At 46.0% G+C, this 72,089-nt stretch overlaps 1 protein-coding gene across 1 annotated transcript; it reads right to left on the bottom strand.

The window, feature by feature from the left end:
• Positions 1-25,612: 25,612 nt before the first annotated feature.
• LOC120930675 (olfactory receptor 1020-like) lies at positions 25,613-42,397 on the bottom strand. Its single transcript, XM_040341853.1, has 6 exons — positions 42,372-42,397; positions 42,228-42,282; positions 36,447-37,376; positions 35,451-35,493; positions 27,701-27,763; positions 25,613-26,178 (listed from the first exon to the last, which is right to left on the bottom strand). Exons 1-6 carry the CDS (start codon positions 42,395-42,397, stop codon positions 25,613-25,615), a joined length of 1,683 nt encoding a protein of 560 aa, XP_040197787.1.
• Positions 42,398-72,089: the final 29,692 nt, after the last annotated feature.

The following is a 72,089-nucleotide window of genomic DNA, read 5'->3' as shown; positions in this document are numbered from 1 at the left end:
GACACTGATGCCATCCTGGAAATAGTCAGAATCCTGCAGGATGACCTCACCAGCAAGACACATCGTGCACATGCAGTGCAGCCACTGATCAAGGTCCTGGCAACACTCCATTTCCTGGCCACTGGATCTTTTCAAAGAACAAGTGGAAATTTGGCTGGAATGTCACAATCCACCATGAGCAGATGTGTGCACCAGGTTGTCCCCGCAATCCTCAGACGCATGGCCCACCACATCTTCAGACCCACCCAGGAGGTCCAGCGGGTGAAGGCAAGGGCAGATTTCTACAAAATTACCAGATTCCCACGCACCATCAGGGCCATTGATTGCACACATGTGGCACTACAGCCCCCCCGTGACGCAGAGCACATGTACCGCAATAGGAAGCATTGGCATTCAATCAATGTACAGGTGATAGCCGATGCCCAATACCTCATATGGCACGTCCGTGCCAAACACCCAGGATCCAGCCATGACAGCTTTATATACCGTCAATGCAGCATCCCAACAGAATTCGAACAGAACGTGTATGGGGACCAGGGCCGGTACAAGGGGTTGGCAGAATGGGCAGGTGCCCTGGGCGTTACTATTTACTGGAGGAAGGGGGGCACATGTGAAGTGCTAGCTGTGTGCTTAAAAACTGTCTGCACACACCAGCCGCTAATACCTACACCTGCAATGATGTGCAGAGTGCGCTCCTGCACCCGGCAGAAACCTAGAACAGACCAGCGCTTCACTTATTGATTCCCCTGTCAGTGGAGAAACCCCCCCCCCTTGCAGGCAATTGGTATTCCCTACCCAGCATCACACACTGAGAGGCTGGCCGGAGGCGGGGTGGGAACAGTGCGAGGAGGGGTGGCGGACAGCACCCAGGTGACACCATAAAGAAAGCTGGCAGTTGTAGTGGGTGCTGTCAAGCCCCCCTCCCTCCTCCCTCATCATTGAAGCTGTGATAGCGGCAGTGTGAGCGGGGGAGAGGCGAGCTACAGGATCTCAGAATGTTTCGCCCCCCCCCCTTTCTCCTGTCAGCAGTGCGGGAGGAGAGACAGCGGCTCTCTCATTACTTTCACCGCATTGTTAATCTTCTGGAACTACATGTCCCATGATGCTCCAGACTAGTGGAGCATCATGGGACATGTATTTCCAGAAGATCAACAACACGGGGGAGTCAATAAGTGAAGCGCAGTGAAAGTAATGAGAGAGCCGCTGTCTCTCCTCCCGCACTGCTGACAGGAGAAATGGGGGGGGGGGAACATTCTGAGATCCTGTAGCTCGCCTCTCCCACGCTCACACTGCCGCTATCACAGCTTCAATGATGAGGGAGGGGGGCTTGACAGCACCCACTACAACTGCCAGCTTTCTTTATGGTGTCACCTGGGTGCTGTCCGCCACCCCTCCTTGCACTGTTCCCATCCCGCCTCCCGCCAGCCTTTCAGGAAAGAGACTACAGCTCCCAGCATGCACTCTGCTGGGGGAAAAAAAGAGAGAGAAAGAGATCCCATAACCCAGAAACAAGCCGGGGGAATGAATGATATACTTAACTGCTCCAAAAGACAGAAACAGAAAGAGAGGAGTGTACCGGGGAAGCCAAAGAGGAAGCCATGCTGCTGCTGCTAACCAGAACCACCAGAGAGAGCCACGCTGCTAACCAGCACCACCAGAGAGAGCCACGCTGCTAACCAGCACCACCAGAGAGAGCCACGCTGCTAACCAGCACCACCAGAGAGAGCCACGCTGCTAACCAGCACCACCAGAGAGAGCCACGCTGCTAACCAGGACCACCAGAGAGAGCCACGCTGCTAACCAGCACCACCAGAGAGAGCCACGCTGCTAATCAGCACCACCAGAGAGAGCCACGCTGCTAACCAGAACCACCAGAGAGCCACGCTGCTAACCAGAACCACCAGAGAGAGCCACGCTGCTAACCAGCACCACCAGAGAGAGCCACGCTGCTAACCAGAACCACCAGAGAGAGCCACGCTGCTAACCAGCACCACCAGAGAGAGCCACACTGCTAACCAGCACCACCAGAGAGAGCCACGCTGCTAAACAGCACCACCAGAGAGAGCCACGCTGCTAACCAGAACCACCAGAGAGCCACGCTGCTAACCAGCACCACCAAAGAGAGCCACGCTGCTAACCAGCACCACCAGAGAGAGCCACACTGCTAACCAGCACAACCAGAGAGAGCCACGCTGCTAACCAGCACCACCAGAGAGAGCCACGCTGCTAAACAGCACCACCAGAGAGAGCCACGCTGCTAACCAGCACCACCAGAGAGAGCCACGCTGCTAACCAGAACCACCAGAGAGAGCCACGCTGCTAACCAGCACCACCAGAGAGAGCCACGCTGCTAAACAGCACCACCAGAGAGAGCCACGCTGCTAACCAGCACCACCAGAGAGAGCCACGCTGCTAACCAGCACCACCAGAGAGAGCCACGCTGAGCCACTACCAGGGTACATACATGCTACACTACTGCTGAAGTTTCGCTGGGTCTGGTAAGAGGGCCTGCAGGCAATTATCCTTTACTGGTATGAATAAAAGGTGATGAGCGCAAACTGAAAATCTAACAGTGAATAACAAGACAGTCCATAGGGACTGATAACAATCTATTTATAAACCAAATCAATGGGCTGTGTATTAAAGTGAAAAAACACCCAAAATAAAAAACTAAATTCAATAATAAAGTCCAAAATATAAGTGAATGAAAGGTCTATGTCAATGATGGACAAGTCTTCTGTCCTTGGATCATCAATGTGAAAAAACTGGATACACTTCGCTAAGCCTGGGCTCACAGAGCGCTTACCTCCAGTCACTGGGTAATGTGCATCAACGAAATCCTCCAAGGCCTGGGGTAGGATACAAACAGTGGGTAACTCGTATTCCACAGAGTCTTCCAAGTGGTGAGGTGGAATTCAGGAACGTTCTCTGTGTCTACTGCCAGTCCAGGTCCAGGTAAAAGCGAAGTCAACTCAGCAGGATAGCCACACCATATATCAGGAGCAAATATGGAAATAAAAAGCTCTCATAGTGAAGTATGTAAGCACTTGTAGGTTTAATAAAGGTAAAAATGTGCTTACATCAAGAAAAACAGGTAAAAAACGCCAAACAGCAGTACTTCCGGTGGACGGTCAGGGTATCGCGTCACTTCCGGTCACGTCTAACCTTACGCGTTCATCACGTCACGTGACTTCATCAGAGGTTTTTACCTGTTTTTCTTGATGTAAGCACATTTTTACCTTTATTAAACCTACAAGTGCTTACATACTTCACTATGAGAGCTTTTTATTTCCATCAAACGCTCTGTGAGCCCAGGCTTAGCGAAGTGTATCCAGTTTTTTCACATTGATGATCCAAGGACAGAAGACTTGTCCATCATTGACATAGCACTTTCATTCACTTATATTTTGGACTTTATTATTGAATTTAGTTTTTTATTTTGGGTGTTTTTTCACTTTAATACACAGCCCATTGATTTGGTTTATAAATAGATTGTTATCAGTCCCTATGGACTGTCTTGTTATTCACTGTTAGATTTTCAGTTTGCGCTCATCACCTTTTATTCATACCTTTATTTGTTGTTAGCACATTTTAGATTTGAGCAGCATTTTGTTTATATATGTTCACTGGTTACACATTAATTTTCACGGTTGGCCAGCGCTTTAGTTCACCTACTTTTCAATTATCCTTTACTGATCCTAGGGACTGAGCCATTAGGAACTGCCTAAGCGGCTATCCTCTAGACCTAATACAGCCTCTGCAGGCTAGAGGATAGCAGGTTAAGCAATTGTTGACTGCCACAATGAGCTCCAATGCTGTGCTGCTGGCCCGAAAATATTGTGTGTGTGTGTGGGGGGGCGGGGGGCGGGGGGCACAGTTTGCCATGTTCGCCCTGGGCACCAAATTACCTTGTCCCGGCACTGATGGGGACAGCTGGCTGGTTGGTGAGTGACATGGGTGTCAGGTATGACTGTCCCCCCCATGATGCAGACATCACGAGGGGCACATGCATGACTAACATCCTCCTGTCATTTCCCTTCCAGGTGACTCTGCATATGCACTGGGACCCCATCTCATGACTCCATTCCGGAACCCCCAAACCCCAGGAGAGAGAAGATACAATGAAGCACATGCACGTACCCGTGGAGTGGTGGAGCGCACATTTGGCCTCCTGAAGTCCCGTTTCCGATGCCTGGATAAGTCTGGGGGTACCCTGTTGTATTCCCCAAACTTTGTGTGCCAGATCATCGGTGCATGTTGCATTCTGCACAACTTCGCCATGAGAAGGGGCCTGCAGATTGACCTACGTCATGACCTGACCCCCGAACCAGACAATCCCCCCATAACTGAGGGTACCCCGTCTGCTGAGGGAAGAGCCGTCAGGAGATGCCTCGTGGTAGGCTTATTTTCACGTTAAACACACACATTAAACATGGCACAATGAGAATGCATGCATGCACACCACTGTGGTCCCTAGCACACCCCCCCCACCCACAACCCCATTAAATTGGATTAGACCGAAGTACAGCACACGGTACTAGGGAGCAGCAACGCCACGTCAAGACTACAATTATGTTGCTGTATATTATTTTCCCCAAAAAAAATAAAACTCATATCGAGTATAATAATATAAAACCAAAAACTCATATCGAGTATAATAATATAAAAAACAACAACTCATATCGAGTATAATAAAAAATAAAAAATACTCATATATCGAGTCTAAAAAGAAAATAATATTACAGGCACTCATCTGGCCTGACGTGGACTACGCCTAGTGCCAAGGCTCCTGACCCTCCGTTGCCTGGGGGCAGCCGCGGGTGGGGGGGGGTGGGTCATTGGGAGGAGGAACATCCCCCGGTCTCTCCCTGGCTGCCTGGATTCCCTCCAAAGCCACGGCTATGCGTGTGAGGACCGCATTTGTCTGAGTCCCCACCGACTCAATGGCTGCTGTATTGGCCTGTATGGCCACTGCCAGGCTCCTCACCTCTGCCACAAGGCCTGTATTTGTGGCCTCCAGCTCACTCACACAGGTCACTAGTGCAGTGCTGTTGACACTGACCTCCTGCACACTTTCTGTCATGGCGGCAGTGTAAGCAGCCTGGGTCTGCTGCATGGAGGCCAGGCTGGCTGCCACCCGGTGCATATCAGACGCCACAGAACCAACATGGTGGGTCTGCCCGGCCTGGTCCCTTGACAAAGTGGCTTCTAGGGTCTCTGGATCACCCCTCGTCTTCCTAGAAGCCTTCCTGGGGGCAGGTGTGGCTTGGGGCCTACTATATGGGGATGCCCTTGAGGGTACTTCCCTTATGGAGGAGGAGGAGGGGCTTCCCAAAATGGTGGAGGCCCTTGGGGGGCTTTCCAAATTTAAGGAGGGCCTTGGGGGACTTCCCAAATTTGAGGAGGGCCTTGGGGAACTTCCCAAATTTGAGGAGGGCCTTGGGGGGCTTCCCCTGAAGTTGGAGGCCCTTGGGGGGCTATCCCCTATGGAGGTGGTGGTATGGGAGGGTCCTGCGATGGTGGTCTTGTCCCCCAGGTAAATGCCATCCTCCAGGTCCCCATGCTCCTCCTCTACTTCCTCTAAAGGAGAGGTATGGACACTGGCATCAAGGGATGGGGTTGGTTGCGCAGCAGCCGATGACGGCCCAGCTCCATCCTGCACATCTGTGGATGACACAAAACATTCACATGTTGGTGGACCCACACACTTGTCACATATTCCCTCCCCCCCACACATGCTACACACCAGATAAAAGATAAAACACACTCACCTGTCCTCAAGGGCTGATCAACAGACTCAAATCCCTCCAGGCCCTCCACCTGCTCCCTCTCCAAGCACCTGGCTATGACCTGCTCATCAGGTGTCAGGGTGATGTTCAGGGCTGGCTCACCTCCGGTGCCCCTTCTGTGCCTGTTCATCTTTGCCACCTTCTCCTTCACGAGACCCTGCAGGTCGTTTATTTTCTTTGCTATCTTCTCTGGGGTCCGTTCTGCATGGCCAAGGGCACTGACCTCCGCTGCAATCTGTGCCAAGATCGCCTCCTTCCGGACCTTGCTGGTCGTGCCACTCTCCGAGCCGTGGAGGTACTTGTTGTACCTTGCCATGGCATCAATTATGATCGCCCTTTCCTCTCTAGAAAAGTTTTATAGCCTCCTTTCCTTAGGCACTGCTGCTTTAGACATATTTCAAAAAATACAGGACAAAAGTAGCCACACCAAACCAACCAAACCTGCTGGTCTACTTTTGCGCTTGACGGGCGCATTTCTGGGAGTATTTATACCCTGGGGCGTAAACGGTGGGCCGGGTTATCTCGGGGATTACGATAGGCGTAGTTGCGCGCATGCGCATTGGGACGCGGGACATGCTATCAGGTGACGGCGCATGCGCCGCTCGTTCGGACCTTAATTTGCATGGGGTCACGCTTCATTTAAATGGATCACACCCACCTCCTTCCCACTTTGAATTACGTCGGCTTACGCCGTCTAATTTAAGTTACGATGGCGTATCGCAGCGCGCATTTGCTTGCTGAATAGGCTGCTTGCCTCTCTAAGTTTCGACGACGTAGTGTAAATGCGATGCGCTACGCCCGCCGTCATAACTCTGAGTGCGGCCCGTCGCAATTCGGCGCCTGATTCATAGAATCAGATACGCCTCACAGTTGCCTAGATACGAGCGGCGTAAGTCTCCTACGCCGTCGTATCTTAGGGTGCATATTTCCGCTGGTCGCTAGGTGGCGCTTCCGTATTTTTTCGCGTTGAATATGCTAATTAGCTAGATACGCCGATTCACGAACGTACGTGCGCCCGGCGTATCAAGATACATCGTTTACGTAAGACATACGCCGGCGTAAAGTTACCCCTCATAAAGCAGGGGTAAGTCATGTTAGGTATGGACGTCGGAAACGTACGAACAGCGTCGTATTTTACGTCGTTTGCGTAAGTCGTCCGTGAATGGGGCTGGACGTAAGTTCCGTTCACGTTGACTAGGCATTGAGCGGGCGTAATTTAATTTGAAAATTTGACGAGATACTCAGCATGCGCGCACATGCGCCGTTCGAAAAAAGCGTCATTTACATGGGGTCATGATTTACATAAAACTCCTCATTTGATTTAGACGCGCTTACGCCGGCACATTTACGCTACGCCGACGTAACTTTGGACGCAAGTGCTTTGTGAATACAGTACTTGCCTCTCTAAGTTGCGGCGGCGTAGCGTAACTACGATACGCTACGCCTGCTTACATTTACGCCGCCCTACGAGAATCTGGGCCATAATTTTTTATTTTTAGCTATAATAAATATCCATTTTTTTATTTTTTTTTAAACAAATTTTTTCCTCAGTTTAGGCCAATACATATTCTTCTACATATTTTTGGTAAAAAAAATCGCAATAAGCGTATATTGATTGGTTTGCGTAAAAGTTATAGGGCCGGATCAGATACATCGGCGCATATTTCTGCCGACGTAACACAGAGAGGCAAGCAGAGTACAAAGCACTTGCTCCCAACGTTGCGCCAGCGTAACGTAAATTATTTGGCGTAAGCCGGCCTAATTCAAAGTAGGTGGAAGTGGGCGTGATCTATTTAAATGAACCGTGACCCCATGCAAATGATGGGCCGAGCCAACGGGACGCTGGACGCTTCCCAATGCGAATGCTCAGAATCACGTCGGAACAAACGCCAAAGATACGTTGAATCACTGCCTACGACGTGAACGTAACCTACGCCCATACCTTAACATGACTTACACCTGCTTTATAAGGCTTAACTTTACGCCGGACGTACGACTTACGTAAACCGCGTATATTAATGAGCCGGGCGCATGTACGTTCGTGAATCGCCGTATCTCACTCATTTACATATTCTGAGTGAGTGAGTAACTTGTATAGCGCAGCAAATGCGAACTTAATCGCCTCAAGGCGCTTGGCATCCAGAGTTGTACAGGTCTTTCAGAAGAGGTGGGTCTTTAGCTTTTTCCTAAATGCCCGATGGTTTTCTTCCAAGCGGATGGTCGAGGGTAGTGCATTCCAGAGCCGTGGTCCTTGGACCGAAAATCTTCGTTCTCCTTTCGATTTGTAGCGGGATTTAGGAATTTGGAGAAGGTTTTGGTTGGTTGATGCGCTTGGTGACGTACGGTTTTATTTTCTCGCTTAAGTATTGAGGAGCTTTTCCCTGTGTACATTTGTGGGTGAGGCAGAGCGTCTTGAATGTCACCCTGTCTTGTACGGACAGCCAGTGGAGGGACCTCAAGACTGGGGAGACTGATTCCCACGGCTTTTTACCTGTTACCAGTCTGGTGTCATGATCGCTACTGTGCCAAACAGACAGCGAGGCGTGGAATTGAAGCCCAGTTGGCTCTGGGTGGAATTGAACCCAGGGCCTCTCCGTTGCTGGTACAGGTCTTTTCCTCTGAGCCACTGCTCAGTGATATTCTGCTTGCTGTCCGTCGGAGCCTGGTTCTGAACTCGTGCTACTTTGGACCAATCAGTGGCCTGAGCGGCCTATTTAAGCCAGCCCCTTCCTCCTTGCAAATTGCTGGTTCGTTGTCAGCTTTACCCTGTGAGAGAACCTTGGAAACCTGTATACCCAGACCTGCTTGACCCGGATTGGACCTTGACGATTCTCTGCCATCTCCTACACTTGACCCCTGCCTGCTTATCGGATTTGCTGTTGTCTCCTGCCCCTTGACCTTGGCTTGCTCTCACGGACTTCCTCTGATCTCTCCAACTCCTGACCCACGGCCTGTGACCCGGATTTGCCTTGTTTCCTGTTGGTCCCTTCTGGACTTACCTGCCTGTTCCTGCCTGATCAACGACTGTCTCCAGTCCTCTGCACCTGCCCTGCTTTCGTCAGCTGCACCAGGTCTGCCTACCAGTTCCCGGCACAGGTGCCTGCTTGTGCCGTCCCTCCTCTGTTCTAACTCCAGGGAGTGGTCTGCACAGGGTCGCAAAGGTGAGCCGCCCTCAGCATCTCGGCCTCGGTGAGTACTTACCTTAATGGTCCTGACATCTGGCTGCCGTGTTCTGGACGACTTGTAGACGTGCCATCTGGTATTTTGGTAGTCCTAAGTAGAGGGAGTTTGCATAGTCGAGTCGTGAGTTGATGATTGTTCCAACCACGACTGCTGTGTCCTCTTTCGGGATAAAGGGGATGAGTCTACGTAGCATGCGGAGCAGATGATGAGAACTGCTGACGACTGATCCTATTTGTGCATCCATCGTCATGTCTGAGTCGAAGATGACTCCGAGACTTTTGATTTTTTTGCTTGGTGCGATGGTTTGTCCGAGGATGGTGGGTGGTGTCCATGTGGTCCTAGAAAAGGATTTCTTATTTGCGTGAAGGATGAGTAGTTCTGTTTTGGATCCGTTAAGTTTGAGGGAGCTTTCGGTCATCCAATTGTCGATCAGTGTGAGGCACTTTCCAAGTTCATGAAATTGGTCTTTTTTGTTGGTGATTCGAAGGTAAAGCTGCGTGTCGTCCGCATAGGAGTGGTAGCGCAGGTCCTGTTTGCTGATGATTTTGAGGAGCGAGCGGATGTAGATGTTGAAGAGTACGGGTGAAAGGGGTGATCCTTGCGGGACTCCGCATGTAATGGTCCGTGTTTCGGATGTAAAACCTCCAAGTTTCACGGTCTGAGTGCGATTTCCTAAGAAAGATGCGAACCACGGTAGGGCTGCGTCAGAGACTCCTGCTACTTCTTTGAGTCGCGTGAGCAATATGTTGTGATCTACTGTGTCGAAGGCTGCACTGAGGTCCAGCAGCACTAGGAGACAGGATTCTCCGTCATCTGCTGCTTCAAGGGCGTCATCTTATATCTTGAGAAGGGCCGTTTCTGTGCCGTGGCCTGGGCGAAAACCTGATTGTAGAGGATCTAGGAGTTTGTGGTCGTCCAGGTGGGGCTGGAGCTGTTGCACTACTGCTTTCTCCATGATCTTGGAGATCGTGTTCAGGCTTGTTACCGGTCTGCGCTGGTTAGGGTCTTTCGTGTCGAGGTTGGGCTTCTTTAAGAGGGGTTTTATTATGCCTTGTTTGAGGTTGTTCGGAACCATCCCTTCCCTGAATGATTGGTTTATGATGTGCGTTATTCTAATCGTAAATCAATGGGAGCGCCCCTTGCGGCCAGCGTAAATATGCGCCCACGATACGACGGCGTAGGAAACTTACGTCGGTCGGATGAAGCCTATTTACAGGCGGATCTTGTTTTCAAAGTCAGGCATAGATACGAAGGCGCACATTGACACTTACGCGGCGTATCTCGAGATAAGCCAGCGTAAGTGCTACGTGAATCCGGGCAAAATAGGGGATAGATTGATTGCATTTTTATTATTATTTTTTTTACTAGCAATGGCAGCGATCAGCGATTTTTATCGTGACTGCGATATTACGGCGGACACATCGGACACTTTTGACACATTTTTGGGACCATTCACATTTATACAGCGATCCCTGCTATCCCAGGCGGTCTCCCACCCAGGCACTAGCCAGGCCCGACTCTGGGTAGCTACCAGTGTTGTTCATCTTCCTTTAAAAAAGTAACTAGTTACAATTACAAGTTACTTGCCCGAAAAAGTAATTGAGTTAGTGACTCAGGGCCAAATCCTCAAAATCGTAGCCTCACTTACTTTTTCCCATTTAAGTTACACTGGCGGGAAATTTCTACCTAAGTGCCCGATCCACAAAGCACTTACCTAGAAATTTCATGCAGTGTAACCTAAATTCTCCCGGCGCAAGGCGGTCCTGTTATCCAGGGGGCGATGACAATTTAAATGAGGCGCGCTCCCGCGCCGGCCGTACTGCGCATGCTCGTGACGTCATTTTCCCGACATGCATCGCGCGAAATTACGTTACGCCGGGCTTTGTGGATTGCGACGGGACAATAAAGTTGCGACGGGTTAAAAAAAAGATACGGCGAAAAAAAAAAAATCTAATTTAAAAAAAAATTGCGGCGATCGAAAAAAAGGTCTGTTTTTACAAGGTGTAAACAGTTTACACCTTGTAAAAGCAGCCCTAATTTTACGCATGCAAACGTAAACTTACGGAGAAAAAACAAAGCTGAAAAGCTTTGTGGATCTCCGTAAGTCCTCATTTGCATACGCGAAGCGGCATTTCAACGCGAAATGCCCCCAGCGGCGGATGCGGTACTGCATCCTAAGATCCGACAGTGTAAGTCTCTTACAGATGTCGGATCTTCTGCCTATCTTTGGAAAACTGCTTCTGAGGATCAGTTCCAAAGATAGGCACAGGGATACGCAGGCGGAACAGCAGATCCGCCTGCGTATTCCTTTTGAGGATTTGGCCCTCAGTTACTTTATTAGCAAAGTAAATAGTTACTCGGAAAAGTAACTGAGATTTTTTTTTTTATATTCTACAATGCAATTATGTTCTATAACATCTTTAGTATCAAAGATGTTTATATTAACTGATTGAAGAATAAAAACACTGGCCCGGATTCAAAGAGAATTGCGCATTTTTTGCGGAGGCGCAGGGCAACGATTTTGCCCTGCGCCCCCGCAAATTTGCTCCGCTGCCCTCGATTCACGGAGCAGTAGCTCCGTAAATTGCAAGGGCGCACCGGCAAAATTGACCGGCGCTAGAGCACGCAATTTAAATGATCCCGTAGGGGGCGGGAATCATTTAAATTAGGCGCGGTCCCGCGTCGAGCGTAGAGCGCATGCTCCGTCGGGAAACTTTCCCGACGTGCATTGCGGCAAATGACGTCGCAAGGACGTCATTTGCTTCAAAGTGAACGTGAATGGCGTCCAGCGCCATTCACGAATCACTTACGCAAACGACGTAGATTTTAAATATCGCGACGCGGGAACGACGGGTATCCTTTAGCATTGGCTGCCCCTACTATTAGAAGGGGCAGCCTTACGCTAAACACGCCGTACGGAAACGACGTAACTTGCGTACGCAGGGCTCGCGCAACATTGTGAATCGGTGTTAGTATGCAATTTGCATACTAGCCACTGAGCACAATGGGAGCGCCCCCTAGCGATCATCGCAAGAATGCAGCCTAAAATATGCGTGGCATAAGAGCCTTATGCCACGCAGATTTTAGGCTGCAGTCGGCGTTACGATGTTCCTGAATCAGGAGCACTCGTAACGCCGGGGCAAGTAAGCAATTGCGCTGTGTAACCTATGGTTACACAGGCGCAATTGCTTACTGAATCTGGGCCACTATATACAGTATTTTAGAACATTTCGTACTGTGTACAATTATTAATATCATCATCACACTCCAGTGCCCAGCAATACTGTATAATATAGATTCAGTGTGCAGTGTGAGTGACACTGCTGCAGTGCACACTGAATCTATATTGTACAGTATTGCTGCCTGGGCAGGTGGAGTGTGATGATGATATTAATAATTGTACACAGTATTGCATTTGCTGGGCCTGCCATATACTGTACTGTACTATACTGTATAACTGCACTACAAAATTCCTTTACAAATAATGCATATTTTAAAATGTTATTAGTAATAACATTTTAAAATATGCATTATTTGTAAAGGAATTAGGAATGTGAATCTAGCCCATAGTGTGTATGTACATTATGTAGGTGTATGCACACATGCCTTTGAAGGAAACTGGAGTACCCGGAGGAAACCCACGCAGACACAGGGAGCAACAATGCAAGCTCCAGACAGATTGGCGTCAGTGTCCGGATTCGAACCAATGACTCTCTTGCTGCCAAGTAATGGAGTTAACCACTACACCACCGTGTGCATAAAACCATTCTGAAACAGAAGCCCTGGATAACAAGGGTGCAGCATTCAATGAAGCATCACAGACCTATATGAGACCCTGGACCAGCTGGTCCGCTAGCCTAATAATTTCGGGAGAGAGTCGGTGCTTCTCCACTGTCTGGTGCAAAATGCTCACTCCGTGAGTTGTATACAGCACTAGGGGTCAGGACTACTCCAAGATGGCCGCCGAGCATTCAGAGCGCAGACACAGGAAAATGGCCAACCGCAATGTAAGCTGCAACATAGCGCCGCTACGACAAAATGGCCACCAATGGGAGTTTTCAATGTCAATGCCACAATAGGCCGCAAGTCAGACCCCAGCATGGTAAACATGAAACGGGTCAGTACTTTGGATCTTCTATCAGTCAGATCCATACAAGCGGAGGTACCTGGTCCATGGCTACATAACAGAGCTTTTCCCAGGGGATAACGGGGGAAGGGGGCACTCTTTTACCGCCCGTCCACAGTCCACCCCCACCCTGACACAAACGGGTCGAGGACTAACAATAAAACCTCTGTGGGAATCCCAGGTGCTAACACCTGCTGCCAACACCAGCATGTGGGGAAGGACCCAGATACTGACTCCAAATATTAATAATATTTACATAGTGTGTATGTATAATATGCACACCTGTTCTTACAAATAAACAAAAGCTCCTAGAGCCCTATTCTGGGCCTCTCACCCACTTGCTGCGCTGACCAGGGGTACCCAGGGAACTCACCTCAGGAGGAGACTGCCCGCTCTCAGCACACAGCGTGTGAGAGGAAAAGAACTGTGAGGTAACTGTGCGGCATCTGCAGGGACCTGTGTGCCAAATGGCTGCAAAATGCCACGTTTAAACAGGAAAAGCCTCCTAGGGCTTTTTAACAGTGAAAAACCCCTCACAGGCCCCATACAAAAAAGAAAAGAAAAAACACAGGCCAGATAACACAGTGCCCTCAGGAAGGCCCCCTCCCCCCTGACAGTGGCAATGTTAGCAATGCAGCAAGGGAAAAGGAGCACGGAAGGGAGGATAGGAGGACCCCCGAACCCCAAGAATGACCAGCCGTACCAACCAACCGAAGCAGGAGGTACTGTACTTACCCGTCCGAGCGAGGACTCGCTGACGCATTCCTGACAGAACTACAACCGCAATGGTGGTAGCTGTCGGCCCGGTCCACTGTGAGTGAGACAACACCAAAAAAAATGGCCCTTTAATAAAAAATAAAATAAAAATATATTTAAAAAAATATATATTTTTAAAAAAAATAAATAAAAAAAAGGGGGGTTTCCATCTGGGGCCCTGGGGACCTCTGGGCCCCTTACAGGTGTACTGCCTGTACCCCCTGATGGCGGCCCTGCATGTCTTTACAGAATGGAGAAACATGAACACAGCAACAAGCAGCATCCAAGTACGGTAGATAGAGAGACATCTTGTTATATCATAGATAACATAACGATAAACTATAATACTACAGCACCACCTGCTGCTTAGACAGGCATAATGCATATGCAGTATATATGTCAGTTTATAAGAAACTTTGCTGTGTACTTTTTTTGTAGCTGGCTAGCTAAGACCTGTCCTAGGTTGCTAATGTGACTTACATGCATATACAGCTAGACCTGCTTATAACCTTAAAGCGGAGTTCCGGCCACAATTTTAAATATAAAAACTTTTTAAATATAAATACCCCTGTAATACACAAGCTTAATGTATTCTACTACAGTTAGTCTGTAAATTAAGGTCCATTTTGTTAGGTTGTTACAGCATTTAGACACTTTATAAAACAGAAATTGACTGGGGCCATCTTAAGTGTGGGCATCATGAAGCCAGACTGTATGACTTCCTGGATTTCAGCCTCGCACATGCTCAGTGCTGTACAAGCAATGTAATGGTTTCAGATCAGGTTTCAATAGCAACGGGAGTGTCAGAGGAAGTGACAGGGGTGGGTGACGGGGAGGATGGAGATGACAGGGGTGGGTGACGGGGAGGATAGAGATGACAGGGGTGGGTGACGGGGAGGATGGAGATGACAGGGGTGGGTGACGGGGAGGATGGAGATGACAGGGGTGGGTGACGGGGAGGATGGAGATGACAGGGGTGGGTGACGGGGAGGATGGAGATGACAGGGGTGGGTGACGGGGAGGATGGAGATGACAGGGGTGGGTGACGGGGAGGATGGAGATGACAGGGGTGGGTGACGGGGAGGATGGAGATGACAGGGGTGGGTGACTGGGAGGATGGAGATGACAGGGGTGGGTGACGGGGAGGATGGAGATGACAGGGGTGGGTGACGGGGAGGATGGAGATGACAGGGGTGGGTGACGGGGAGGATGGAGATGACAGGGGTGGGTGACGGGGAGGATGGAGATGACAGATGGAGATGACAGGGGTGGGTGACGGGGAGGATGGAGATGACAGGGGTGGGTGACGGGGAGGATGGAGATGACAGGGGTGGGTGACGGGGAGGATGGAGATGACAGATGGAGATGACAGGGGTGGGTGACGGGGAGGATGGAGATGACAGATGGAGATGACAGGGGTGGGTGACGGGGAGGATGGAGATGACAGGGGTGGGTGACGGGGAGGATGGAGATGACAGATGGAGATGACAGGGGTGGGTGACGGGGAGGATGGAGATGACAGGGGTGGGTGACGGGGAGGATGGAGATGACAGGGTGGGTGACGGGGAGGATGGAGATGACAGGGGTGGGTGACGGGGAGGATGGAGATGACAGATGGAGATGACAGGGGTGGGTGACAGGGAGGATGGAGATGACAGGGGTGGGTGACAGGGAGGATGGAGATGACAGGGGTGGGTGACGGGGAGGATGGAGATGACAGGGGTGGGTGACGGGGAGGATGGAGATGACAGATGGAGATGACAGGGGTGGGTGACAGGGAGGATGGAGATGACAGGGGTGGGGCTGTATATTGGCGTAGCTCTAGCAGGCAGCACACACATGGTTTGATCTCTGCTAACACTGATGACAGGCTGGACACACACCCCCGGCTGCTGTCATCTTCATCCCAGCCAGCCGGCATTGAGGAGCCCACACTGCCGCACGGTCCCCCCCCCCTCCTGATACCCCGCCCACATTCGTCCAGCGGCCAGATTATTGCTGGGATCCTGAGAGTGACAGGGGGTGGGACCGCATGTTTCAAAGACAACCGCAATGCTTCCCTTGGTGGTGGGCGGGGCTGTTAAACATCTCTCCGCCTCCGCCCGCCCTCCAGCCCGCCCCCTCCAGCCCGCTCGCTCGAGCTGAAACAGCGGCGATCCTTCAGCCCTGGGATTGATCACAAACATGTCCCAGGAGGTATAGCAGCGCTGCGCCGCGGCGGGTCAAAGAAACTCACGGCGATAACAAAGTGAGTTTTTAAAATAAAAATAAAACACATGCCAAATATGTTTAAGGGGGCAGTATGCTATACAAAGCTTTAAAGTTAAAAAAGAGGGTGGAACTCCGCTTTAATACAGTTCATATGCTCATATGTGAGAGATAAAAGCAGAGCTATTTACTGTGATTTCATGTTTTGAATGTCATGTAACAGTTGTATATTGTGTCCTAGGTGAGCCTCATGCCTTGGGGAGGATTTCCCCATGATGATGGGGACAAGGGCCTCATCCCCACAACCCTTGCCCGGTGGTTGTGGGGGTCTGCGGGCGGGGGGCTTATCAGAATCTGGAAGACCCCTTTAACAAAGGGGACTCCTAGATCCTGCCCCCCCCCCCCTATGTGAATTGGTAATGGGGCACATTGTACCCCTATGATTTCACGAAGGAAGTGTAAATAGTTGTAAAAAAACACACACACACCGTGGAAAAAAGTCCTTATACTCACCTTTCTGTAATTTTCCTTTTCTGACACATCTTCTTGGCAGCACACAAATTCCCACCCCGTTATAGGTGATATATACAGAGAATGCAGCGGGGTGTCTCCCCTTCAAATTTATAGTTAACCAATCCTGTCAGGTTGTGGGGGTGGTGTCACAACCCAGTGTATGCTGCCATGAAGATGCGTCAGGAAAGGAAAATTACGGAAAGGTGAGTATACAATTTTCCGTTTCATGGCAGCACACACTGGGAAATAACTCGACAGTCGGGTGGGTGCAAGAAAATAATATTTATTCCTTTTAATGCTGAAGAATTGTCTCTAAAAATGGATCTACCGAAGTCAGCCGTAGCTAAGTGAGCAGAGTCTACTCTGTAGTGAGAAATGAAGGTATGTCTGGAAGACCAGGTTGCTCCTCTGCAAATCGTGGTCAAGTGAGCCTTGATGCCCTCAGGAATTGTCAGTTAGTGAGTGGAATGCTTTTTGATGGGTTTGACTAACCAGGAGGCGATGGTACGGAAAGTAGCTGCTTGACGTCTGCTCCCGTGAGGGATAACCATGAGGGAATCCGTCTTCCTAAAGGGAGTTGTAGCCGTAAGGTAACTGGTGATAGTTGTTTTGACATCCAAGGCATAAGGCTCACCTTGCTCATTAGTGAAGGATGGAAGGATGATGTCTTGGTTATAATGAAAGGAGGTGGCTACCTTCGGTATGAATTGGTCTGAAGGCCTCAGTACCACTCTGCAGGGCCATCTTAAGAGCATCATGGGCCCCTGGGCAAAGTAATGCTATGGGGCCCCTACAAGCCTGCCCCAATTTACGCACCTACTCTCAAGAATGAAAGTACAATGGGCCTGATCCACAAAAGGGATACGCCGGCGTATCTACTGATACGCCGTCGTATCCCTGTTTCTATCTATGCGACTGATCCACAGAATCAGTTTCGCATAGATAGGCAGAAGATCCAACATGTGTAATGGACTTACACTGTCGGATCTTAGGATGCAGTACCGCGGCCGCCGCTGGGGGCATTTCTCGTCGAAATCCAGCGTCGGGTATGCAAATTTCAAGATCCACAAAGCTTTTTCCCTTCGTTTTTTTTCCGTAAGTGTTAGTTTGCCGTCGCAAAATTAGGGCTGCTTTTACAAAGTGTAAACTTAGTACACCTTGTAAAAGTATACCCCTCTATCCTGCGTCGCTGTAAAAAAAAAAATTTCCCGCCGCAACAATTTTTGTTTTTTTTACGCCCGTCGCGATTCTCAAAACCCGGCGCAACGTAAATCCGCGCAAAGCACGTCGGGAAAATAACGTCGGGAGCATGTGCAGTACGTCCGGCGTGGGAGCGCGCCTAATTTAAATGGGACATGCCCCATTAGATTGGGCACCCCTTGCGCCGGACGGATTTAAGTTACACCGCTGAAAATTTCTAGGTAAGTGCTTTGTGGACCGGGCACTTAGGTAGAGATTTTGCGGCGGTGTAACTTAAATGGCAAAAGTTAAGTTACGGCCGGTTTTTGTGGATCTGGCCCAATATTCCTACTTTACAGCGTGTCACTTGCTACTGTCCCCTGCCACCAGATTCAGCGTGTCACTTGCCACCGTCACCTGCCACCAGACTCAGCGTGTCACTTGCCACGGTCACCTGCCTCCAGATTTAGCGTGTCACTTGCCACCAGATTCAGTGTGTCACTTGCCACGTCACCTGCCACCAGATTCAGCGTGTCACTTGCCACCGTCACCTGCCACCAGATTCAGTGTGTCACTTGCCACGTCACCTGCCACCAGATTCAGCGTGTCACTTGCCACCGTCACCTGCCACCAGATTCAGCGTGTCACTTGACACCGTCACCTGCCTCCAGATTTAGCGTGTCACTTGCCACCATCACCTGCCACCAGATTCAGTGTGTCACTTGCCACGTCACCTGCCACCAGATTCAGCTGGTCACTTGCCACCGTCACCAGATTCAGCGTGTCACTTGCCACTGTCGCCTGCCTCCAGCTTTATCGTGTCACTTGCCACCATCACCTGCCACCTGATTCAGTGTGTCACTTGTCACCGTCACCTGCCACCAGATTCAGTGTGTCACTTGCCACCGTCACCTGCCACCAGATTCAGTGTGTCACTTGCCACCGTCACCTGCCACCAGATTCAGCGTGTCACTTGCTACTGTCCCCCGCCACCAGATTAAGCATGTCACTTGCCACCGTCACCTGCCTCCAGATTCAGCGTGTCGCTTGCCACCGTCACCTGTCATCAAATTCAGTGTGTCATTTTCTACTGTCCCCTGCTACCAGATTCAGCGTGTCATTTGCCACCGTCACCTGCCACCAGATTAAGCATGTCTCTTGCCACCGTCACCTGTCATCAAATTCAGCGTGTCACTTGCCACTGGTTCCTTGTCACCAGATTCAGTGTGTCACTTGCCACGTCGCCTGTCACCAGATGCAGATTGTCACTTGCCAAGTCACCTACCACACGTTACGGTTTGTCACTTGACACATGTTGCGGATTGTCACTTACCACGTCACCTGCCACAAGTTGCGGATTGACACTTGCCACGTCACCTGCCACATGTTGCGGATTGTCACTTGCCATATCACCTTCCACATGTTACGGATTGTCACTTGCCACATCACCTGCCACACATTTCGGATTGTCACTTGCCACATGTTGCGGATTGTCACTTACCACGTCACCTGCCACATGTTGCAGATTGTCACTTGTCACATCACCTGCCACGCGTTACGGATTGTCACTTGCCACACGTTACGGAATGTCACTTGCCACATGTTGCCACATGGGGAGCTGACAGTTAAGATGGGGGTCTGACAGAGAGGAGGGAGGTCTGGCAGGGAGGAGAGGGGGTCTGGCAGAGAGGAGAGGGGGGCTGGCAGAGAGGAGAGGGGGTCTGGCAGAGAGGAGAGGAGGTCTGGCAGAGAGGAGGGGGGGGTCTGGCAGAGAGGAGGGGGGGGTCTGGCAGAGAGGAGGGGGTCCTGGCAGAGAGGAGGGGGGTCCTGGCAGAGGGGAGGGGGGTCTGGCAGAGAGGAGGGGGGTCTGGAAGAGAGAAGGAGGGTCTGGCAGAGGAGGGGGGTCTGGCAGAAATGAGGGGGGTCTGGCAGAGAGGAGGGGGGTCTGGCAGAGAGAAGGGATCGTCTGGCAGAGAGGAGGGGGGAAAAGTGATTGTCACCGGCGCAAAAATAAGTTCTAAATAATACTATATTGACCTGCTGCAGTGCTGTATAAACCTTCTATGAGGTTTAGGTGAAAAAATTAAAAAGGTGTTGGTACTGCGCTGGTATAATAATGTGATATCAAAAAAAAAATTATTATTTTTTAGAAAAAATTTTTTTTTTTTTTTTTTTTTTTTTTTTAGTTTACCCCAAAAATGTTTTTTTTTTTTTCTATTTGACCCCTATAGTGATATAGTGCTAGATCCAGTACAGTGATGTACGTGATGGGTCACTATAGAAACAGCTCTTGTGAACATATGTACTAGCGTGATGCTATGTGCATATGCTGTGCCATCAAAAATAAATAAATAAATAAATAAATAAATAAATATGGCTACCCCAAATGATGTGCTTGTGAAACAATATTCCAAAGTGCTATAAGTGAGTCTATAAACTATTATGAATATACATGCACAAGTGTGCGAACATATAAATAATGAATAATATTATTAATATATAAAAATAATAATAAGGTGCGTTGGTGCCAAAAATTCGTTTTTCACAATTCATGTGCATTCATGCTGCAACACGTCCCCAATTATGGGTAAGCGCCAGTTCACAAATTCCAGAGAGGAGAGGAGGGGGGTCTGGCAGAGAGGAGGAGGGTCTGGCAGAGAGGAGGGGGGGGTCTTGCAAAGGAGGGGGGGTCTGGCAGAGAGAAGGGGGGGTCTGGCAGAGGAGGGGGGGTCTGGCAGAGGAGGGGGGGTCTGGCAGAGGAGGGGGGGTCTGGCAGAGAGGAGGGGGGGTCTGGCAGAGGAGGGGGGTCTGGCAGAGAGGAGGGGGGTCTGGCAGAGAGGAGGGGGGTCTGGCAGAGAGAAGGGGGGTCTGGCAGAGAGGAGAGGAGGTCTGGCAGAGAGGATGGGGGGTCTGGCAGAGAGGAGAGGAGGTCTGGCAGAGAGGAGGGGGGTCTGGCAGAGAGGAGGAGGGTCTGACAGAGAGGAGGGGGGGGTCTGGCAGAGGAGGGGGGTCTGGGCAGAGAGGAGGGGGGTCTGCCAGAGAGGAGGGGGGGTCTGGCAGAGGAGGGGGGTCTGACAGAGAGGAGGAGGGTCTGGCAGAGAGGAGGGGGGGGTCTGGCAGAGGAGGGGGGGTCTGCCAGAGAGGAGGAGGGTCTGGCAGAGGAGGGGGGGTCTGGCAGAGAGGAGGAGGGTCTGGCAGAGAGGAGGGGTGGTCTGGCAGAGGAGGGGGGGTTTGGCAGAGAGCAGGAGGGTCTGGCAGAGAGGAGGGGGGTCTGGCCCAGACCCGCTTTACCAATGATTGGGGGGGGGGGGGGCTCAACAGCACCAACTACAGCTTCTTCCGGGTGTCATCTAACACCGTCCCCCCCCCGTGCACCACCCCGCTGCCGCTTGCCACTACTGCATTGATCCATCATCCACCTAGATCGGAGCTGGCCCAGATGGGGCCCCATGAGCACTTGGACCCCCGGGCCGTGCCCAGGGGTGCCCGCTTAATAAGACGGCCCTGCCACTCTATCAGGGATGAAAACTAAGAAGGGTTCAGTAGCCATAAAGTGCTTGTATTTTTGACACTCTCCTTGCTGATGTAATTGGAAAGACAGTTTCAGAGTTAAGTTCCACAGTGAAACTGATTCAAATGGAACAAAAGGAGGATTGGAAAAGGCCTTAAATACTACTGAGAGGTCCCATGCAGGAAAAGTTGTTTTTTTGGGAGGTCTGATCTTCAGGCAAGCTTTCAGGAATTGAATAACCAGGGGGATGTAGTACCCATCTAGTACCCGTCTTGGCAGAAAGGGTGGATACCTGAACCTTTAGGGTACTCGAGCTTAGACCCTTGTCAATGCCTGACTGAAGGAATTCTAGAATTTGAGTTATTTCTGGCAAGACAGGGTTCCATTCCTTCTGTTGTGCCATTGAGAAGAACTTCTCCCAGATCCTTGTGTAGGTGGTATTAGTGTTAATCTTTCTGGCTTGCATTAGGGTTGATATTACTTCTTGAGAGCATCCTTGTTCCCTCAGCCTAACCCTCTCAAGTTCCATGCTGTTAAGTGCAACTTCTCTGGAGCTGGATGGAAGAATTTACCTTGATATAGGAGATCCGCCGTTATCGGGAGAGGAATTGGAGGTTGAATGCTGAGCTGTAACAGGGTCGTGAACCATTGCCTCCTCGGCCAGAATGGAATTACCGCTATCACTGTAGTTGAGGATCTCCGAAGCCTGGACAGGAACCTTGCGATTAGGGGAGTTGGAGGAAAAATGTACCCCAGCTCGAAATTCCACGGGTGGACTAAGCAGTCTGTTTCCTCGGCTGATGGGAAGGACGCTCTTGACAGGAACCTCTGACATTTGGTGTTCGCAGGTGTGGCTGCTAGGTCGATCTCTGGCACTCCCCAAGTCTTCGTAAGAAGGGAAAAGGCATGGTGGTTCAGAGACCATTCGTTGTTCGAGAGAGTCGGCCAACATATTTTGTGCTGCCGGGACATATACTGCCCTCAGATCCGCCAGATGTACTTGGGCCCATTCTAAGATGGGGCGAACTTCTTCCATAGCGTGCAAATCCTGGTACCACCTTGTTTCTGGATATAGGTCACTGCTACTCTGTTGTCCATCCAGATAAGGACACTCTTCCCCTCTAGGAGTGGTGCGAATGCTATGAGAGCCTGAAAGGCTGTTCTGAGCTCTAATATATTTTATACTATGCCCTGAGCTTGGAAGTGCCACTGGCCTTGGGCTGCTTGGTCCAGATAATGTGCTCTCCATCCCCTCTGGCTGGCATCCGATGTTACTACTTCTGGGCTTGGGGGAACTATTGGTGTCATGTACCAGGTGTGACCAGAACTGTGTGGCTAGCAACAGAGGAACACCAAACACATATAAGTGAAAATATAATTTTTTATTTAGGTAAGTGAATAATATAAATACAACCACCTTCAATATGACACAGTGCAACAAACCAACCAACAGACAGAGACCCACAAATAACAACATACAGATATGTACATTAAATGGGAAATGCCAGATTCATAAACAATAGCCAGGCCAGGGTCATACACAGCAGATCGGCAGATGGACAAAGGGATATTCCAGAAGCATAAACGTTAGCCAGGCCAAGGTCATACACAGGGAGATCAGCAGATGGGGTAAGTAACACAGGACAGGGAGAGGATGGATGGTCAGGACAGGGAGACAGGATCAGGAACTCAGGTAGCAGATTTCAGGAACAGGTTCAGATAATCAGGCAGCAGGTACAGATCAGGGCACGAGGACGATACCAGGGCAAGGTATGTTTGCACTTGCCGGGTATTTATAGGAATACCTGTAATTGGCCTCAAGTCACACCTGAGCGCAAAAGGTGCTGTCTGCTCCACACTGCCAGAATCCATCCGCTGGTGGACGCCAGTACTGCGGCCCAAGGATGACAACACCAGCAGGGAGAAGTTCCCCTGACAGTTCAAAACTGCCAGGAGACACCTGCTGGTGGACCTCAGTACTGTATGCCAAATGATAGATATTACCAGCGGATGGAACCTTTCCTGACAATTGGTCTGAATTTCCTGAGGTTGACCGAGTGTGTCCACCACCATATTGTTTGCTTCACCCATTTGGGGATGTGAATGGTCTGGAGTATTGATACTCCATTCCATTGCCTGAGAAAGGAGTTCTGCAGCACTCTCATGTGCCACTGGGACCACTGTACCATGGGTATGGTCGCAGACATAGATTCCAGAACACTGAGGCAGTCTCTGGCCGGTAGACGTCTGGATGACAACAGATTCCGCATCTTCTGGATTAGGGGCCTTACCTTTTCTTGAGGAAGCTGTACCCTGTTCAATTTGGTATCCAATTCTGCTCCCAGGAACATCATGACTTGCGTGGGCTGTAGATTGCTCTTTTTCCAGTTGACTAGCCAGCCAAAGTCTTGAAGAGTCGTGAGTAAGATTTTCTGATGATGGAGCAAGGTCTCCCGATCTTCTGCTAAAAGCAGAATATCGTCCAGGTAATGATGTATTCGCAACCCCTTCTCCCTGAGGAGTGCGATCAGGGGTAGGAGAACTTTGGAAAAACATCCTGGGCGCTGAAGAGATGCCGAATGGGAGGCACCGAAACTGGAAATGATACTGGTTGAGAAGCTGAGAAACTTTTGGAAGGCGGGATGAATCGGGACGTGAAGATAGGCGTCCGATAAATCTACCGATAGCATCCAGTCTCCCACGTTAACTGCCAGCAGTATGGACTGGAGGCTCTCCATCTTGAAGGCCTCTATCTTGACTTTTTGTTGAGCTTCTTTAAATCCAAGACTGGTCGTAGGTCCCCTGTCTTTTTTTCGTAACAAAAATAAAGGGGGATAGAACCCCCTCCCTTTTTGGTGTAATGGGGCCTCCTATGATCGCTCCCTTTTGTTTTAACTCTGTCACGTAACTAGGTGAAGTCTAAAGTGACGAGGTCAGCCTCTCTTGAATCTCCGGCCCTGGTCCCGCTGAGAGTGGAGACAGGAGAAACCAAGGGCCCGGGGAGACACGAGTGCCTGCAGATGAAACTCTGGAAGCCTGCAGCAGATGATGCGAATCTTGAAAGGCAGTAAGTCGCAGCAGGTCTCAGGGATGGAGTCGCAGATACCCGGGAAGCAGAGTAGAGCCAAACAGAAGCGTAGTCACATGGATAGCCGGGTTCAGCAACAGACGGGCAGCAAAGTGCAAAGTCATCAGGCAGAAACAAGGTCAAGTAGGGAGCTGAGATCAGGAACTGATAATCAGAGGTGTAGCGAAATCCAATAGCAGGGTCAGGAAAAGCCGAGGTTTGGTAACAGGAGTCATGCAGGTACACATAGGATACAGAGACCGGAATAGCTAAGATCCGTCAGCACTAGGCTGGGATCAGTGAGCCCCTTAAATAGGCTGTCTGGCACCAAGGGGACGCGCGGGTGCGCTCCCGTGAACGTGTGCGCTCCTCCGTGCATGCAAATTGTTGCATCTGCTGTACATTGAGTTCCGTGTGCGCATATGCGTGCGCGTGTGCGCCCGGAGTGCTCTGACAGTTCTCTTACACTCTGTTACGTATTGTAGTAGTAACTTTCTCTTGTCTGGGGAAGATGGTATCTTGGTTGGCTGAAAGACATTCCCTGGCAATCTGCCTATGAATTTTCATTTGTGGCCGAGTTTGATTATGGATAATGTCCATGGATCCTTTATGTGACTTGACCAAATCTGAGCAAACCTCCTGAGTCTGGCGCCCACCTGAGTTGGGTGGGCGGGCAAACCCTCAAAAGGACTTCTGCTGTTCCCCCACCAGGGTTGTCTTGGACTTCTGCACTCTCAAAAAGGAGGACTTAGTATTTTTCCAGTCCCTCTTGAATTCCCTGCCGGCACAATAGGATCTTGCTTCCCTGTACCTGTCAGGGAGATTGTGTCTGTAAGCGGGGCCTTTCTGGGACTTGGGTCTCCTATCAGAGGGGATTAGCCCCAGCTTCCCTCCCGTAACTTTAGAGATGGCTGAAATCCAACTTAGAGCCAAACAGATTTGACTCATCATATGGAATTTTACACCAATTTGATTTTGATGCAGCATCAGCTATCCAAGGCTTCAGCCATAAGGCCCTTCTTGCCATCACTGAGGATAGCCTTGCTCTTGCTGAGGATCTAATGATGTTGACCGAGGCCCCTGCTATGAAGTCGCCTGCCAATTTAATTTACTGTAAAGAGGAAAAAATTTTTTCCTGGTCAGTTACATCTAGAAGGGATCTCTCAATGTTAGCTGTCCACCCTGAGATGGCTTTAGCCACTGCTGCCGTGGTGATAGCTGGCCTACAAGCGCCTCCTGCCGTGCAGTATGCCTTCTTCAATTCTAGATCGATTTTACGATCAAGTACGTCCCGAAAAGGTAACTGCGTCCTCGAACGGTAGAGTGATGTGTCTGGCCAGGCGCATTAAGGATGAGTCGACGACGGGTGCGTTAATCAGGGCATCGACCTTGGACTCTTTTAAGGGGTACATCTTGGCCAGCTGATTACTAAGACTAGGCCGCTTATCGGACCTTTCCCATTCATCCTTTATGAGATCTTCCAGTTTGTTGATAAAGGGAAAGCATTTGGGTTCCCTCTTTAATTCTGGGAAATATTTCCGAAACTTTTGAGGTTCCTCCTTATCCTCTTCACCGCCAATTGCTTCCTTTACTGATCGAGCAAAAGGCTCAACCAGGCAAAAGTCAAACCCTGTCGACACCTCTTGATCTTCATTCTCAGAGGGGATCTCTGAGACTTGGGCATGATGGTAGGTTGCCGGAGATGTGTTTGGGGTAGGTCTGTCCACTAAAGGGGCAGTTGTCTCCCGCTTCTTGGGTTCGGTCTTTGACGACACTGAGAAGAAGGGGTTTATCTCCAGGGCGTACCTGCAACTATTGGCACCCTTACAAGCACCCGATGTTCTTCCTTGTAGAGGGAAATGAGAGATCGATATAGGACCAATAGATGGGGAGCAATGGGAGCAGATATTGAGTACAGGGCCTTTGGTTTCGGTCTCAGCTGCCCAAAGACTGTCGCATTTGTTTATTCTTCATAGAGTCTATCGAACTCCAGTACAATTGCACCAATGGGGTAGGCGTGATTCATCCATTTGTCCCAAATGTCAGGCACACCCAGGTGACCTCATTCACATGCTGTGGAGGTGCCCCAAACTAGTGAGGTACTGGAATGCTGTGGTCAAAATCATTAACTCTACCTATCAGGTCCAGTTGCCGACAAGCCCACTGGTATGCTTGTTGGGGGGTATTGATGAGGACCTGTACCTGCCTCCTGTGTACACTGCCTTGCTTAGACTACTGTATTTGGCACAAAAGCTTATAGCGAGATATTGGCTGTCTGCCCGGGTTCCGTCGAGCCGACAGTGGATACGGGAGGTCAATAGAATTCTTATTAGAGAAAAGAACACGTACTTGCATAGAAAGGCACCACACAAATTTGATACCATATGGCAGGGGTGGCTGGGTTCCCCGGAAGTGGCCCCCCCACAACTGGTTCTTGACAGATTATTGCTTGGTTGAGGGCCTGGAGGAATGCAAAGGTGGGATGGGATCATCTCCCTAAAACTGTGAGTCGAGGAGCTAATGAGATATATGGGTTAACAGACAAGGTACCTTTGGCGGCAGGCTGGGTTGATTTCCCCCCCCCCCCCCTTTTTTTTTCTTCTTTTTCTTTTTTTTTTTTATCTGTTCCCTAATATTTGATCTTTACTTTCATTGTCGTTTATCTGCCTTATATATTTTTCTCAGGCTTGTTGCGCCTACAGGAGGAATGCCAGGTTTATGGAACTATTGCTTTAGCACCGTCACTGAGAATATGTATCATTCATAGGCTATGGGTTTGACTACTTATGTACTGTGATGGTTCTTATCTCCTTTTGGTAGCCTATTGTGTTGTATATTCCTGGTATTCTGTACTGCTACTGTATTTCTTTTTCATTTTTTTTTTCAAATAAAAACTTTTCTGATTAAAAAAAAAAGGGGCAGTTGTCTCCATTATTAAATCCCGCACTGACTCCCTTATGAGTTCTGTAGCCACCCTTGTGTCCGATTCCTTCTCCTTGGTTGCCTCATTGAAGCACGAGCAGCAGGCTAATTTACCTGGCAAGGCTGGGGCACTGCATACCCAGCAAGCATTTGCTGCGGGGAGGGTATGGTAGCTCCGGTGGCGGTGTGATGAAGGTGACCGTCTGTGGTGAGACCGACTGTGACGGGAGCAGCTGTGACGTGGTCGGCTATGCCTTGATTGGTGGTATCGGGAGGACAATCTTGAACGGCTTCTGCAGGACTTTCTGCTTGAGGCATGGCTTGATCTTCCTCTGTGCTGGGAAGTCGCGTCACTTGACCTGATAGGGCTGCCAGAAACGCAGCGTTAGTGGTCGGGCTCTCTTTTTTTGTCTCTTCAGTACTTACCTAGTTGGACAGTCTCTTACCTAGTCTGCTGATGGTGGTCTGCGAGGGCAGTGGTCTCCATGAATGGTGCAGGAGAAGGCAGTCTGGAGGGGAAATTGAAAGGAAAATAAATGACAGGGCAGACTGGAGTCAGGTGTCAGGTATAGGGGGAAGGAGACTTACCTGAATACTCAGTAATCTTATTTAAAATCACAGCTTCTTCCTCTATGTGCCCCAAGCTGCAGAGCAGCAGCTTGGGGCACATAGAGGAAGAAGCTGTGATTTTAAATCTGGCGCCGCCGTTGCGGTGTAAATTACGCACGCATGCGCAGAAGCGTCCCAGCCATCCCCGCGCCATCTTGGAGAAGGACAGAGAGTACTGCCGACATCATCATCCTGCTGCGCACATGCGTAGAACGGAGGCAGAGACGCAGCGGCTATGGAAACCTGCACAGGTGGCCGTGGGACAGCAAGGCTCAGCAAGCCTACGATAAAAAAGTAAGTTGAAAGGGAAGTGGAGATAAAGGCACAGGACAGAAGTGCGAAAAAAAAGTGGGACCACTGCAAAAAAATGAAGCTTCTTTAAAGCTTACTTATGGCAGTAAAATTCCTCCAGATGCCCCTGAGACCACCAGAATGGGGTTTCCCTCCATAGAAGCTACTTTAGAGACTTACAAGAGGGCCTTCCAAACAGGAGAGGCTTGAACCTGCTGGGGCGAGTGCGGTAAGGGGCCTGCTGATGTCCATCCAATCTGTCAGGTGAGGATAAAAAAAGAGAATGCAGCGTGGTGTCTCCCCTTCAAATTTATAGTTAACCAATCCTGTCAGGTTGTGGGGGCGGAGTCACAACCCAGTGTGTGCTGCAATGAATGCATCAGGAAAATAGGTTTTCTTCCCTCCGGTGGTGGGATTGGTGTAAACAGCAGGACTTGTATGCACCTGCCTCTTCCTGAGCTTCCCTGCAGGACAGCTGCAGTGTATAAAAATAAATACTGCGCAGGTCTAAACAATCATAAATGGTGTGAAACCACTTAGATTGGATCAAAAACAGTGAAAAATAAAAAATGAAAAATTAAATAAAATAAAAAAATATAAAACAAAAAGCTGCTGCAGCTCAAAATGTCAGATAAACATAAATTGCAAATAATAGTGGTAAAAGCTGCGCTGCGATGTGAGAAAATCAATATAACAGTCAAATTATAATGTGTGTGATGCACACAAAACACTAGTGCAATCTGAAAAAACAAGCGAAGGTGCAAAGTCCATATGAATGGATGTATCTCAGGGAAAATCAAGATGACAGAAAGTTCTCCGAGTGTGTGAAAGGTATCCAAATATTATCCAGTGAATCTGTATAGCAGATGAAAGTATCCTCCACCGTTAAATCCTAACTGCTTACCACAATGATAAGTTAATCAAGCATGTAACCGTAATTGCCAGATCCAGGATTCCAGGATATATTTTCACCTTATCTCTGTTTCACATATCAGACTATTCACTCTCCATAGTGTGACCCAAAAGAGAAAAGGCATACACTTTGGCTTAAAGTTGTGTAGTAAACCCCCGAAGGAGCTGCTTTTGTTTGTTCAGTCCTAGCAATGTTAATAATGGAATAACTCCACAGGAACACACAACACAGTTCTTCTTGTAGTTTACTGTAAACAATGACCACATAAGCATCCAGCATGCATGAGTCGAGATCTCCACCATTTGTTGAGCTGCAGTGCAGGTTGTGTGTCAGATCCCAACTCGCTCCTGCTTCCCTCCCCCCTCCCTCCTGCAGTAGCAGATTGGATCCAATCATGGGCAAGTGACACAAAGTTCCCTAAAGGAACGCAGTACAATGCAAGCGAATGGGGACAGATGGGCTCTGAACTACAATACCCAGGTTTTAATGTGATACAAGGAAGAGTAGAACACAGCATTTTTCCAGGCAAAATTACAAAAGACAGGGCAAACCAGTGCAGGGAATGGAACAGTAAAGACCTACGGCTGGGTCCGTGCATTGCAGAGCTGAGAAACTGGGCCTGAGAGAGAGAGCCTGAAAATTGAGCCACAGAAAGATCTCTTGCTGAACTGGGACCAAAGCTAGAGAAACCTGTTGCTATACCAGTGAGAGACTGAGCCTTGTGAGGACCTGTCTACCTGTACCAGCATCTGGCAAGAACTACAAGGCACTCATGTCACTGTGCTGTTGCACCACCTGTTCACTTTACCAGAGGCTCTGAGCTTGAGATGCATGATAGTGTAAGTCCCTTTTCAATTTTTTTTTCCCATCAAAAAAGCTTTTATTGAGCAAAACAGCATTACACATGGTATACAGAAGGCGTAACGTTACAATATGAATCAAATGATCTCAAGCAGGGTGTAAACATGAGCCTATCGACAAAGAATAAAACACATTGAATACAGCAATGCATACATTTAAACATCTAGGAACCGGTTGAGGGTGAGTTTAACCACTTATCCCATATTTTCCCATATTTGGCCGGGCAGCCCCTGTGAGAATAAACCAGTTTTTTGTATGGAAGTACATTGTTGACCTCCGCCAGCCAATGGGAGAACTCAGGGGGGCCCGAGCGCATCCACACTCGCGCTATAACCTTCCGGGCTACAAACAGTGTCTCGTGTAGGAAGACCTTTATGAATTTATTCATTTCTGCATCTGGGAATATACCCAGCAGGCATGGCTTTGGCTGCAGGGTTATGGGGGATCCCATCTTGTCATGGAGGAACCTCACCACCTGTTCCCAGAAAGCCTGGATCTTAACACACTGCCAAATCAGGTGGAAGAAGGTTCCTGCCTCATGGTCACAAGTCCCTTTTCAATTTAAGGGTACTTCTTGTTATATATACCTGTCATTTTTTATGATGGTCAACATCCAAAAGTGTTAACACTATTAACATGGACCATTGATCCCAAAACACCCATACTTCAAAGTGGTAGTCCATTATATATGTTAAGCAGACAGTCCTACCTAAATGTAGCAGGTGCTGGACTACAGAAACATGGAGAATGAGACATTTCCCTCTTTACAATCAGTTTACTTTCATTTTTCTGCCGTTATGCTGAATGTTACACTATCCCCTCCAGTCAGCAGAGCGAGAATTATAGCCAGGAAAGCCTATGGACTTCTATGCAGAACGCTGAGGATCTTGGGAATTGTAATCTGAAGCATCAATCACAGAATGGAACATATGAGGAAAGGGAGTGGTAGAAAAGCTTTTACCAGCCTGTACTGGAAACATTTTCCTCATTGCAGCAGGGGAACAGAGGTGTACACATTGGTTCTGGTATACACAGATCATCCACGGGAAGGGTAAGCAGAGCCAGAGACTGAGATCTGAGGGGGAAGACACCTGGGGCAGCACAGCACAGACCAGGCTTCTGCCTGCCCCTTCTGTTCCTGACCTGCTCATCTGTAAAAAGGGTGGAGGGTTGGGATTTTAAATGAGATGCGTTTTTAGCAGTATGCGATTAAGTAAATATATGGAAAATATTAAAAATGTTTCCATAATGACCAGGCTCAAAAATACCAACCAAAGAAGCACTAAACCAAATTAGTCTGTCTAACTGTATGTAATTAAAACAGAGGTTTAGTTGCAGTTATTTGCAAATACCTGGGAAGCTGCAGGCCAAGCGTCAAGGCACTCTGTGTAACTGCAGTCCTAACTATGATTTATAAAGCCTCCTAAGGAGGAGCACACGTGTGCTAATCAATAGACAGGGGGCAGATGGTAACCTAGACCTGCCCCTATCTATAGCTGGTCTGGCAAATGAGAGCACTGGAAAGACAAAAAACAGGGGTGAAACCAATACATGCCTACCAAACCAAAATACCACCAAACTAGGTGCGGAGTCAGTAACAGAGGACCACATCAAACTGGGTCAGCTAGTCAAAAAATGACAATGCATGAATTAACTATTGGTGGAGGCACTCTGTTTCACTCCTGAAAAACTAATCTCCATCCCTGTATAATGTTAAAAAAGTGGAATGGGGTTGGGACTTTGTGTGAGGCATGTGGTATACACTACCACAGGCCTCCATCCCTGTAAAGGTGTAAAAAGGATGGAGGGTTGGGACTTTAAAATGAGATGCGTTTTTAGCAGTATGCGATTAAGTAGATATATGGAAAATATAAAAAATGTTTCCATAATGACCAGGCTCACAGGAGCACCTGTGATCCTCCTTAGGAGGCTTTATAAATCATAGTTAGGACTGCAGCTACACAGAGTGCCTTGACGCTTGGCCTGCAGCTTCCCAGGTATTTGAAAATAACTGCAACTAAACCTCTGTTTTAATTACATACAGTTAGACAGACTAATTTGGTTTAGTGCTTCTTTGGTTGGTATTTTTGAGCCTGCTCATTATGGAAACATTTTTAATATTTTCCATATATTTACTTAATCGCATACTGCTAAAAACGCATCTCATTTAATGTCCCAACCCTCCATCCTTTTTACACCTTTACAGGGATGGAGACCTGTGGTAGTGTATACCACATGCCTCACACAAAGTCCCAACCCCATTCCACTTTTTTGATCCGCTCATCTGTTACTGACTCCAGTCTGGACCTGACCACACATCTGCTTATGCTATTGTACTTGATTTGATCGCCAGTTGCTGACCCGTCTGATCTGGGACAACTATAGCCAGGAAAGTCTATGGACTTCTATGCAGAACGCTGAGGATCATGGAAATTGTAATCTGAAACATCAATCAAAGAATGGGACATATAGACCTTTACAATACATTTCCCATATGAGGAAGGGGAGTGGTGGAAAATCTTTTACCAGACTGTACTGGAAATCGCTTCCTCATTGCAGCAGGGGAACCAAGATGTGCACATAGGTCCTGGAAACACAGATCATCCATGGGGAGGCTGATCAGAGCCAGAGACTGAGACCTAAGGGCAGGGGCGGACTGACAACTCATGGGGCCCCCGGGCAATAGAAGATTATGGGGCCCCTGGGCTTACAGATGGCCACCACACCAGGAGGCAGTGCAGAGGCAGGGCAGCTAAAATCTCGGGATTTTCACATCAAAAGCATGTCGGTTTTGGACATATCAGGGACAGATGTAAAGAAAACATAGATTTTTACATACTGTTCCTGGTTTTACTGAGCCTGGCAACCCTGATGGGGCCCCCTAGTGGCATTGGGCCCTCGGGCAGTGCCCGAGTGACTCAATGGTCAGTCCGCCCCTGCCTAAGGGTGAAGACACCCGGAGCAGTAGAGCACAGATAGCAACGATCACCCAGATGTAGAATACATGGTGGGTAACACTTTCCACACAGCAAGCAGGCATAAGGTTAGAAGGAGATGTAGATGCTCTTTATATTTCCTGCCATATGTGCCATGTGACTTCATCCAGTCCAAGTATGCCCACAGTTGTGAGATCATCATGTCAGGTGCCGTAAAAAAGTGTGCACATAAGCACCACATATGCCGCCGTCTAGGGTACTTGATGAGAGTTGTAGTAAATGGAATGTCAACACAACAGGTGTCTTTTCTGTGCTTTTTATTACCCAGCTGGGTAAAAATGATTAAACAGTAGAGAGGTGAAGGGATAGCAAATAGGAGACAGTAGATCCAGGTATAACTGAACACGGGAAACAGTCCTGCTCCCAACGACACTTTACTTCGCCACTCCAGCCAGAGTGGGTATAGCGCACCTGGACAGGCCTTTCTTACAAGCCTGGTAGCCAGAATGTCACTCGAACATAGGGTTAAGTCTCTGCCACAGACCCTCCTAGAAGATTGGAGACAATTATGGTCCGGAATCCTTTCCTAGTAGATTCAGCACCCGGATCTCCTTCGGGTAGTTTTGTCAGTCAGTAGCTAACAGGCGATCAACATCCAGCCTGTCAGAACTCAGGTGGTCCCCGATGAATGGACAGGCCCCTCCTGGGACACCAGCCTTGTGCTGGGTATCTCCCGGACGGACTCCACACCGGTCGGCTTCCTCCAATTGGACGGACAGCTCGGGACCCCTTCCAGATTGGGGACCCAGTCGACTACTGGGCCCACACAGTGGATCAATCACTCCGGGCCAACGTGGTCCCGGAACCAGGAACACTGTTACCCACGCACACCCCGTGCAGGAGGGCCATATGCGGGGGTGTTGTGGAATGGCTACCCCAATGGTGGGCGCCACACAAGGAAGAACCTTGTGGTAATGGTGTCTGTCCCCTTTATTCCCCTCCCCAGCATGCACAGCGGAGAGACCAATTCCACAGGCTGCTAAGGAGTAGCACTCAGAGCACTTGACCACACTGCTGCCACCTGCCGTCCGGGGGTGACTGGAGTCCCCGGCCAGAAAGTCAGCCCACAGCACAGCCAAGCTAGAGCAGAGACCCAAATTTAACGATCAGATGAACTCAGAGCTAACTTTTTCTCTGAATCCTTCCCCTAAATTTAACAAAGCACTGGCTCTGAAAATAGCCAGGCGCTACAATTATAAACAGGGCACTGGAGGCATAGCTGCAGGGGGAACCTATGGCCTGAAGCTACCCACACTTCCGAAATGCCAGGAGAAAGGTGGGCACCAGCAAAAATGATGAAAATTCTACAACCAAGAGAAAAGGATGAGAACATCTAAAAGATAAGCATAGTACTCTATGGTCATAGGCTCCCCGTCCTTCCTTCAGTGGTTAAACATATGAAGCAGTCTGCTGGAGGATATCAACCATCATCGAATGGAGGTTATGCGTGTTCTGTTTGTGGCAGATATATACTATTTTTATACACATAATGGCCCAGATTCAGGTAGAATTGCGCAATATTTGCGTGGGCAAAGAGCAAATTTTTTTCTCTGCGCCCACGCAAATATTGCGCTTTGCCCGCGATTCACGGAGCAGTTGCTCCGTAAATTGCACGGGCAATATGCTAAACAGCCGGGCGCAAGGCTGCCTAATGTAAATGATCCCGCCGGGGGCGGGAATCATTTAAATTAGGCGTGCTCCCGCGCCGAGCGAACAGCGCATGCTCCGTCGGGAAACTTTCCCGACGTGCATTGCGGCAAATGACGTCGCAAGGACGTCATTTGCTTCTAAGTGAACGTGAATGGCGTCCAGCGCCATTCACGGTTCACTTACGTAAACGACGTGAAATTTAAATTTCACGGGCGGGAGGCGCAGCTATACTTTAGCATTGGCTGCGCCTGCTATTAGCAGGAGCAGCCTTATGCTAAAGGCGCCGTACGGAAACTCCGTACCTTGCGTACGCAGGGCCCGCGCAACTTTTGTGAATCGGTGGTAGTATGCAATTTGCATACTATACGCCGATCACAAAGGCCGCGCCCCCTAGCGGCCAACGCAAGAATGCAGCCTGGGATGTGAAGGCATAAGGAGGCTTATGTTTGTCACATCCTAGGCTGCAGTCGGTGTAACGAGGTTCCTGAATCAGGAGCACTCGTTACACCGGAGCAAGTAAGCACTTGCGCCGCGCAACTATGGTTGCGCGGGCGCAAGTGCTTCTTGAATCTGGGCCAATAATTACATGTTTGCACATTTTATTTAATTTACCTAGTTAATTGTGGGGTTGATTTACTAAAACGGGAGAGTGCAAAATCTGGTGCAGGTGTGCATGGTAGCCAATCAGCATCTAACTTCAGCTTGGTCAACTAAACTTTGACAAAAAATAAACAGGAAGCTGATTGGTTTCTATGCAAAGCTGCACAAGATTTTGCACTCTCCCGTTTTAATAAATCAACCCCTGTTTGCCTATGTAGGCTTTTCCTCTTCTGATCATGCAAACAGACAGGGACAGCAGTGCACACTGGATATCACCTTGGGCAAGAAGGAAGTCGTAGTCTTCATCATTGGCTTTTCCCTATACAAAAACAAAAAATTGTTATTTGAAAATAAGGCTGCCAGGTTAGACACTCACCTAGTAGAGGTATACCACCTTGACATTAGAGAGAGGAATGAACTCAAGCATAGTTTGTTATAGTAGATGTAAACTTAACCAATACAATCCCATATAAGCTTTAACATGATAATTTTATTTGGAAAGCTTTTTTTATTTTTTTATTGCTAGTTTTTGTGAAAATAACAGTTGGTGATACTGATAAAGAGGTCCTTGTTTGGGCACATTGTGTTATAGGGGGATAACGCTTTGTTCCTGTCTTTAAAGTATTACTAAACCCAGGACACTGTATTCACTATATCTGGTCTCCCACAGTACACAGAATATGGCAATGCAATAATTTTAGTAAATATAAACTGCTAAATACCCTTTTTTTCCCATCAGCAGTTAGAGCAGTCTTGTGACTCCTACCAGTGGCTGGTTAAATCTTGTAGGGGAAGTTTTCATTCTGCTCTGACTGTCCTATAAGTCTGCAGTAACCCTGACCCTCTGTCTGGACCAGTACTAAATTGTCCCTGTGCTGATCACATGCACTCTCCCAAGAAACAAAAAAAAAAACTATAGCATTACACGCCAAACTGAGCATGTGTAGCTTGTCCCCTAGCCTCTGTTCTATCTGGAAATGGTTTGGGGATTGTGGAAGAAGGAGAGGAACAAAGAAAATATCTGTAGTATCAAACCGCCTTTAAACACAAGGCAAAGAATTAACGGCGCTCCGCCAGGGCCGTCACCGACCCCTTAGGTTCCACAGTGAGTATAACAAGCATGCGTCACTGTATATACAGACTGATTTTACTACTGTGGGTTTAGTAGCACTTTAAATCACCTTTCAAGGTTCAATGAAATGGTCCCCTTGCATAGTTTCACATTCTAAACAAACTAATTTATTTGACTGGCATAATAAAACAAAGGTTTACATTTTCTGAATGAAGTAAACCCCAAACTTTTTTTACAGAAGCCTTTATGTCACGATTCCTTAGACTGTATATTAATGGGTTAAGGAAAGGAATAATTACAGTGTAAAACACAGCAATAACTTTGTCTTGCTCTGGACTGTAGTCAGATGAAGGTCTAAGGTACATAAATATGATAGTTCCATAAAATAAAGTTACAACTGTTAGATGAGACGCACAAGTAGAAAAAGCTTTCTTAGGCCCATTGGAAGAACGGATTTTTAAAACAGATCTTATTATGCATAAGTAAGACAACAGGATTACAAACAGAGAAGAAAGCTCAATAAAGCCTACAAAAGAGAAGAGGATTATTTCATTAAGTCTTGTGTCACCACAAGAAGTCTCAATTAGCGCAATTACGTCACAGTAAAAATGTTGAATGTACTGTCGTTGCTCACAAAAATCCAGATGAAGGAATGAGAAGCAAGTCTGGATTAAGCCATTGAGAAAGCCACCCACATAGGAAAGTAGTAGTAGGATCATGAGGATCTGCTTGTTAATGATATATATGTATGTCAATGGGTGGCAAATGGCTACAAATCTGTCATAAGACATGGCAGCCAGAAGAAGGCACTCACTCCCTCCAAATCCAGCATAAGTGACCATCTGAATAGCACATCCAGCTAAAGATATTGACCTTTCATCTGACACAAAATCCATTAGCATCCTTATTGTGACAGATGAAGAGTAGCAGATGTCAATGAACGATAACTGGCGTAAGAAACTATACATAGGAGTATAAAGCTGTTTATCACAACTGATGAGTATTATAAGTGCTGAATTCTGGAACACTGTCATGGTGTAAATGGTAAAGAACAAAACAAACAATGCCAATTTTAATTTGGGGCTTTCTGTTAACCCAGCAAGCAGGAACTCTGTGACAGCAGTTCTGTTCTGTAAACCCATTATTGTTAGGAGAAAGACCAGATTGCATGTATCATTCCTCTCATACGTTATATTATCCAAGTGTTTGCAAACCACAAAGTCCTTGGGTAAATAAATGTTATTAGAAAAAAAAAGTAAAATTCATCTGTTACTATTTAATAAAAATGATGCATTATTTGGAAGAAAAAAATAATGTTCAAGGGTCTCAAGCTTTTGGGAAAAATAAAACATGACTCGGAGACAAATTCTTCTGTTTGTGACGTTTAGACAGCATCCTTTACACAATGCATTTTGTTCCAACATTCAGTTCGCCTTTAGGCAGAAGTTGCTCCCACCTGCTGGAAAACATTTGTAGTTGAATTTAACGTTCTATTACAGCTCATATAAAAAGACAAGTATAATTAAAATAGAATATACTACCTATCAACTAGCTAATTTCACTTCAGAAAATCATTTATGAAGTTAACATTTTTATAATGTTTTCTCTTTTTCACAGCAGGGACACGGATGGCAATACATCGGAATTATATTAGACAGAGGAAAAAGCAGTGGATGAGTTCTGGAATGGCAATTCAAGGGGTAAGGTTTGCATAGACACTGTGACTGTCCTAGGTTGACATTGTTTGATTATGCAATTTCAACATGTGCACTTTCTAGGGAAAGAGTAATATTAAGGTCCCATCATCTGTTGCTGTTTTCTGCAAGTTGGATGTCTGAACAAATGACAGTAATACCTCTGATTTTCCACTGCTACTTTTTTTTAAATGACAGCATAAATGTAAACTATTTATACTTTGGGAATTTATTCATGAGTTTTTCTTATCACAAAAGGAATTTATTTTGAAGGGCAAAGGATTAAAGGGCAGTAAAAAAAAAAAGAACATAAAACATTGATTGATTGAGGTGTTTCTACAAATAACAATACATTGTGAATAAGAGCTGCGTGATTCTGGGAAAAATGAGACTCACGATTTTTTTGCCTAGAATAAAGATCACGATTCTCACGGCGTAACATCATCGTAACATTATACAAAAAATTGGGCTAACTTTACTGTTTTTTTTTATTTTTTAAATTCATTAAATTATATTTTTTTCCCACAAAATTGCATTTGAAAGACCGCTGTGCAAATACAGTGTGGAATAAAATATTGCAATAACCGCCATTTTATTCTCTAGGATCTCTGCTAAAAACATATATAATGTTTGAGGGTTCTAAGTAATTTTCGAGCAAAAAATAATAATTTTAACTTGAAACCAACAAATGTTGGAAAAAGGCTTAGGCCCGGATTCACAGACACTTACGCTGACGTATCTTGAGATACGCAGCGTAAGTGAACAGATGCACCGTCGTATCTATGCGTCTGATTCTTAGTAGAAGATACGCCTGAAATGTGGCTCCATCCGACCAACGTAAGTTTCCTACGCCGTCGTATCTTGGGCGCATATTTACGCTGGCCGCAAGGGGTGCGTCGAATATGCAAATGACCAAGATACGCCGTTTCACGAACGTACTTGCGCCCCTCGCATGAGTATACGCCGTTTACGTAACGCGTACATCCGGCGTAAAGATAAACACCTATAGGGAGGCGCAACCCATGCAAAGGTATGGACGACGGAACAGCCGTTATATTTGACGTCGTTTACGTAAGTTGTACGTGAATGGGGCGTGAAAGATCGCAAGGAAGGAAGAATTGCGATCTCGATTCTTAACCACTTCCCTACCGGGCCTATTCTGGCACTTCTCTCCTTCATGTAAAAATCATATTTTTTTGCTAGAAAATTACTCAGAACCCCCAAACATTATATATATATATATATATATATATATATATATATATATATATATATATATATATATATAAAACGGAAAATGTATTATCAAATACTTACCGTAAGTTAACAGTGTTAAATAAATTTATTTTCTTGCCTCAGCATTTTGCCCGCCTGGGTGTGTTTGGCGAGTTATTTCCCACATGTATGCTGCCATGGAGCATGTCAGGGAAATGGAAAATTTATTATCAAATACTTACCGTAATTTTACTTTTCTGATAGGCTCCATGGCAGCAGGAGTCCCTCCCAATGCTTGCAGTAGGCTAGTTACGAAACACGGCTGAGAGCCCACAGCTGAAATTTATAGGGAGGGGTCCTAATGGGCAGTTATGGAGGCGGGGCCAACCCACATGTATGCTGCCATGGAGCCTATCAGGAAAGGAAAATTACGGTAAGTATTTGATAATAAATTTTCAGTTTTCCTGACATGCTCCATGGCAGCATACGTGTAGGAAATAACTCGCCAAACACACCCGGGCGGGCAAAATGCTGAGGCAAGAAAATACATTCATTTAACACTGTCAACTGACAGCACTTGTAAACCAAAATTCAGGGATGATAAAGCAGCCGGTTCAACACAATAGTGAGAAACAAAAGTATTAATAGACGACCACGAAGCCGCTCTGCATATAACTTCAGGTGCGACATGACGTGAGGCTGCCCAAGAAGTCGAAATGCTTCGGGTTGAGTGGGCAGTCACTGCCTCTGGAGGAGCCAAGCCCTTGCCTTTGTATGCCCTTTGGATGGTCTGAACTATCCAAGCTGCAATGGATCTGATTGAGGCCCATTTTCCTTTGTTCTTTCCGTGAAGAAGAATGAAAAGAAAGTCAGTTTGTCTGAAAGATTCTGTCATTTCCAGGTATTGACTTAATGTGTGACACACAACAAGAGGATGAACATTTTGATCTTCAGATGTCCCAAAAGTGGGCAGTACAATTTCCTGATTTTCATGAAAAATGGATGTAACTTTAGGATTTGAACACGGCATGGGAATTAATACTGCTCTATCTGGAAAGAAGGTCAAGAATGGTTCTTTTGAACCCAGGTTTCTGATATCAGAGACTGTTTTAGCTGAAGTGACCACTACTAGAAAGACGATCTTGAGAGTAAGATCCTTAGCTGATAGAGGTTTATCTGGATCAGTGCTGATTGTGGTAAGATAGTCCAGGACAAGAGGCAGGTCCCATTTGGGGAACCTCGGTTTTCTCTGGGGTCTAAGCCGGATGGCACCCTTGAAGAACTGGCGAACCAAGGAATGATTGGCCCAAGAGATTCCAGTAAATGCAGAGATGGCTGAGATTTGCACTCGGAGGGAACTGATTGCTAAAGGCAAGTCCAAACCTGTTCGTAAAAAACTAAGTATATCTTGGACCTCTGGGGAACTGCAAGGGTTAGCTCTGGAAGACATATGATCTGTAAATTTTGACCAGATACGCTCGTAAACTTTGTTAGCGCTATTTCTTCTAGCGTTAAGAAGAGTTGAAATGTCTTCTTCTGGACATCCTAAGGCATCAAGCCTTCCCCTCTCAAGAACCACACCCTGAGGTGTAGATGAGCTGGACATGGGTGCAACGTTGTGCCTTGAGAGAGGAGATCCGGTCTGAGAGGAAGAGGGATTGAGTCCCGGTAACTGAGAAGCGTTAGAAGAGAAAACCATGGCCTGTTGGGCCAAAATGGAATCACTGCTAGGATTTCTACATCCTCTGATCCGAGTCGGCGAAGAAACTGAAGAAGTACAGGTACTGGTGGAAAGGCATACGCTTTGCTGAATTTCCATCGATCTGTGAGAGCGCCTATCCCATAGGCTTGGGGATCCCGGAACCTTAAATAATACTTGGTCAATTTGTGGTTGCATGGAGACGCAAACAGATCCACTTCTGGAGACACTCCCAGTGTTAGAAGCCAATTGAACACTTATATGTGTAGAGTCCATTCGTTGTTCTTCATTTGGATTCGTGATAGAAAGTCTGCTTGAACATTCTGGACCCCCGGAATGTACATTGCCGAGATGTTGGCTAGGTTCTTCTGGGCCCAATTCATAATTGGCTCCACCTTCCGGAGTAAGGACCAGCTGCGGGTTCCACCCTGCTTCCTTATGTAAGCAACAGTGGTTGTGTTGTCCAGCCTGAGCATCACAGAGGAGTCCATTATTAGATGGCGGAAGGATATGAGCGCCTGAAAGGCAGCTCGCAGCTCCAGTATGTTGGATACAGTTCCTTGAGAAGGTGTGCTCCACTTGCCCTGAGCTATTTCTGACAGGCAATGAGCGCCCCAGCCCTGATTGCTGGCATCCGAGGTTATTGTAACCCAAGTGATAGGACGGATCGAATGCAGAGATTCTGCCCCTGAAGCCACCACAGAAGAGACTCTCATGGGTTGAGTGAGCATGATGCGTTGACTCTTGCTGGGGGAGTCCCATTGCTGGAGAAACCCTTTTTAGAATGGGCGAGTGTGCCACTGAGCCCACTTCACCATAGGAATGGTGGCTGCCATTTTGCCAATTACCTTCAAACATTGAAGAGCAGATAGGTGTGGAGCAGCAAGTGTTGCGCGGATCCTGTCCCGGATTGTTGCAATCTTCTCTTCGAGCAATTAAATGGTGCCTTCTATTGTGTTGAAGAGGGCACCTAGAAACACCAGAGATTGTGTTGGAACAAGATCACTGTCAGAGAGCTAACCTGGTCAGCTGCCGAACGGCACACATGCGCGGTGGAACAGCGCTTCGGCGCATGCCTGTGTGTGAACGGCGCGCGCATGCGCAGTCTGGTGGCATGGCGGACGCACGAGCGCACACACATGCGCGCACACCCGTGAACCAATCAGAGGCCTGACCTGCCTACTTAAGCCAGCCCCAGTCCCATGACGGGTTGCTGGTTTGTTGTCAGCTCCTGCTACTGAACTTCCTGTACCTGTGCCTGAACTTGTTTGACCCGGATTGCCTCGACGACTCTGCTCTCTCTCTTGAACCTGACCCCTGGCTCGCCCCCTTGGATTTGCTGCTGTCTCCAACCCCTGACCTCTGGCTTGTACCTTGGACTTGTGACCTTCTCCAGCCCTTGACCTTCTGCTTGCATCCCGGATCCGCCTACAGTCTTAGCCCTTGAAACCTGCTCTCTCAGTTTGTCTGAACTGTCTCAATACCTGATCCATGGCCTGTCTCCAGTGATCTCTCACCTGCTAAGCTTCCTGACCAGCACCATCTATAAAGCTTCAGATACTTTGCTGGTACCGGTGCCTCTTTGCGCCATCCCCCCTCTGTCTCACCTCCAGGGAGCTGAGTGCGCCAAGTCGCAAAGGTGAGACGCCCTCAGCATCTCAGCCTCGGTGAGTACATATCTGCCAGTACAAACCAGCCAAACCAGCCAGATGTCTGAGGCCAACAAGGCGCGCTCGCCTTTCGAGACCCTCTGCCAGCAGGTCTCCGCACTTACTGAAGCAGTGCAAAAGTTGCAAGAAGGGTACATGCAGATTGATGGCCGCCTTCAGCAATTAGCCAGATCACCTGGACCTTCAGCTCCACCCGTGGTGCCTCCCACTGGAGCTTCGGCCTCTCAGACCCCCGCAAGCCCGGCCGTAGTGGTGACTCACCCCGAACCTAGGGTCCCCACACCTGAGCGACCTCGGTGAGTACATACCTGACAGTACAAACCAGCCAGATGTCTGAGGTCGACAGGGTGCGCTCGCCTTTCAAGACCCTCTGCCAGCAGGTCTCCGCACTTACTGAAGCAGTGCAAAAGTTGCAAGAAGGGTACATGCAGATTGATGGCCGCCTTCAGCAATTAGCCGGATCACCTGGACCTTCAGCTCCACCCCTGGTGCCTCCCACTGGAGCTTCGGCCTCTCAGACCCCCGCAAGCCCGGTCGTAGTGGTGACTCACCCCGAACCTAGGGTCCCCACACCTGAGCGATTTGCAGGTGATTGCAAGAAGTACCGGGCCTTCAAGAATGCCTGCTCTTTATACCTTGCCCTCCAGCCCAGAACTTTCTCTTCAGAGGCTGTGAAAGTGGGTTTTGTCATATCCCTTCTCGCAGAGGAGCCACAAGCTTGGGCCCATGGCTTAATGGAACAAAGAAGCCCGGTACTGGATTCTATTGACACCTTTTTCGAACATATGGCAAAGCTATACGATGACCCTCAGCGCACAGCTACGGCTGAAGCAGCCCTCCATAGCCTAAACCAAGGAAGGAGACCAGTTGAAGACTACACCGCAGAATTTCGGAAATGGTCAGCTGACACTGGCTGGAATGAAGCAGCCTTGAAATACCAATACCGCCAAGGACTGCCCGAAGCCCTCAAGGATGAGCTGGCGAGAACTGAGACTCCCGCCTCTTTGGAAGACCTAATTCATTCAGCCTCAACTAGACAGGCGCCTACGGGAGCAGCGCTTTGAACGTTTCCAAGCTGCTCGTCCTAGCTGGACCCTTCCGAGGTCAGCTCCAGTACAAACGCCTCTCCCGGTTCGTTAAACCACCTCTTCCTCAGATCCTGAGCCTATGCAGCTCTGCTTAGTCCGAGCCCCTCTTACCCCTGAGGAAAGACAGCGCAGGCGTCAAGCCAACCTGTGCCTCTACTGTGGGGGTGCTGGCCATTTTCTCCGCAATTGCCCAGTAAGACCCAGTAAGTCAAAACCACAACCTGCCTTGAACTATCACGTTTCCAGTGCTCCACAGACTTACGTTGTCCTTTTTATCTCCTTACAGCTGCCGGAAGTGGTAACCCGCCTACTGGCTATTATTGATTCTGAAGCTTGCAGTTGCTTCCTGGATTGCACCCTTGCTCAGAAGCTGCATGTCCCTCTCCGTACCAAGGACCACCATTTACAGGTACACTTAGCTGATGGTTCCCTCCCTCGCTCTGGATTGATCACACAAGAGACTAAACTCATTCATGCCACTACTGATTCTGGTCATCAAGAGTTTCTACGACTGGACCTCATTCCATCTTCCATGTTTCCCATTATTTTGGGCCTCCCTTGGCTACAGGCACATTAACCCTGCATAAATTGGCTCAAGAAGGAGGTTAGCTTCACGTCTCCTTACTGTTGTCTCACGCCTGCTACTGCCACATGCTCCACCATAACAACTCCACCAGAAAACCTTCAACACGTTCCCTCTGTTTATCTGGAGTTCAGGGATGTCTTTGATAAACAACAGGCCGACCGCCTTCCACCTCACCGGCCCTATGACTGCCCCATTGACCTCCTGCCCGGTTCCGAGATTCCCTTTGGCCGCATTTTCCCATTGTCGGAGACTGAGCTAAAGGCCCTCAAGGCTTACATCGACGAAAACCTAGAGAAGCAGTTTATCCGTCCATCTTCTTCCCCAGCCAGAGCAGGAATCTTTTTTGTGGAAAAGAAAGACGGATCTCTGTGACCCTGTATAGACTACTGGGAACTGAACAAAATAACCATCAAAAACCGATACCCGTTGCCCCTTATTCCAGAATTATTCCAACGTTTCCGATCAGCTCAAATTTTCTCTAAACTTGACCTTCGGGGCGCCTACAACCTTATCCGAATCAGGGCTGGAGATGAATGGAAGACTGCCTTCAGATCCAGGTTTGGGCACTACGAATACCTTGTAATGCCATTTGGACTCTGCAACGCCCCGGCTACCTTTCAGCACCTGGTCAATGATATCTTCCGTGAACACCTGTATGACTTCTTAGTTGTGTACCTGGATGACATTCTCATCTTCTCTGCTTCAATTGAACTGCTCCGGGTCCATGTCAAAAAGGTCCTCTCCATACTCAGGGATCACAAGCTGTACCTCAAGGCTGAAAAGTGTGACTCATTTCTACCAGTGGGGTTGCTATGGATCCACAGAAGGTCAAGGCCATCCAAGAATGGCCAGCTCCAGTAGACAAGAAAGGGGTGCAACGATTCATTGGCTTTGCCAACTTTTATAGAAGATTCATCATTGGCTTCTCCTCTATTGTAGCTCCCATCACCAAGCTTACACGTCAGGGTAACCGCTTCCAATGGTCACAAGAGGCCCAGGAAGCCTTTTTAAAGCTCAAGACCGCATTTACCTCTGCTCCTGTTCTGCGACATCCGGATCCAACATTGCCCTTTATTCTAGAGGTAGACGCCTCCGAGACAGCCACTGGGGCTATCCTATCACAAAGAGGAGGGCTGAAGTCCCTGCTACATCCGGTAGCCTTTGCTTCCCGGAAGCTGAGTCCTCCGGAGAGAAATTATGATGTTGGGGACAGGGAGCTATTAGCTATTAAATTTGCTCTGGAAGAATGGAGATACCTGCTGTAGGGGGCAGCTCACCCCATCATGATTTTCCTCGACCATAAAAATCTGGAATACTTAAGATCAGCAAAACGTTTGAGACCCAGGCAAGCCCGTTGGGCTCTTTTCTTCACCAGGTTTAATTTCCACATTTCCTACAGACCCGGCTCTAAGAACGGGAAGGTGGATGCTCTCTCCAGGATGTTCCCTGAAACCCCTCTCACAACTGAACCCAATACCATCCTGTCCTCCCCAAATTTTCTTCTGGTCTCCCAGACTGACTTACTAATCTCTCTTAAGGTAGCTTCCAGACAATGTTCCGACCAAGAAGTCTCTTCTTTGGAAAGGGATGATGACCTACTCTGGTCCCGAGGTAAAATCTTTGTTCCATTGGAAACCAGACATTTGGTCCCAAGCACATTCCACGATCACAAACTGGCAGGTCATTTGGGACACGAAAAACGACTGAACTGGTCTCTCATTCCTTCTGGTGGCCAAGGTGGAGGCAGGACTGCAAGGCCTATGTCACGTCGTGTACCCGTTGCCAGCGTAACAAGGGACCAAGTACCAAGACCTGGGGGTTACTCAAACCACTACCTATTCCTGAGCGACCGTGGGCGGAGGTTTCCATGGACTTCATCGTTGACCTACCTCCTTCCGGGGGCTTCACCACGATCCTGGTCGTGATCGACAGTCTTTCCAAGATGGCACACTTCCTGCCCATGGTGGGTACTCCTTCTGCTACGGACACGGACAGAATTTTCTTTAAAGAGATAGTCACCCCATAACTGTTGGAGATGCACAGGCACTCCAGGGAACTTTATACATATATTCTGGACCTGTCCTAAGATAAGGTGGTTTTGGAGAGAGGTCCTGAGAGTAATTGAGGAAGTAACGCTAGTCCAACTCGACCTGGAGGAAGGAATCTGCCTGTTAGGACTGGTAAGTGATGTGATGACTAAACCTTTAAGGTAAGTGATGTGATAACTAAATCAAAAGATAGCGGAAATATGATACCTCAGTGAACCAAAGGAAACAAAAAATGGAGAAACGGAGGGCGCACCGACCTAGTGTGATACTGATTGGTGGATTTTATTACATTAATAAAAACAAATCATAATACTCACAAAAGGAGTGTTAAAAACAGGCCTTGAATCACAATGCAGCAAAGAACCAACACCATCGGCATAGCACGATATTGTTTCGATCCGTGACCGTGGCTAGGGCTGACGCGTTTCAGGGGAGAACCCCTTTCCTCAGAGCTAAAAGGTCTGCAGTGCTTCCTCACCAAGGGACTTGTCTCAATAAATACTAACTTTGGGTAAGTGGTAAAGACACCCCTCCCATAAAGTAGGAGGTGCATGGCCGGAAACCCACCCACATGTCCATCACCTTTTCCTTAGTCCTCTCTCCATGTCTATATCAAGCCATTCGTAATATGAATACACAGTCCAGAATGCACTATACCCAGCAATGTATACAGAAATGTACATACAAATAACTACCACAATATGGCATCAATATATATATATATACACACACACTGCAATATGAAAGACCTTTTCAATCAGAGCACTCAGCAGATTGCTGCCTCCAGGTACATGGTTACATCAAATCAATAAAGTGCCAAAGTGTAGTGAAGCCTCTCATAATCAGCACTTCCAATAAGGGGCTATGTAGTTGCTCATATGTGCCACACGAGCCCCACTTGCAGTGCTGAGCCTACCTTCCTTGGACGAGGAGGCTGCTGGAACGCACGCCCAACGTGGAGGAAGTTGTTTGCACTCCAGCCGAGTCTGCGTTCCACTGCGCATGCGCGTGACGTCATCGACGCCGCGCGCGGCGCATATACGGTGACAGTGCGCTCCAGCTTGTAGAACCAGCAGGCTGGAGCGTCTCATTCCCTGCTAGATGGCACGTTCCCAAAGGGGAGAGTTAGACCGTTGCCATCTAGTGGTGAAAAGTGAATGCTGCCACTCAGTGTCGCCTCTATATAGCAGGATAACATCACTGAATGACAACACACCAAAGGGAAGGGAGGAGGGAGGGGGAGGAGGAATTTTAAGGGGAAGTAAATTACATGGAGCGAGCCATCAACCTTGTGCAAGTGGAGAATTATTACACACCCATTACATAAAAGACATATATTATAAATTATTTTAAAATCTAACTTTCAAAAACGGACACATAGTGCATAATTAAAAAAGAGTATTAAAAAAGTGGATTATTAATTATTATTAATAATAAAATCCAGATAAAAATGAAACACCATTTAATCCAATTAAAAACCACATAATTTCAAATGATAACAATAATATAATAAAATTGTTGCCTATGGTCATATGCCCAGCCTTAATGTTATGGATGCACACTCACAGAGGTCCCAGGTGATAGTGCCTAGAAGGACTGCAGACCCTCCAGATATCTACATAGCTAACCGTGCGATCATACTGTTACAACCTCCCACAGTACCCATTGGGGACACCTACAAAAGGTAACCCCAATGGTACTACATATGATTTTGTGAATCGACTAGACTAAATATTAAAAAACGAAAAGAAATAAATAAATAAATGAAAAATGATAAAAGATCAGTTGATTACATGAATCTAGGCCACGATGGACAGGTGGCATAGACATCTCTTTAGGCCTATTTGAAATATTATCTATTTTGCATTACTAGATGATTAGTGCATGGATAACTATTGTACTGTACTTTCTTTACCTCAGTGAACCAGTAAATCCTCTCACAGTAGTCCACCGACTTGATATATACTGTGCCACATCAAAGCAAAATGATAAAAATATTAATAATAGTGCACAGTAAATTAATAACTAATGCAGTGCAAATCCACAAAAGTGTATGAAAAAATAAATAAAAAATAAATGAAAAAATAGAGTCCACAGGAGGGAGTAGGGGTTATTAGCCCCCTCCAATGAAGATGGTAAGGAAGTGAAGATCCAATAAGAGTCCACAGGTGGAGATAGAAAAAACGATCCACAGAAGATACCACACCAAAAGAATTGAAGGCTTACCAGAGAGCCTACGACCCCACCTTCTCAGGAGGGGTCTGAACAGGCGTGATGGGAGACAGTTGTCCCTTAAGATGGTAGGAATGGATCGATATCCCTCACGGATCAGATGTCAGGATCCCCAGCTCCACAGCTCCTCGTGTAGATCAGTGGTGACAGCACTCACAGAAGTGTGTGTTGGCGGTAATCAACAGGCGTGTGTGTGTTGATTACCGCCAACACATTTTGCTTTGATGTGGCACAGTATATATCAAGTCGGTGGACTACTGTGAGAGGATTTACTGGTTCACTGCGGTATCATATTTCCACTATCTTTTGATTCAGTTATCACATCACTTACCTTAAAGGTTCAGTCATCACATCACTTACCGCAGTTGTCCACTCACCTAGTGGACAATTGCGACATAAGATTTTGCTGGTTTATCACTTTATTTATTTATTTATTTACTTATGGTTTATTACTTAATTTGTTATATTCCACATTTATTTCACACATTTGATTCCACGTTTTTGTCCAGCGCTGCACTGTTCTCTCCCACACGTTCCATTGTTATCTATATCTAAGCATTAGTGTACAGCTGCAGGACGTCCCTCCCAGGACCCACCCTTAATTGCTTAACATATTCATTTCACCTAGCGCAGATTCCCCCACCCCACATTCCCTTCCTATACCGTACAGGATCACATAACCTCCGTCCAATCAAATTTCCGGAAGCTCCAAGAAACGATGCAGCAGGCCCAGGAGGACTACAAAAAGTTCTATGACAGGGGGAAGAAGGAGTGCCCGGCTTTTGAAGTTGGGGAGGAGGTCTGGTAGTCTGCCGTCAACCTTAAATTGCCTGTTCCCTCACGGAAGTTGGGTCCGAGGTTCATTGGCCCCTTTAAAATTAAGCGGAGAATCAATGCTGTGGCCTTTGAACTAGCGCTGCCTAACTCCTATAGCATTCATCCTGTTTTCCATGTCTCCTGTTGTTCCTGATTCCTTCCCCGGGAGAGAACTTCCACCTTCACCAGTGGAGATTGAAAGAGAGAATTAATTTGAATGAGAATGAATTTGAAGTGGAATCCATTTTGGGCTGTAGGAAGGGAGGGAGGCAACTTCAGTATCTAATTAAATGGAAGGGGTACCCCCCGGAGGACAATTCTTGGGAACCCTCAAGGAATCTACATTCCCCACGGCTAATTCGAGCTTTCCACCAAGAACACCCAGAACTGATGTCCAGTTTGGGCGTCCGGAGTCCGCCCCTTGGGGGGGCACTGTCAGAGAGCTAACCTGGCCAGCCGCCGAATGGTGCATAAGTGCGGTGGAACAGCGCTTCGGCTCATGCCTGTGCTCGAACGGCGCGCATGCACACACCCGTGAACCAATCAGAGGCCTGACCTGCCTACTTAAGCCAGCCCCAGTCCCATGACGGGCTGCTGGTTTGTTGTCAGCTCCTGCTACTGAACTTCCTGTACCTGTGCCTGAACTTGTTTGACCCGGATTGCCTCGACGACTCTGCTCTCTCTCTTGAACCTGACCCCTGGCTCACCACCTTGGATTTGCTGCTGTCTCCAACCCCTGACCTCTGGCTTGTACCTTGGACTTGTTTCCTTCTCCAGCCCTTGACCTTCAGTCTTAGCCCTTGAAACCTGCTCTCTCAGTTTGTCTCAATACCTGATCCACAGCCTGTCTCCAGTGATCTCCCACCTGCCCAATTTCAAAAAGACTCGGTAGACTCCTGATTACTAGAAGAAGTACTCTTATTTTGCTTTTTGAAAGAAGACAGTCTGGATTTCCAGGACCTTGAAAATTCACGACCAGGCCTGTAGGTGCGTGCTTCCCTTGCACGGTCTGTATTCTGTGCTCTGGAAAATGTGCGTTTCTGATTTTGCAAGTGCCTATCCTGAGGGAGGAAGCCCGACTTACCACCCGTGGCCCAGGAAATGGCACTATTGAGTTTATTGCCAAAGAGAGAGCAGCCCTCAAAGGGAATGCGGCACCAAGCTTGCTTTGAAGCTGGATCTGTCGACCAAGGACGGAGCCATAAGGCACGGCGGGCAGTAACCGCTGACAACATTACACGAGCCACTAGGCAAATAACATCAATAGAGGCCTCCCCCAGAAAGGCAGATGCTAGCCTGATTTCTTGGAACGGAGAGCTCTTGGGCAATTCTTCAGAGATACTTCTGAGGGAATCGTTCACATTGTCTGACCATGCCTCTAAGGCTTTTGACACAGCTGCTAAAGCCAGAAATTGGTTTACAGACTGATCCTGCTGTCAGGTAGATTCGATTCAGGTCTGAATCAATCCGTCTCTCTAGAGGATCTTTGAAAAAAAACGTATCTTCCAGGGGAAGAGTTACGTATCTAACCAGACGCATCAAAGCTGCATCAACCAAAGGAGCAGAGTAAAGGTGTTTCACATCTTCCTCTGTAAAAGGATATCGTTTTGCATTTGTTGACTGCATAGAACTTTTTTTATCAGTTTTACCCCATTCTTCTGTAATAATGGCACCTATTTCCGTGACAAACAGGAAATAATGTTGCTCCTTATTAAGCTGTTTAAAGAGTTTTCTTTGTTTGGGGGGAGAGATAATTGGATCTTCCAAATTCAAAACTTCCTTGAGTGCTTTCACTAAAGCAGGAACTAAGGCATAATCAAAGCCTATCCCTGGATCATCCACTTCTGAACCACTCTCTGAGGGGGGAGCTGAGGGCTGGCTGGTTTGAGTGACTTCAAAAGTCTCATGCACTTGTCCCTGATCCAACAAGGGAATCAGTGGGTCTGGAGGAGAATCATGCTGCACTCTGGCATCTCTCTCCTGTAGCGACTTGTCCACGACCCACTTAACCAATGCTTCTAGATGTTTGTCCACATCTTCCCTTTCATTGGCTGCCTTTGAAAAACAACGGTCGCAAAGGGACTTGCTAGCAGGAACTGGAGCCTTGCACCCCCAACAAAATCTCTCTGACCTCTTGCTGTGAGATGAGGGGGGGTGAGGAGTATCCCTACTGGGGTGTCCAGATTTTGAAGAATCATGGTGTCTAGAACCAGAAGATGAGTGCCAGTGGTGCGATTTAGAGGACCCGCTGCGTCTGCAGGACTCGCTATGATATTGGTCAGACCTAGAAGGGCTGAGGAAAGAAGACAAGAAGAGGGAGAGGCAAGCATAGTCATGACAATACCTTATACTCCACTCTCTCCCCCCCCCCCCAACAGGCAAAGAAAAACATTGTTTTTCAATCTTACCTGCTGTGAGAGGGCTGGTCACTAGGAGGCAGTGAAGCATCCATCGTAGAACAGACACACTGTAGGTGGAAGAGTCAGACATCAGACCTCAAAGACTAGTACACATGCTAAAAATCCGAACGTTCTGAACAAGCACTTACCTGGGGTAGGCTCTGTAAATGCACCGGGAAGCTGTCGTTTCGAACGATCGTTCCTGTGCTTCACAGATTTCCCCAGGCTTTTAAAAATGGCACGCATGACGTCACACGCCAGGCTGCGATCCTCGCGCGCATGCGCGAACCAAGCCTCACTTTCGTCCCCGGGTCCGTCCGTGCGTAGAACGCAGACGGAACCCGGAAGTAAGAGGGAGAGGTGGCTGGAACGCACGGGGAACCAGCCACTCACTGGGCATGCTGTAGACATGAAAAAGCACATGGAATATAGAAAAACAAACATAAACACTGCTGCCATGAAGGCGATACCGCTTACAACCACCTACGATCGATTCGGCCAGGGACACTGCATCCATACACACACCGGGCTTTCGCCAGATAATGGCCACCGGCACACTGCTAGGTATTCAGGCCTGTGCGCGCTCGTCTCTCCAGTGGAAGACATAATCCAGCTCTTCAGCGCTACTCTGCAATACACTCCATACCCTGCTTAACAGTCAAGGCTTCGGAGGGATGAAACACCATATCATCGGCCGATCTTAATCGTAGGAACAATCGTCTTCAGGTAGGAGAACAAAAAACACATGGTCCTACGGAGGAGGACAAAAAAGAAACACGGCTGAGAGCCCACAGCTGAAATTTATAGGGAGGGGTCCTATTGGGTAGTTATGGAGCAGGGGCTGAAAGAGATTAATTCCCTGTCCTAAAACAGGGGAAGCTTGTACTGCTTTACCGGCTCTCATGGCATTGCAAGAAAATTCACACAAACTGCTTGCTTAGTTGCCAAAAGTGTAAGAGAGAGAGCAGGTCCTCTCACTATAGTTTTATTAGCCACATGAAATCACAAATACATGCATTTGATTGGTTCACATTATACATCCACACCCACTAATCCTCCCATTCACCCTCCCCTCACCCACCCCTTTACATGCCCTCCTGTGAGCACATGTCAGCCTTTGTCCAAAATGAATACACAGGGATTCCCACTGAAGTCCACAGGGGCAACATTCCTTTCTCGATGGGATGGGCTGGAAGGAGGAGCTGTTTTAGGAGCAAGAGGCGAGGTAGCATAAACAGTTCTTTTGTTACGAGATACAAAGAGTCCCAGGAAGACATAAATTCTTTTGATGGGAGGAAGCCAGGAAGGGGACAGTCTTTTGTCCTTCAAATTCTGTCTGTTACTTTAAAACAATATCTGATATAAAATCCTCAAGGGAAATAAACTTATTGTGATACATATATTTCATACATGCATATAATGAATATAAAAAACAATATAACTACATAAAAATATATAAAAAGAAATTAAAAGAATATAAAAGAAAAGAAAACATTTCTGTGGTTCTAATAACAAAAATTAGTCTTAACATAAAATAGGTATTTTAGTATAATCTATCACAGTCCCCCCTTAAAATGACTATTTTATCAGTACTGTCCCTATGCTCTCTTTTTCCCTGGTTTGGCATCCCTACTGTCAACTCTTTTATTTTTCGCATAGCGTTCAGACAGGGCTTATCCGTTGTCCTTCTTCAACGAAACTTCAGGAAGCGGTCAAACACTATTCTTTCCCTCACTTGAAAATGTGGTATGTGTTTTTTCTTAACAGGTAAGGACGGTAATGGAGGACACGATCAGTACAACAAAACATTATCGTAACCAATATAGGCAGAAACAAAATTGCTACACCTGAGTACAAATGTGTTATCACCCAAAATACTGTCCCCAGGTAACATTCTAAAATCACCCCCCTTGTCAGCTAATATCATGTATAAGGCCATATGATTTACAAAGTCATTTGTGCAGTGGCCTCTAGGTGTCCAGTTAAACCTTGGAGTACTGTATATTTATGTTTATAGTTAATGAACCTCTGTTGACCATAGCAAACATAATTAATCCAATCTACATTCCCATTACTAAGTTAAATTTCATAAAAGCATCCGTTTCACCTAATTCCTATATTTTCCTTCATAAGCATTTTAATTTTGCAGAAGAACATTCATTTTATATTGGGCCCTTTCCTAAATATTTTAGTTCCTAAACAAACTTATTCATATTGAATTACACTAGTTTTCAGAACCGATCATACAGTATGAATACTCTTGTCACATGACTGTTTAAACAAACATAGCAGCCCTTGGTTCAGTGTTCAGTTTGGACGAACATACAGAAGTTTCATTGTACCATTACGTGGATCCAATTATAAAGGCCCAATATTCCTTCCATTAATACATTCTTTAATCCGAAGCCTGGAAAGTGACATTTTGTTCCATAAATATGGCTCTATCATACTGCATCATCTGTTCATATTGTATCTTTAATGTTCACTATTTTAACCAACCTTTTCTTTAGCTATGCAGATTAACACCATATTTTAGTAAAATACCAGAGGGAGAGAGAGAGAGAGAAATAGAGAAAGAAAGAGAGAAGGAAAAAGAGAGAGAGAGAGAGAGAGAAAGAGAGAAACATAGAAGGAAAGAGAGAGAAATAGAAAGAGATAAAAAAAACTCAATGAACTCTCAGAGTCATTTAAAACCCATCACTAGAAAGTCACATGGTTTCTGGTTTCTGCAAACACACAGAAAGGCAATTTTGCTGCCAGCGTGTCAGGCTATGTAACCTGATCTCTAAATGCTAAGATCACATTCCCTCAGTGTTTCTCTAAAGGAAACATCTGCCCCCCCCCCCTTTGCCCAGATTGTACAAGATCTATACGATACACCATACAATCGAATTGTACCGTTTTTCTAATTTTTAATCCTTTTTTAAAAAAATTTACATATTTGGTTTGTACATCTGCCAAAAATCATGTACATTACATTATAAAAAGGACATTTCCCAACTACAGCAGCGACAAAAGATCGTTTAGAAGACGAATCTCGCAAAATCCACTGATCAGTCCCTGCGCATGAACCGACCGAGAAAATTACTCAGAATTTCCATTCTGTCAGAAACACCCAGCTCTCTTAGCCAGGTCAACCCCCAATTTAAGCACCCTGCCCTCCAAATCGTAGCCCTTCTGGCTACGCCAAATCTTGACTAGTCAAGCCAAACCCTAGCGCTCCTCGCTAAGCCAAAGCAACCCCCAATATATTTGCCCCCCAAAATAAGGATCCTAGCTCTCTTAGCCAGGGCAACCCCCAATTTAATCCCCAGCTCTCTTAGTCAGGGCAACCCCCAATTTGCCTCCTACAGACATGTACTAAAAGAAATGGCCACATTCAGTTAACACAGAACACGACAATACACAAAACATAAAAATAAAAAAAAATACAGTAAAGCAGTACAAGCCGACGGGTTCGGTTTTTTTGTTTAAAAAAAAAGTTTTGGACAAGAATAAATTCCGTCTTTGCAAAGGCTAGGAATTTCCAGACAAGCTGTATGGGGAAGAGGGGTGTCTAAATTGAAAGCAACACAATGCAAGGAGTCAAAAACTTGCACTTACCGTGTTTTTGGGGTTCATGACGCCCCATTCAATGTTAGACGGTTCCCTCAATTCTCAGCCAGCTCCTTGTGGGTCAGCACCTTCCCGCCTAGAGTTCAAAGCTCACGTTGAACGCTAAAATTAAAGAGATTAATTCCCTGTCCCAAAACAGGGGAAGCTTGTACTGCTTTACCGGCTCTCATGGCATTGCAAGAAAATGCACACAAACTGCTTGCTTAGTTGCCAAAAGTGTAAGAGAGAGAGCAGGTCCTCTCACTATAGTTTTATTAGCCACATGAAATCACACATGCATTTGATTGGTTCACATTATACATCCACACCCACGAATCCTCCCATTCACCCTCCCCTCACCCACCCCTTTACACGCCCTCCTGTGAGCCTTTATCCAAAATGAATACACAGTCTTTTGTCCTTCAAATGCTGAGTCTGTTACTTTAAAACAATATCTGATATAAAATCCTCAAGGGAAATAAACACTTATTGTGATACATATATTTCATACATGCATATAATGAATATAAAAAACAATATAACTACATAAAAATATATAAAAAGAAATGAAAAGAATATAAAAAAAAAGAAAACATTTCTGTGGTTCTAATAACAAAAATTAGTCTTAACATAAAATAGGGATTTTAGTATAATCTATTACAGGGCCAACCCACATGTATGCTGCCATGGAGCATGTCAGGAAATATATTTTTAGCAGACACCCTAGGGAATAAAGTGGCCGTCATTGCAACTTTTTATCCCGCACGGTATTTGCGCAATCATTTTTCAAATGCCTTTTTTTTACACCTTTTTTTTTGGGAAAAAAACGGTTCCATGAATTATAAAATAACAAAACAGTTAGCCCAATTTCTTTGTATAATGTGAAAGATGATGTTACGCCGAGTAAATAGAAACCTAACTTGTCACGCTTTAAAATTGCTCACACTCATGGAATGGCGCCAAACTTCGGTACTTAAAAATCTCCATAGGCGAAGCTTTAATTTTTTTTACAGGTTATCAGTTTAGAGTTAAAGAGGAGGTCTAGTGCTAGAATTATTGCTCTCGCTCTAATACATGTGATACCTCACATGTGTGGTTTGAACGGCGTTTACATATGTGAGCGGGACTTACAAGTGCGTTCGCTTCTGAGCGCGAGCTACTGGGAACAAATGAATTTTTTTTTGTTTTACACTTTTTATTAAAAAAAAATTTGATCACTTTTATTCCTATTACAAGGAATGTAAACATCCAGTGTAATAGAAATAATTTGTGACAGGTCCTCTTTATGGAGAGATGCAGGGTCAATAAGACCCTGCATCTCTCCTCCAGGCTGGAAAGCATGAGATCGGGAAAATAAATTCACTGATCTCATGCTTTCAGCCACGATTGCGGCTTTGTTTACTTCCGGGTACCCGGGCGTGACGTCATAACGTTGCGCGGGTCTCCAACAGTCATAGAGATGACCGAAAATCTCTATCCTCCTCATCCGGCAGCGGCCAATTCATTCTCCGGGCCTCCGATGGCGCCGAAGCACCGGATGGCGGCGGGAGGGGGGACGTCTCCTCCCGCCACATATAAGAACGATCAAGCGCCGATATGATCGTTCTTATGGTGCGCAGAATCACCGCCTGAAAAGAAGGAGCTGTAGGCATCATTCAGATAACCCCCCTAAAGTCCAGGACGTCATATGACATCCTACGGTAGGGTAGTGGTTAATGATTAATCGTGAAGCTCTATTGTCAATGCAGAAGCCAAAGTTACTCGCACACAGTAAGTAAGCAACAGGACCATAGGTGAAGAAACATTTTTTGTAGCAGATAAGCAGAGGCAGAGTTTCATAACACCTAGGTTGTCATTAATTGAGCAGCAGCAATTTAGTCTTTGTATCTGTTTCACAAGATTGATAACTGAACATATATATGTGCTATCAGTATACAGTTTTCTAGTCATGTTTTTCCCCGAAAAAAAATCTAATGTAGATCTTACCTTTTAACAGTCTTTGTTAATTATATTGATCAAACATCTATATTTAAAATAAAATAAAAAAATAAAAAAGTAGTATGCATTACTTGTCTTGTGATGTATCATCACATTGCAATTCTACATTTTTTTATACCATATGTACATGCTAACATGAACACTAAACTAAATAGCTTAAGTGGCAAGTGAAAGATCTGCTATTTTATACACAGTAGAGTGTTAAGGGATTTAAAACTATTGGTACAGCTGCTATTGTAGGTCTACACAACTACACAAGGGAGCTTCATTTTTAATTTGCAAATTATTATTTCATAATGTATTTTCAGTATTAACAAATTGAAAGCCCTGAAGCTACCAATACATATACAAATATAAGATAACAGTGTAAAGAAGTGAGAGATTTTGGTTTAAATGTTCTTTTAAAACGATTTATTCGATATATGATTTTTTTTTTTTAATTACATGTCTGCACCAAAATCAATTAATACTTATGTCCTGCTACCTACAGCACCAAACTAAAGTACAGTAGATAGGTGCTAGGATAAGAATAAGTTAGATTTAGTTCTGCCTCATTGTGTTCAGTGGAGCCGTGTGTGTTTTGTTGGTTACATTTAGCTGTGCTCACTGTAACCAGTGCAGCTGCCTTTGATTAGTTAGGTCTGTTGAGTGTACCCCAGTTGAAGTCTTTGTGGACGAAACACGTAGGGTTTACATGCTGACCCAAGCTGCCCTATACTGCGCTTTTAAATTTTGTTCAATTGAACCTTTTTTAATAATATTAATTTGTTTGGATATTTTTGTTTTTGCAATAAAACCACAATACCTATTTTTTCCTCCTTTTTTTATGGTTTCAACTTTTGCCACCCGGTGAGTGAGTGAGTGAGTGAGTGAATAACTTGTATAGCGCTACAAATGCGAACTGAATCACCTCAAGGCGCTTGGTATCCATTTTCTTTTCTTTAGCCTTCAGAAGAGGTGGGTCTTGAGTTTTTTTCTGAAGGCCTGATGACTTTCTTCCGTTCGGATGTTAGTTGGTAACACGTTCCATAGTCCAGGTCCTTGGACTGTGAATCTTCGTTCTCCTTTAGACTTGTAGCGGACCTTGGGGATTTGAAGTAGGTTTTAATTGGTTGATCAAAGAACGCGATTGGGTTGTGGTATTTTATTTTCTCACATAAATATTGGGGGGTGAGTCCTTGTACACATTTGTGAGTCAGGCATAGGGCCTTAAATGTGACTCGGTCCTTTACGGACAGCCAATGGAGGGTCCTCATGGACGAGGTAAATGATTCCCAGGTTTTTTAGTTCCGTTACCAGTCTTTCTGCCGTGTTCTGGATGACTTGTAGAAGAGTAATCTGGTATTTTGGGAGTCCGAGGTAGAGGGAGTTTGCATAGTCGAGCCTGGAGTTGATAATTGTTCCAGACACTACTGCTGTATCCTCTTCCAGGATGAAGGGGGTGAGTCTTCGTAGCAGGCGGAGAAGATGGTGAAATCCGCTGACTACTGATCCTATTTGTGCATCCATAGTCATGTCAGAGTCAAAGGTGACTCCTAGACTTTTGGCTTTGGTCCTTGGGGTGATGGTTTGTCCCAAAATGGGGGGTTGCGTCCATGTCGTCTTAGAATTTGTCTTTCGGTTTGTGTGAAGCAGAAGAAGTTCTGTTTTGGATCCATTAAGTTTAAGGTGACTCTCCATCATCCAGTTGTCTATCAATGTGAGGCCTTGTTCTAGTCCGTGGTATTGGTCTTTTTTGTTGCTGATGCAAAAGTAAAGTTGAGTGTCGTCAGCGTAGGAATGGTAGAGTAGGTCCTGATTACTGATAATTTTGAGGAGTGGGTGGAGATAGATGTTGAATAGTACGGGCGGCAGGGGTGATCCTTGAGGGACTCGATTTTCCAGGAATGATGTGAACCAGGGTAGATCCGAGTCTGCATCTCTGGCTACTTCTGTGAGGCAAGTTAGCAACATTTTGTGGTCTACTGTGTCAAAGGCGGCACTAAGGTCCAGCAGTATCAGAAGACAGGATTCTCCTTCGTCTGCTGCTTCAAGGGCATCATCCCATATTTTGAGAAGTGCTGTTTCCGTCCCGTGACCTGGGCGGAAACCTGATTGTAGTGGGTCCAGTAGTTTGTGGGTGTCTGAATGGTGTTGTAGCTGTTTTACTACTGCTTTCTCAATAATCTTGGAGAAGACATTGAGGCTGGTTATAGATCGACGATGGTTTGGGTCTTTGGGGTCGAGGTTGGGTTTCTTTAGAAGGGGTTTGAGTATGCCTTGTTTGAGGGAGGTCGGGACCATACCTTCTTTAAATTATTGATTTATAAGGTGTGTGATCGTAGGTGCCAAAATATCGGCACATTCGTTCAGAAGTTTTGTGGGAATGATGTCGTTAGGCGATGTACTGTCTCTGAGGCTTCCGATGATGCTTTTTGTGGTATCAGTGGTAATTGGATCCAGTGTAAATTTTGTTGATTGAAGAATATTTATATTGATATTTCCTTCTTGATTTGTACGGGTGAGGCTGCTTGTTTTTTTGTTGAATTGTTTCACAAATTTTTTCAATTTTGTCAATGAAAAAATCTGATAGTTCATTGCAGAAATCTTGTGTTTCATTTTTTAAGAGCCTCTAGGCAGGCTAAATTCATAGTCTGAGTGACTAGGTTGAAAAGCTCGCTGGGGCGGTTTCGGGATTTTGCGATGGTGTTTGAGAAGTGTTCTTTTTTTGCTTTGAAGATTTCTTTGTGGTATTTCTTAGTGATTAATTTGTAATTTGTGTGGTTTTCCTTTGTTAAGTTTCTTCTCCAGGCTCCTTCTGCTCTTCTGCATCCTTGCTTCAATAATGTGAGAGCGTCATTGAACCAACCGGAATAATTTTTTCAAATGAGTGCTCTGCGTCTCGGAGCGATTATGTCTGCTGTCTGTAGTAATGCTTTGTTAATGGAGTGAGTATTTCCTCTGTTGATTGATTTTGTTTTATCATTGTTATTTTGTTCAATAGTGTGGTTTTGAAGAGTTCTGAGTGGAGTTTCTTCTGTGATCTTGTCCAGTGTGTTGTTAATGGGTTTGTCGTTTTTTTGAAGACGGTGTCGATGGTTATTTTGAATTTGATTGCATGGTGATCTGTCCAGGGTAAGGGCCTGTTCTTCAGTGTGTTGATGTCCATATTCTGTTTGAAGATAAGGTAGAGGGTGTGACCTGAAACATGAGTGGGAGCACATATCAGTTGCTGCAGACCTAGTCCTTCAAATTGGTCAATGCAGGCGGTGGCGATGGGGTCCTGGGAGGAGTTGGCCCAGAGGTTGAAGTCCCCAAGTAGCAGGAGGTATTTGGTTTTCAAGGTGTATGTCGAGATAAATTCTGTCAGAGATGTGAGGAGATGTGTCTTTGGTCCCGGTGGTCTGTAGCATAGTAGTATGGCCTAAACTGATGAAGACATTTTTTTTTATTAGATATTTATTATAGCAAAAAGTACAAAATATTGTGTTTTGTTCAAAATTGTTGCTCTTTTTTGTTTATAGCGCAAAAAATAAAAACCGTAGAGGTGATCAAATACCACCAAAAGAAAGCTCTATTTGTGGTGGAAAAGGGACATCAATTTTGTTCAGGTACGACGACGCACAGCCACGCAATTGTCAGTTAAACCGATGCAGTGTCATATCACAAAAAATGGCCTGGTCAGGAAGGGGGCAAATCCTTCCGGGGCTGAAGTGGTTAAAGAGGCAAATAAAAAAACAGCGTTTGTTATCGGTTGTATCAAAAACTGCTGATGAAAGTTTAGCAATATAAAGACAGGAAAGTCTGAATAATATAAATGACCCATACCAAGTACACAATATGGCAACATGCAAGCAACATTATTACATCAACATGGGAAAGTACGTTATCTAAATACCTCCATAAGTCTAGAAGCCAAGCGTCAGTATTACAGAAGAAAAGCAAAGGACGAAATCAGGGAGAGTAGAGGGGGAAAAAAGGGAGGGGGAGGAAGGGAGAGCCTGGGGCAAGCATCCAGCTTAAACCCATGTGTCTTGCCCTGAAAGGAACTTGCTTCACAAGAAAACAAGATAGTTAAGAAAATTATTGTTTAAATCAGCCTTTTTCAACCAAGGTGCAAAAACACCCTGGGGTGCCTTGAGGCTTCTTCAGGGGTGCCTTGGCAAACTGCCTTAAAATGTATCAAACATCATATACAAGCCAGCAGGCAGATGAAGCCTGCCTTTTAGTTACACAGAGCCACGGGTTTTTATTATGAACCATTACAACTTTCTAGACACTGGCATCCTAACAACCAATGATGTGATCAGTCCAAAAATAGGATGTCTATCACCTCCACAGCAACCTTGTTTGACCCTCCTGTGTCCCTCTCCTCAGCACTGGGAAGACATTATCAGACTGATGGAGAGAAATTGAGGGATAAGAGAAACATTGGAATACTAGTCCGTACCAGTGTGCAAAAGTGTATTTGCTTTGGAAGAAAAAAATCACCTCACACGTTGGGTGTCCTATGTGTGTGGATATTGCTGCATTACGAAAAACTATTAGAATATACATTTGTTTTGTTCTGAATAAATATTTTTTATTATTCAGAGAGTCATATATATCCGAATACCCGAATTACAATAAAAATAAAGTTTACCGAATGCTTCGAACAACAAAACAAAATTCATCCAAATTATTATTATTTGCTATTTTTTGTGAACAGATTGTGGTTACTTACAGTTGCAATAAAAAGTATGTGAACCCTTTTGGAATGATATGGATTTCTGCAACAAATTGGTCATAAAATGTGATCTGATCTTCATCTAAGTCACAAAAATAGACAATCACAGTCTGCTTAAACTAATAAAACACAAAGAATTAAATGTTACCATGTTTTTATTGAACAGACCATGTAAACATTCACAGTGCAGGTGTTAAAAGTATGTGAACCTCTAGACCAGGGGTGTCAAACTGGCGGCCCTCCAGATGTTCCGAAACTACAAGTCCCACCATGCCTCTGCCTGTGAGAGGCATGCTTGTAACTGTTAGCCTTGCAATGCCTCATGGGACTTGTAGTTTTGCAACAGCTGGAGGGCCGCCAGTTTGACACCCCTGCTCTAGACTAATGACATCTCCAAGAACTAATTGGAGTGAGGTTTCAGCCAACTGGAGTCCAATCAATGAGATGAGATTGGAGGGGTTGGTTACAGCTGCCCTGTCCTATAAAAAACACACCAGTTCTGGGTTTGCTTTTCACAAGAAGCATTGCCTGATGTGAATGATGCCTCACACAAAAGAGCTCTCAGAATACCTACGATTAAGAATTGTTGACTTGCATAAAGCTGGAAAGGGTTATAAAAATCTCCAAAAGTCTTGCTGTTCATCAGTCCATGGTAAGACAAATTGTCTATAAATAGAGAAACTTCAGCACTGCTGCTACTCTCCCTAGGAGTGGCCGTCCTGTAAAGATGACTGTAAGAGCACAGTGCAGACTGCTCAATGAGGTGAAGAAGAATCCTAGAGTGTCAGCTAAAGACTTACAAAAGTCTCAGGCATATGCTAGAATCCCTGTTAGCGAATCTACGATACAAGAATGGATTTCATGGGAGGATACCACAGAGGAAGCCACTGCTGTCCAAAAAAAACATTGTTGCACGTTTACAATTTGCACAAGAGCACCTGGATGTTTCACAGCAGTACTGGCAAAATATTCTGTGGACAGATGAAACCAAAGTTGAGTTGTTTGGAAGAAACACACAACACTATGTGTGGAGAAAAAGAGGCACATCACACTAACATCAAAACCTTATCCCAACTGTGAAGTATGATGGTGGGGGAATCATGGTTTGGGGCTGCTTTGCTGCATCAGGGCCTGGACGGATTGCTATCATCGAAGGAAAAATTAACTCCCAAGTTTATCAAGACATTTTGCAGGAGAACTTAAAGGGGTTGTAAAGACAAAAATAGTTTCAGAAAGTGCGAGTATTGCCTCTTTTAAATTTAGATAACAATGTCAGTAAAATGTGCCAGCATCCCTGTTGATTGTAATTGGTATGACCTGATCGATAGCTCAAACAAAGGCTGCTTGCGGCCTAATTGATTGACTGTAGATCAAAGGAGGAGGGGGAGTTGTTTGGGATTTTCGAGGCACTGATATACAACAATGTAAAAAATAATATAAATATTTATTTAACAAATTATAAAGATACAAGAAATACAGGACATTTGGGACAAACCCCACAAATCAGATTGATCACAAGACCGTTGGTCTAATCGGTGGAGTCGTGGTCTCGACCGGTTTCGCAGTATAAAACTGCTTCTTCAGGAGAATGTCTACAAAGTATACAAATAAAATATAATAAAGCAACAAGCACTTATATACAATAATTTGATAAGAGAAAGTTATACATAAGGTCAACATTGTGCCTTGTAGGAGAGTCACAGGACTACTCACCTTGGTTTACCTAAGTGATCATAGGCACGCTCAGGCAAGAAAACCCCCTAGGGCGCACGTGGGGGATAATAAGGACGGGCTCTGGTGGAAAAGGTTAATGGGTTAATCCTGGTAGTTTGATATATTTAGAGACGGTTGTGCAAAGATGAGCCAGAATGAAGTGAGGAACCGTGGGGGGGAGGGTGAGTTGGGGGGAGGGGGGGGGAAGGAAAGAGAGAAAGAAAAGGGGAATGATGGTGGGGGAGGTGGAGAAAAGAAAAGGGAGAAGAGGGAAAAAGAAAAGAAAAACAAGGGGAAGAAGGGAGGCAGGAATTGAAAAAAATATATTTTTTTCAATTCCTGCCTCCCTTCTTCCCCTTGTTTGGTTTCACCTCTATTTCTTCCATTTTTTTTCCCCCAATCTTCCCCATTTTTCTTTTTTGCTGTCCCTTTTAATAATTTTTCTTTTCTTTTTCCCTCTTCTCCCTTTTCTTTTCTCCACCTCCCCCACCATCATTCCCCTTTTCTTTCTCTCTTTCCTTCCCCCCCCTCCCCCCAACTCACCCTCCCCCCCACGGTTCCTCACTTCATTCTGGCTCATCTTTGCACAACCGTCTCTAAATATATCAAACTACCAGGATTAACCCATTAACCTTTTCCACCAGAGCCCGTCCTTATTATCCCCCACGTGCGCCCTAGGGGGTTTTCTTGCCTGAGCGTGCCTATGATCACTTAGGTAAACCAAGGTGAGTAGTCCTGTGACTCTCCTACAAGGCACAATGTTGACCTTATGTATAACTTTCTCTTATCAAATTATTGTATATAAGTGCTTGTTGCTTTATTATATTTTATTTGTATACTTTGTAGACATTCTCCTGAAGAAGCAGTTTTATACTGCGAAACCGGTCGAGACCACGACTCCACCGATTAGACCAACGGTCTTGTGATCGATCTGATTTGTGGGGTTTGTCCCAAATGTCCTGTATTTCTTGTATCTTTAGAATGCATGCATTAAGATAAAAAACTTTCTACCTTTACAACCATTTTAATGATGTAGTCCATCATGGATTTAATGCTTGGAAGAAACTTCAACTTTACATCTAACCCCAACATGGACTCCTTCAAAAGGCAGCTCCTACCTACCCCAACTTTCCTAGAAATTCATCGCCCATTCCCTGTGTTTCTCCAATCTGATTGATATCTGGGGCTTTTTTGCACCTGAACACCCAGCGCTATACATTATTCTACTACCCATAATATCTACTCATGAATAAACATGTTTTTTTTTTGTTAGACATAGAGACCTTCCCTTGTTGTAGACTCAACAAAAATAAAATATTACTTGGACTGACCATGCTCCAATTGCATTGATGATTTCACTAAACAAAACCACATTGACAAGAATATGGGAATGGTAATGCAAAAAATAGGAAGGAAGGTTTGGACAGTCGCACTCAAAACGAGGGAAGAGGTAGTAACCAACGTCATGAACATCTCTGATAGAGTCTTGAGTGCTGAAGAATTTAAGTTACTATTAAAGGGACTTCATTTTTGTCCCACTAGACATTTTGATTTATTTGGTACACTTCTTGATGTTAACAAATTCTCTCGCAGCCTCACTCTAAAAAAGCACTATTTTGAATTTCCAGCTAATACAAGTGAGATCCCCTCTGGCGATGTGGATGTAGGTGAGTCACCTCCTTCCCCTGTTTTATTTAAGGAAGTTTGTGCTCTATGTGATTTAACTGAACTGGCTTGTGAGTCCGATCCGTGCCCTGTTGATCCCACTGATTCATTTAATACTGTGTCTTTTAAGTTAAAATCAGATTTTTACCCAGTGGAGTCAAGGGGCAGGGATTTAGACCTATTCCAGAAGATGGTAGAGAGGGATCTTACTCACCTCACCCGCAATTGCCATAGGGGATCCAGCCATGACAGCAATCTGACAGTCATGGAGAGACAAGCATTTAAAAATCTAGAATCAGATAAAGATATAGTAATTAGGAATGCTGATAAAGGAGGGACTGTGGTTGTTCTAAATTGTGATATGTATAAGAATGAGGCACTTCGTCAACTATCTAATGTAGATACCTATCAAACACTCAGAGCAGATCCCACTATTCCCTTCAAAAAAAGTCTTATTATCTCTTTTAGATAGAGCCACACTCGTAGGAATTTTCTCTGAAAAAGAGAAGGAAATGTTAATTCCTGAGTGTCCCATTATGCCGGCTTCCACCACCTGCCTAAGGTCCACAAGGGGTTAAACCCCCTTGTTGGGAGACCTATAGTTGCAGGGATCGGTTCCCTCAATGAACGTCTCAGCGAGTGGTTGGATGGCCAATTACAACCTTTGGTGGCAGATTTACCGGGTTACTTAAAAGATACTAAACAACTTCTCATGAAACTGAATCATTTCCAATGGCATGAAGATTACAGATGGATCAGCTGTAATGTTGTTAGCCTGTATTCCAGTATCCCTCATAGTTTAGGTGTAAGACCGGTAGCGGTATTTTTAAAGGAATCAGGAACATTTTCTTTAGTCCTTCAGGACTTATTCAACAGTCCTTGGAATATTTGTTAAACCACAGTTTTTTCATGTTCGACGGGGGCTATTATCTCCAGAGATGCGGGGCCTCAATGGGAGCGAAATTGGGAGAGGTCTCGCATCTTTGGACATGATAGCCACCGCCGGCTAGACACCGTCTTATACTGCCGGTATATAAACGATCTGCTATTTGTCACATCGGATGGTGTGGCTGATCTCAATACTTTGCTCACATACTTCAATGACAATTCTTTGAATTTAAAGTTCACTGGTAATTTATGTGCCACCACCATAGATTTCCTAGATGTCAAATTAACGGGTACGGTAGTAACTAGTTTACATTACGGCTGGTAACGCCCTCTAGAGAGCCGATTCCGCACATCCAGGGCATACCATTAAAGGGGTACCATACGGTCAATTTCTTAGATTGAAACGCCTTTGTAGTGAACCAGAGAATTTTGAAAAAGAAGCTAAGGAAATGGCATCACGGTTTAAAAATAGGGGATACCCCAATAAAATTATTGATAGAGCCTTTTCAGCTGCTAATGTTGTTTCAAAGGATAGCTTACTGTTAGATTCCAGCAGGAACAGTAATAGCAATATAACATCCAGACCTTTTAGCAACATACCGTTTTTTTTCTACCCCGTTCAGTTCCGAGTTTTGATTAAGTCCCTCCCCATACCTTTCAATGACCCGATTTACAGCGAGATACTATCTAAGGGGCATAAAGTCGGTGTCCTGCAGGGTGCCCACTTTGGGAGGATCACTTTCACCTAGCCTTTTTTTCCAGCAGACCGGCGGGCCACAATTGGTTAAAATTCAAGGGCACATTTAAGTGTGGTATTAAAAGTTGTGACTATTGCCGCTTTATTAAAAAGGGCCAACATGTGAAGTCTTGTACTAACGATAATAGTTTTGAGATCATATCTATAGTGACGGTGTTATATACATAGGTTGATTTGATTATCATTACCGTTTCTTTCTCTATATCAGCTTGCATTTTGTGATTTTTGCAAGGTTCAGTCGTCATAAATATATACATTTTTTCTCCCTTTTTGCACTGTTTATATACAGTGCATTTACATGAGAGGTGTCTGGTCTTAGGTATTCCATGTGTGAGTTGGGGTTGCACACAATTTTTGCGGATGTTATCCTTATGTGGGAAGATGTTGGAGTGAGACCACACACTTTTTCGAGATGTATTACCCTATGGTCGTTTTAGATCTGATTGGATGTCACATAGTTCATCATTTTTTAGTTCACACCTTCCGACCAGGGGATGTTTACTTATGTTTACCCTAAGGTGTTGGGGTTCACTTCATACATCTTCATATGTAATATGTAAATAAATACAAATACAGGAATTCGAAAATAAACACAAAATGTAGGTTTTTGATGGGTGTGTGTATTTCTCAATCACATGTTTTGGATTCATCTGTGTTCACAGGAGATACCAGCTAATTACTTGTTAATTGGGTCTCCAATCACCATACCACTGGCCATTTGATCAGTGGGTCAGAATATATATTCAATATCCATTTGTTGATTAAGCACTGAGTTACTGTGTGAAATGCGTCAGCTTGTATCTGTTTTTTGCTGTAGCTTGTATTTTTTTGATTTGATTTGATTTTACAATAAAGGAACCCATTCCTTCCTATTTTTTGCATTACCATTGCATTGCCAGCACCCGTGGCTTTGGATCCAGTTAAGAGGTTTAACAATCACACTTGATCGGTTACTCCCTTCTTCAATATGGGAATGGTGTTTAAATGAGAACATATTAAACAGTGATCCTCTTCTGGTCTGGGAAGCTCATAAACCAGTCCTCCAGAGCCTGTTTATAAATCATGGAACCAGAGCTAAGAAAGACAGGGAGACCAAAATCATCTGACTGCTAAAGGAGATCCACCAATTAGAAACTAAACACAAGTCTCACCCAGCGCCTAAGATCTGGACAGAGATAATTTTGCTATAATCTTAAGTTAAGTCCCTGTGTTTTTAAGATGAAAGCAACCTTAGTCCAATGTCCCAAGGCATTTTATGAACATGGAGACTAATGTGGCCACCTAAAATAACATCTTGACAGAGCAAAAACACACATTTTCCTAAGCAAATAACTTTAGTGCATTTTACACCTCTTTACACAACTCGCTTCCTTCATCCCCCCAAATCTATTTAACATTCTCTAATCTCCCCAAACTCAAATCCCAACTGGCCAAACGTTAGAGGATCCCATGCACAATGATCCATAAAGAAGGGAAGAATCTGTGTTCTTGTTCTAGCTATCAGCTATCTCCTTATTAAATGTAGATCTTAAAGTGGATGTAAACCCGATTTTTTTTTTATGTCACAATGTACAGTATAAGATTTCCTATCATCTGTGCACAGTCTTGCCACACAGAGTTAATCCAGCTCTGAGCAATCCTCCATTATTGTTCAGTGAAATAAAACGGACTTACAGAAAAAAACCTTAGTCCGTTCCGCCCCCTTGCTGTGAGTGACAGGTTATTTACATATCTCATGCACTAGCCTGGCGACAGGCATTATTTTTTAATTCCCAACCCCACTCCTTTTCTGAAATCATGTGGTTACTTCTCTGGATTTTGACTGAATGTTAGTGATCATAGCAGAATTTAGTGTAAGGAATATACAGGAAAAAATGCACATTGACAAGGGAAGTGTAGGGCGGGGAGTCTACTGACATCACAACTCCGCCACGGAGCTCCAGACAACAGATCCACCCACAGAATCTGCAGTTTTTCAGTTCTTATAACAGACAGAGGGGAAACATTTGACAGGTAAGGATACATGCAGGAGGCATGTATATCCTTATAGATCAGCACTATGGCAGTAGTTTAGAAAGGATGAGAGTGGGTTTACATCCACTTAAAACCTTTCACAAAAATATTAGCTACATGACTTTCTTACATTTACAAACTCACTTAGACTAGTTAGGAGTCACAACTTCCAGAGAAGCCAAAGTCAATATTGTCAATGCACTTGGCTTAGTCCACTATGCAAACTTGTTCTCTACATGCTTACTTTTGGCAATAGATGCTGAAAAGGCATTTGGCAATTGTAAACCTAAAGGCCTAGGGGAAAAATGTTAGGATAGTTCCAAGCCAACTCCATGGCCCAAGTAAAGATAAATGGAATCCTTTCCTTTAGCATATCTAAGCGCACATGAAAAGGGGGCCCATTGTCTGTTACCTTTTATACTTTCACTAGAACCATTCATATGTAGTATTCAAAACAACCCTAACATACAGTAAAAAACCTTCAAATACAGGATACTGAATACAAAATATCTGCATATGCAGACAACATTCTTGTCTTCCTTACTGCACCTGAAATGTCACGTTCTCATGTCTGAATTTCAATCTTATACTGAATTGTCCAACCTAAAAATAAAGTTATCATCACCCTCCCCCAGGCTACATTCCAACTTCAAACTTAAATGATCTTCTTCAGCCCCCAAATATCTGGGAACTACCATCACCAGAAATCTACAAGAAATTTACGAATTAAAACTTCCTTCCATTATTGAAGAAAGTCCACTCTTTACTCAGAATGGAACATTGGGGTATTTTCATTGTTTGGAAGATGCAACATAATCAAAATGATGATTCTCCTGAAATTCTAATATTTATTGAACTCCATCACTTCAGGCTTCTCTGCTGCACTACATTTACCTTTTACAAATTCATATGGGCTGGCAAAAGCCCCCAGGCATTTCCCTACTTGTCTCAAAACTCATGGGGGAATTGACCTCCCAGACATAACATACCATTTGGGCTGTCACCTGGTAAAGATGATAGACTGGCACAGACACGAGTCAAGTACATTTTGGGTCACTCTAGAACATTCATACATGAATTGCGTTAACCCTGTATGAACTCATTTGAAATCCTACTATAATTCTTGCATACTGCCAAAAGACGATCAAGTGACATGACCACTTGCTGTCTCCATCACCGCAAATCCCAATAGGAAACCTGGGCTTTCTCGCAGGTCTGATGGGACCTCACCTCCTGCATCTACTGACTACCGACTTAAAGCGGGGGTTCACCCTTAGAGGGCACTTTTTCCCCTTAGATTCCTGCTCGTTTTCTCTAGGGGAATCGGCTATTTGTATTAAAATATGTGCAGTACTTACCCGTTTTCGAGCTGCATCTTCTTCCGTCGCTTCCGGGTATGGGCTTCGGGAATGGGCGTTCCTTCTTGATTGACAGTCTTCCGAGAGGCTTCCGGCGGTCGCATCCATCGCGTCACGATTTTCTGAAAGAAGCCGAACGTCGGTGCGCAGGCGCAGTATAGAGCCGCACCGACGTTCGGCTTCTTTCGGCTACGAGTGACGCGATGGATGCGACCGTCGGAAGCCTCTCGGAAGAATGTCAATCAAGAAGGAACGCCCGCTCCCGAAGACCCATACCCGGAAGCGACGGAAGAAGATGCAGCTCGAAAACGGGTAAGTACGGCTCATATTTTAATACAAATAGCCGATTCCCCTAGACCGAACGAGCAGGAATCTAGGGGAAGAAAAAATTTTTTTTTAGAAATGGGTGAACTCCCGCTTTAAATAATGCCTCCCTTTTCAGCTGTGACCAAGCTGGCTAAAAGCTTCCCTTTTAACCACCTCCACAGGCGCATATCGATTACCTTTTTTGGAAAGCACTACTACTTTGACACTTTCTTACTACATTCCCCCAATGGCAGATTGGGGGAACCACAGTGCCAATCAGTGCTCACAGTGACAATCAGTGCACAGCAGTAACACCTGTCATTACCTCATCAGTGCTGCCCATCAGTGCCACCTGTCAGTGCCACCTATCAGTGCCAGTCAGTGTCGCCTGTCAGTGTCCATCACAGTCGTCTGTCAGTGCTAATCACAGCCTCCTGCCAGTGCCCATCAGTGCCGTCTATCAGTGCCCATCAGTGCCGCCTATCAGTGCCCATCAGTGATGCATATCAGTGCCACCTATTAGTGCCCATCAATTCTATATATCAGTGCCTCCTTATCTGTGCCTATCAGTGCCACCATATCAGTGACAACTCATCAGTGTCCATCAGTGCCGCCTCATCAGTGCCCGTCAGTGAAGGAGAAAACAACGTTTTATAACAAAGTTTCAAAAATTTCGGTATTTTTAGTTTGTTTAGCAAAAAATAAAAACCCCAGTGGTGATCAAATACCACCAAAAGAAAGTTATTTTTTTGGGAAGAAAAATGTATATTTTAATACTTTAATTCAGAGCTGGTCCTGTGCTTTGGACAGCATTTATTGAATTCAGATCGCTTTCAAATTAGGCTTGTAAGCACATAGGGCCAGATCCACATACATTTCCATCGGCGCAGCGTATCTGAGATACACTACGCCGCCGTACCTTACCTGGCGTATATTCTAATCCTCAGCGAGTTCGCGCCGTAAGTTACGGCAGCGTAGTGTATTTCTGGTGGCGGATTTCAAATTGGTGTGGTTGGGGGCCGGGTTTCATTTAAATGAAGCGCGTCCCCGTGCCGAATGAACTGCGCATGCGTCGTCCCGAAATTTTCCGCCGTGCATTGCACTAAATGACGTCGCTAGGACGTAATTTTTTTAACTTACGTCCATCACTATTCACGGACGACTTATGCAAAAAAAAAAAAATAATTAGACACGGGAACGACGGCCATACTTAACATGGCAAGTCTATCTATCTATACGCCGCAAAATACCAGCTTTAACTATACGCCGGAAAAAGCCGACTACAGACGACGTTAGAAAATGCGACGGCCGCGCGTACGTTCGTGGATCGTCGTAAATCGCTAATTTGCATACCCGACGCGGAAAACGATTTTAATCAGTTATTTTTGAGCATTACCAA

This window comes from Rana temporaria, chromosome 1 (genome assembly GCF_905171775.1).
Source record: "Rana temporaria chromosome 1, aRanTem1.1, whole genome shotgun sequence".
Taxonomy (NCBI): domain Eukaryota; kingdom Metazoa; phylum Chordata; class Amphibia; order Anura; family Ranidae; genus Rana; species Rana temporaria.
The sequence above is the reverse complement of the archived record's forward strand: the minus strand, read 5'-3'. Positions and strand labels throughout refer to the sequence as shown.

What these genes read in the sequence shown, in the direction of transcription:
- LOC120930675 (XM_040341853.1), bottom strand. Translation starts at nt 42,397, where the DNA reads ATGGTGCTGGTCAGGAAGCTTAGCAG. An exon ending in GTTTACTTCATTCAGAAAAT is followed by an intron (nt 35,494 to 36,446) that starts GTAAACCTTTGT and finishes GTTTTTGTATAG; the next exon opens with GGAAAAGCCAATGATGAAGA. An exon ending in CGACTTCCTTCTTGCCCAAG is followed by an intron (nt 27,764 to 35,450) that starts GTGATATCCAGT and finishes TTTCCCCTCCAG; the next exon opens with ACTGCCTTCTCCTGCACCAT.